This window comes from Mastigoproctus giganteus, chromosome 2, assembly GCF_048544385.1.
Source record: "Mastigoproctus giganteus isolate SK-2022 chromosome 2, ASM4854438v1, whole genome shotgun sequence".
In the NCBI taxonomy this organism is placed as follows: domain Eukaryota; kingdom Metazoa; phylum Arthropoda; class Arachnida; order Uropygi; family Thelyphonidae; genus Mastigoproctus; species Mastigoproctus giganteus.
In genome coordinates, this window is record NC_143576.1 from 20,392,357 (window position 1) to 20,464,445 (window position 72,089).

At 38.1% G+C, this 72,089-nt stretch overlaps 1 protein-coding gene and 1 non-coding gene across 2 annotated transcripts; both read right to left on the reverse strand.

The window, feature by feature from the left end:
- Positions 1 to 8,080: 8,080 nt before the first annotated feature.
- Positions 8,081 to 59,261, reverse strand: LOC150089198 (uncharacterized). Its single transcript, XM_090390368.1, has 5 exons — positions 58,958 to 59,261; positions 38,849 to 39,017; positions 33,246 to 33,521; positions 28,298 to 28,392; positions 8,081 to 8,543 (listed from the first exon to the last, which is right to left on the reverse strand). The coding sequence occupies exons 2-5, from the start codon at positions 38,970 to 38,972 to the stop codon at positions 8,142 to 8,144; spliced, it is 897 nt and encodes a 298-aa protein (XP_090246494.1). The 5' UTR covers positions 38,973 to 39,017; positions 58,958 to 59,261; the 3' UTR covers positions 8,081 to 8,141.
- On the reverse strand, positions 38,037 to 38,145 carry LOC150089199 (small nucleolar RNA SNORA11). Its single transcript, XR_016546717.1, has one exon. It is a non-coding gene; the product is annotated as a small nucleolar RNA SNORA11 (small nucleolar RNA).
- Positions 59,262 to 72,089: the final 12,828 nt, after the last annotated feature.

Below are 72,089 nucleotides of genomic sequence, written 5' to 3' on the forward strand. Positions count from 1 at the left end.
CTGAATCCAGTAGATGGTGCTCTTGATTTTTTGGGAAGTATTGAATCTCAGTTATAAGTCTACTTCTGTGTTCTTTGTAACATTCACAGTCGTACATAATATGCTTCCAGGTTTCAGGTTCTCCACAGGTGCATGTGGACTCTTCTATTATTCCGAGTGCATTCAGTTTGCTTTAAATGGGACGTGGCCCGCCAGGAGGAAGGTTGTATTTAGCCTAGGGTAGAACCACCAGGGGGGTTTTGAGTACATTTTTGCGACTATCGGTATATGAAGCTTCTTGTAACTTGGCCCTTTGGCGACATCTCCCATCTGTGCTGTCAAGTCTTCAACACGCGAGCAACTATTCGTTGTTTCTCTGTCGTCCGGCTGTTGGTTGGGTCCAAGGTAAAAAAAAATCAAATTATTATTTTAGGGTTGCCCGTAATTAAATACATTAACCCTTATTTGTGTCTGTAAATTGCGTATGTTCTATGGTCGAGTTGCCTGTTTTGCTGGACAAAAGAACCCCAGTTACTGGAAAAAAACCTTGCTATCTACTCCTGAGACCGACTAACTCAGCCACGGAGTGAAAAAAGCCCATTAAACTTCCGCGCGTCATCGACGGGATTCGAATCCAGGCATTTTCCACCCGGTGTGGGGAGGACGGTGACGATACCACTGTGCTACCCGCGCAGACTGGGTCCAAGGTCAAGTCATAGATGGAGGCAGGCATATCTTTGGATAGTAAATACATGAGTCCACATCTAACCACCTCGAGTGATAGATGGAGTCATAGATGGAGGCAGGCATATCTTTGGATAGTAAATACATGAGTCCACATCTAGTCACCTCGAGGTCTGGCGGAAGAGCTCCCGCCAGAACCTGCAGAGCGTGGGTACTCACCGTTTTGCAAGCCCTGGTTATAGTTAAAAGTAAAAAGTGTAAAGTGTTCGATGTCTAACAGCCCTAGGGGGTGTCCCCCAACTCTGCGTTGTGTACTCTGTTTGTGTAGCACAGAACTCTACACAGAGGTTTAAAAACTATAATGTGTGTGTGTTAGCGTTGTGTAGTGTCATGTTATGTTGTTCTTCTGACCATTTAGCCGTTGGGCCCCCTAGTGGGACCCACCGTTGTCCACACTTAGCCCTGAGGAGGCAGGTCAGGCACTAGAGGGAACCCTTAAGTACTCTGGCAGGCTCTGCCACCTAATTTCCGAAGATTTCAGAGGCAAGGGCCTAAAAAAAAAAATAAATAAATAAAATAAATAAATAAATAAAAAAGCGGACACTTTTAACAATTCTTCAGAAAGTTGTGACGACCGCAATTTTCCTATCTGACAGATATGCCGGGACACTGTTATACAAGTTTTCTGGGAGTGCTGCTTTCCGGAGCCTGCCAAGGACGCTCGGCCACCAGACGGTGTTGAATGCCCCAGCAAAATCCACTGCTATTACTAGAAAGTACTTCTTGTTACTTTGGGTTGCCTTGGTTATGAGGTTCTGGACTGCTTCAATGGTCGAGAAGCCCGGTTTGAATCCATATTGCCTGGGTGATTCCAGGTTGGCGGTTTTGTAATAGGAAATGGAGCAGCCTTTCATAGCATTTGCTTAGAGTAGAGAGTAGGACTATGGGCGATATGAGGTCGGTTGGTCCGGAGGTTTTGTTAGATTTTTTAAAATAAGTTTTAGGTGTGCAGTCTTCCAACTTGTTGGGAATTTCCCAGTTTCTAGACATCGGTTGAGGAGATTAGTATCAAGTTCGGTATATATTCCACAGCTGTTTTGACCATCTCTGGTTCTATGAGATCCGGGCCGGGACATTTATTGTTGTGCATTTGCAAGGCCGCACCCTGTAATTCATCGACTGTGAAGGGCGGTTCTATTTCTAGGGTTCTATACGTTTGGTTTGCCTGGCATATTGTCTGTTGTTGTTCATTAGGAATATCTGGTGGTTCATGGATGAGAGCACTAATGATATTGGTGATCGATTCTTCCTACGTTTTAGTCAGGCTTCCATTGGGCATCCTCGTTGCAGTGGCCACTTCTACCCTGGGTAGCTTGTTTGTGGTGATTTTATACACCACGCCCCAGGGGTTCTCGTTCCCTCTCTTGGAGACCAGGTTTTCCCAAGAGGCTCGTTTGTTCTTTTTAATTTTTTCTGTGTAGGTATTTCCCACCTCTTTGTATTGTTGCCGTAGTACTGCTACCTCTGTATTTCATCGACTGTGAAGGGCGGTTCTTTTTCTTTGGTTCTGTGTGTTTGGTTTGCCTGGCATATTGTCTGTCGTTGTTCATTAAGGATATCTGATGGTTCATGGATGAGAGCACTAAGGATTGGTGATCACTCTTGGTGATCGATTCCTCCCACGTTTTAGTCAGGCTTTCATTGGGCGTCCTTGTTGCAGTGGCTACTTCCACCCTGGGTAGCTTGTTTGTGGTGATTTTATACACCATGCCCCAGGAGTTCTCGTTCCCTGTCTTGGAGACCAGGTTCTCCCAAGAGGCTCGCTTGTTCTTTTTAATTTTTTCTGTGTAGGTATTTCGTACCTCTTTATATTGTTGCCATAGTACTGCTATCTCTGTTGGTGGCCATGTTCTCTGTGCTCTTTGGAATTCCTTCCGCTTTGTCTGGACCTGTTTTCTCAATCTTTGGAATTCTAGAGTCCACCAAGGCATGTCCCCGACTGAGGGGGTTTTCCTCTTCATTGCTGTCTCCGCTGCTCCAGTGATGCTGGTGATATTCTCCTGGAGTGTATCCGGGTTTTTCATCTCACTGTCCATTGCCTGTCCCGCCAGTTCCTCCAGCGTTTTTTGCGCCTTGCTGGTCAGTTGTGATATGAAGAGTTCCCAGAGTCTGCCTTTTGGATGGCGAATCTGTTTGCCAATTGTCTGTTTGTAGTTTTTGTCATTGATCTTCTGATTTGGTAGGTTATTGTACGGTGATCCGAATTGGCCCAGACATTTTGCACTGTCCAATCGGTCACATGGGCTTCAATATTCCTTATGGTCAGGGTGATATCAATCGTGGCTTCTCACAAGGTATTGCAGGTGGTTGGCAGGTTAAAGGGGTGGTTTTTGATTGTGAGGATTGAATTTGCCAGAAATTCGTCGAGCCTTTGTCCATTTCTGGTTCCGTCGTTGTCTGGTGTGACACTGTGCCAAACAGAGAAGCGGTAGTTTACATCGTCTCCTACAATTATTCTTTGTCTTGCTAGGGTTGTCTGGATGGAGCCGAGATTTTTTTTTCACTCCGTGGCTTAGTCAGTCTTTGGCGTAGATAGCAAGGTTCTTCCCCTCCAGAAACTGGGGTTTTTTCATCCAGCAAAACAGACAAATCGACCATAGAATACACGCAATTAACAGACATAAGATACACAGCACGGTAGATGACTTTCATTATTCAGGTGGCCTAAAAAATAATAGTTTGGTTTTTTTTTTTGGATGGATTGGAGATATGTGATAGCAAAGTTGATTTCACACGAGGTCTGCAGTACAATGAAATTGCATAGAAGCTCCCAGTTGAGCTTATATGGGCACAGGCAGCCCAGGGCATACAGAGCTGTGGTAATTTTGTTACCGCTATTTCTGGATTCCTCACTACTACTGCTCCCCATGGGGTATCCTTATCACGCTGGATAATTTTATAACTCATTGGGAATCCCCTGACCTGCTTTGTGTGTGTATAGGGCTCCTGGATAAGGCAGATGTCGGCGTTTTCTTCATCAGTGTGGCACACCTGATCAAGCACTGCCCTCGCATGCTGCCCATTGATCTGGTGTATCTTTAGAACTCCGTAGTTATATTTCTTATGATGTGTATCCATAATCAATTCGTTGTTGGAATACACTCTACTTTTTGGTACGTTGGGCATTTTGCATCCTGTATGGAGTGTGTGTGGTCCAACCTCAGGGATTTGCAATTGACGCATATGGGATCTTTCTCCTTGTTTGGGCAGTTTTTAAATTCATGCCCTTTCTCCAAGCAGTGGCCGCAAGTGGCTTCTTTCTTGTTGCAGGTATGAGAGGTGTGGCCATACTTGCAGCACCTATAGCAATTTATTACTACCACATGCTCCCTATACCTATCCTAAAAGGGTACCTAAGCTCAACCAGACCACCACAGATTAAGATCAATGCCACAACCATCAAGCACTGCATCCAGCTTAAGCACCTTGGTGTAATCCTGGACTCAAAACTGTCCTTCCTTCCACACCTACAGTATATCCAAAAGAAGATAAGAAATTACACAGCATTGGTGGCAAGGGTCACTGCAGTGACTGGGGTTTAAACCGACGTACCTTAGCCCTGTTTTATAAAGCAGTATTTATTCCAACCATCTCATATACTGCAGGGCCTGGTATCACCGGGAACTATTGTCACAAATCAGAAATTAGCCACCATTCAAAGAGCAATACTACTTACCATCACCAGAGCCTGCTGCACGGTGGGCATTCCTGCTTTCCAAGTCCTCCCTCTTGACCTTGAAATAATTAGATGTGGCATGTTGTATCATCTGTTCAAAGGAATCTCCACTACCACCATTGGATTCACCACCAATCCATTAATCAGTCGCAAGACAGAGAAAAGGCACCGTCTTGCTCACTTGCAGCAGGCCCAGCAGGACAGATGGAAGACATCCACTAAGGGAGCAATTACAAAGAAATTCATCCCTGAAGTAATGTTCGCATTCCCAAAAGGCCCAAGCTGGTTTTTCCCTGGCCTGTACATAATGTACCTCCTTACAGGCCATGGTTGATACAAGAAAAATTAACATCTCTGGGCATCACAGATGATCTATACTGCCACTTGGCACCATATAAAGTATGACTTTCCTGACTATGAAGACTTGAGACCTATTCTGATCACAAAGATTACTAATTTGCCTAAAGACCAGGAACATATACTAATTCATACCCATGACAATTATAAATACTTCACCACTTTTGCACAGGATGTCTTCAACCGACGAAGAACGTTAAGGAGCCTATTAAACCACCAAGACCAACAACTTTAGGCAGATTCTGTGCACTGAAATTCACTTCCTTCGTCCAAGTTCCATCTGGCTGAAATCTGCAGGCAAGATCAACCGGGACCTGATCCCACGCAAGACTCCAAACCTAGACATTGGAGACACCAACAGCTTCTCTGCCACAAGTCACATTTTTTTTTACTCTCCTCCCTGGCCGGGTGAGGAAATGGGCCCCGGTCTCCTCCCACCCCCTTCTTCCGCCTGGTGAGGCATGGGCTTGCCTCACTGACTTTCTAAGGTTGCTTTCTCTATCATCCTCATACTTCTGTCTTTTCCCCCCCAGCCTTCAGACTCTTCCCCTACTCTGTTTAACTTGCGGTGTACACCCCACACAACATATCAATTAATACGTCCAAAGTTAAACTATGCTTACATAAACCTCTCTTGGCTCTTTATATTCTAGCATTAACCCCCTCTTTTTTTTTTTTTTTTTTTCACATCGGCCCTTGCCACTGAAATCTTTGGAAACTAGGTGGCACGGCTTGCCAGAGTACAAAATAAAATCTAGAGGGTACCTGACCTGCCTCCCTGGGGCCAAGTGCAGTAACAGTGGGTCCCAACAGGGGATCCAACACTGAACCTCCGGGGACTCCACTAATAACATTAGACCACGAAAAGCAGTGTCCATTGATTGTCGCTCTGTCTTCTCCCACTCAACAATCCCTATATCCATAGCAGCAATTTGCCTCCAGTGCCACACTGCTCCAATTTGTGCAGCAGTCTTCCATGTTCAACATTATCAAAATCCTTTCTAAGATCCAAAGATTCAAAATTATCCTTTGCATCCAGTTCCTCTGTGACCACATCATAGTATCCAATCAAATTGGTCAGGCAAGACTTCCCCTTAACAAATCCATGCTGTGTCCAAGCTATAACTGAAGTCTTGTCTAGATGATCCTGTAGCACTTCTTTAACGAGTGCCTCCATTAATTTCCCTGGAACAGAAGTTAAACTAAATGGTCTGTAATTGCTTGTATAGCCCTTTGATTCTCCTTGGTGAATTGTGGTCACATTTGCACATCTCCAGTCCATGGGTATCTCCCCTGAATCCAAGGAAACTCATAATTATGGCTAAAGGTTTGCTTATTTCTTTTGCTGCCTCTTTTAATATAACTGGATAGATCCCATCCACACCAGGTGCCTTTCTTATGTTTATCTTCGACAATATCTTCTGCACTTAGCTCTCAGTTATTACAAAATCATATATCTCATTGCCAGAGTTTAATTCACCTCTGGCATTCCCCTCCCTGAATAACTCATCATGTGTGAATGTAGATGCAAAATACTAATTTAGTTTGTTAGATGGTTGAGTTTACTTTGTATAAACAGTTGTGAATTTTTTCTTCACAATAGTTTATATCATCCTTTATATCACAAATCTCCGATTCAAGGGTTCCCTCCATACCACGGGACTGGCAGTTGTCTTTGTTTTCTTTTTACTGCATTTCCACTCCTGCAAACCCACCACATGTGTACAGCACACTCTGTGGGGGGCATCCAACCTTTATAATGGTTACATAATTTAATTAGAAATACACCGATGAGTCAAAACATTATGACCACCTACCTAATATGATGTTGGTCCTCCACGTGCAGCCAAAACAGCTCTTACCCGGTGAGGCATGGATGCTACAAGGTTTTTAAATGTGTTTTGTGGTATCAACACGCAGCCAGCAGATCCTTTAATTCCTGTAAGGTCTGTGGTTGAGACACCGCAGATCAGAATTCCTGTTCCAACACAAACCACAGATGCTCGATGGGATTGATGTCTGGGGAATTTTGATGCCAGGGCAATACCTGGAAGTCTTCCTCATGTTCCGCGAACCAGTCTTGAACAATCCGGGCGGTGTGGCATGGTGCATTTTCCTGCTGAAAGACAATGGTCTTCCCCTCTGGCTGCTGCCAGAGGGGAAGACCATTGCCATGAAACAGTGTATCTGGTCAGCAATGATGTTTAGGTAGGGGGTAGACGTCAGAATGCCTGGCACATGGATGACTGGATCCAGGGTATCCCAGCAGAACATTGCCCAAAGCATGATACTGCCGCCACCGGCTTGTTTTCATCCCACGGTGCATCCAGGCACCATCACTTCCCTAGGTAAATGATGCACACCTACCTGGCCGTCCACGCGGTGCAACAGAAAATGTGACCAGACGATCTTCTTCCAATCACTCAAGGTCCAGTTTTGATGCTCGTGTGCCCATTGTAGGCGCTGTCACTGGTGAACCGTGGTTAGCGTGGGCACTTGGAGCAGCCTGCGGCCACGCAGCTCCATTTTCAGTAGTGTTTGTTGTACTGTGTTGTGACACATTACTCCCATCACCAGCATTCCAATTACCAGCTAGTAGCACCATAGTCACCCTTCTGTTGCCACATATCACCCGAGAGTGGCTTCGCTCACCCTCTAGCATCAATGAGCCGTGGTCATGCAACACCTCACATCTGTTGGAAAGGGTGCAGAAACGAGTAGATTAGATTCTTATCCAAAAAGACTAGGGGTTCTGTAAATTAAATTTTCTGGAAACTGGTGTCTGTGTAACCTAATTGAAACATATGACTTTAAAAGGATCAAGTAAACAAAATGTTGATGGCATCTTTGCTCCTATTCAGGGGCATAATCAGAGATGTGCAGAGGGGAGCATATGCCCTCCCTTAACCAAAAATTTGAAATTAAAAAAAGGATGCAGGAAGTGTTCTAAAAAAAAACAACTCAAAAGCCTGGTTGCTATGTTCCCCCTTACGATGATACCTGGATACGCCAGCACTCCTATTCACATGAAACACATAATAGGGATAAATGTTTAAATCGAAAAAGGATGGTTGCAGAATAGGTGTGCAGAAATTTCCTTTCAGCAAAAGAGCGATCATTTGTTGGAATTAACTTCCACTTAGTGTTGTGGAGGCGGATAATTTAAATAAATTTAAGGTGGAGTTTGGAAAAATTACAGAAATGAAGTGTTTTTTTTTTTTTTTCCCCCTTTTGGGTGGTAATGTTTAAGCTTGCTTTCTTACATGTTGCTAATACTAATGCACATTAGATATACATATTTTTTATTTAAAGTATGCCGTCCATGATACACTCTTTATTAAAAACTGGGGATAAAAATGTCATATATCAGATGTAGCACAGTATGTTACTGAAAAACTTTCTTATGATGTTCAGGAGAACTTTCCTTAAAAGACCTGTTAGCATAAGTCAGATTTTCTGCTGCACCAATACCGTAACCTTTTCTGTTATTAAAAAATGGAATGCTATTGTCTTTATTCCTTCCACTAAACTGATTTTTCTTAGAATCTTTATCTTCATTTAACATATACAATTGGCCACTAGCTTGGGTATAAGCAATCACTCCATTTTTAGATTCCCGTCTTGCAAATTCAGGTGTGGCAGTTTCAAATGCTGGATTTCCATAAGTTTCTGAGTGCTCTCCTGCAGGATTACCATTGGTTGCTTCTATTACATGTTGTTGCCAGTACTGAATGTTCTCTACAGCACAAACTAATGCCAGGATGATATCCACAATAACAACAGAAGTCTGTTACAAAGAAACAAAAGTAAAGTTAGATATCAGAAGAGCAGTAGTGATATTAAAAACAACAAGGAACTTTTTTGTAAAATCTTTATGAATGTAATTTTTGAAAACCTGTGAAATACAGTCAAATAAATCTTTTTCTTTTTTATTAACCCAGCAAGAGTTTCAAGGGGCACCTGTAAGGTTCCCCTTGAAAATAACATTCATGTGTTAACAGTTAATCAGTGATTAAAAGTGTGAAATTTTTTCCACCTTCCTATATACATTATTTTTAATATTTATTTATTGTATTTAATAATAAAAAAATAATGTATTTAGGAAGGTAGAAAAATTTCTGTTCTTAAATATGGTTATAAACTTTTACTGCAACAGTTTCTGAAGTGATTTCTTATGGTTTTCATATAGAAATTAGGTGTGAGAACCAGTCAGGTGCCTGCTACTTTTTTCACATTTATTTGGATTTTGCGTGAAATATGACATGGTACCAGACAAGTGCCAATGCTGTATTTGCCTGAAATTGCAATTTTTTTTTTGTCCTCGCCTTTTTCCCATTAGTATATGGGGTCAGCGATTTTTTATTGTTTTGGCATGCAATTTTTACGGCCGGATGCCCTTCCTGACACCAACCCTCACCCTTTATCTGGGCTGGGAATATGCGGTGGTCATTCCCTGACCTACTGCATCCTCCGTATTTGGTGGGTACGGGCTCCAACCCCGGTCTAATCAAGAAGCGTGTGCTATGCACTACTGCTCCTGCCCACCTGGCTATGGAGGCACGTTACTTGAAATTGCAATGTACTTGATTTTCCTTTCCCATTGGGTCAGTAAACATTTACTTTCATACTGTACCTGTTTTTGAAAGATTTATTATTGTTTCCACAACATAAAGGTGACAATACGAAACCGGTATTCTCTCAAAATGACCACTACTCTGTGAGAAGCAATTTATAACCCCAGTGGCTCACATCTGGTGAGTATGGGCTTGGCACACCCAGGGTCCTGAGCTGGATATCATCATTCTTCTCTTTCTTGGTGACTCTCTCTCTCTCTCTCTCTCTCTCAGGGTAACTCAGAATTTTTTTTTTCCTGGTGCAGCAAAAGCCTCAGGCTTCCTTGCACCATATAATGCAAGAAAACTTATACAGCGTCAGCCAAAAAAAAAAAAAAAAAATCCTCCCATTTCACCCCTCCTCCATTCGTTCCAAATGCCTGTCCAACTCAGCCTTAAATTTATTTAGGTTATCAACTTCCACAACAAAATATGGAAGTCTGTTCCACCAATCAACCACCTGCTGGCTAAAGGCAAATTTCTGCACGTCTGTTCTACAACTGTCTTTCCTCAATTTGAATCTATGCCCCCTCAGGTTCTTAATCTGGGCAAGAGGAAGAATCCCATCAGCATTCAGCTTGCTCAACCCACTCAAGGCCTCATACACCTCAATCAGATCACCCTCAGGTAGGCACCTCCATAGCCAGGTGGGCAGGAGCAGCAGTGCGTAGCACACGCTTCTTGATTAGAACGGGGTTCGAGCCCGTGTCCACCAAATACGGAGGATGTGGAAAGGTCAGGGAATGACCACTGCATATCCTCGGAGCAATATGGCCTTAGTTGCTAATGGTCTTAAAAACCAAATAACCCGCAGGCCTACTCTCCAGGTGCTGCAATTTGTAGAACTTAAGCCTTTCTTGGTAAGAGCACCTCTTTGTTTCCCTCATCAATCTTGTTGCCCTTCTTTGTACTCATTCTAGCAACCCTATATCCTTCCTAAATTGAGGCCTCCAGATCTATATGCAGTATTCTAGGTGTGGCCTGATCATTGCCTTGTACAACGGAATAATCACATCCCTGCTAGTAAAATTCCTATATATCATTGACAAGACTCCATTACCTGCCCTGGCAGCCCATCTGAACTGCTCAGCAAACTTCATATTTGACTGCACAATTACCCCCAGGTCTTTTTCACTTTCCACTTCCCTGAGTGTAGTACCACACAGTTGGTACATTTCTCTTGGGTGTATTGCTACCCATATGCAGTACTTTGCATTTGTCAATGATAAACTTCAGTTGCCACTTCTCAACTCATTTGCCCAACTTATCTAGATCCAGTTGGAGTAGCATACTGTCTTTATAACAACCCTGCCAACCCTTGTATCATCTGCAAACTTGGACATTATTGTGATATACCTTCATCAATATAATTGATGAATACACAAAACAACAATGGGCCCAGCACCGAACCCTGGGGAACTCCACTAATAACATTTGTCCACTAATAACATTTGTGCATTTATTACCACTCTCTGTTGTCTCCCACTCAACTATCCCTTTATCCATTGTAGCAACTTACCCTTAATGCCATACCTCTCCAATTTGTACAGAAGTCTGCTATGTGCAACAGCATCAAAAGCTTTCCTGAAATCCAAGTATATGATATCAAAATTATTTTTGGCATTCAGTTCCTTTGTGACCACATCATAGTATCCAATCAAATTGGTTAGGCAAGACCTCCCTTTAGCAAACCCATGCTGTATCTTAACTATTACTGCAGTCTTGTCTAGATGATCCTGCAATGTTTCATTAACCATAGACTCCATTATTTTCTCTAGGTTAAACTAACAGGTCTATAGTTACTTGTGTCACCTTTTGAATCCCCCTTTGTGAATTGGTGATGCATTTGCACACCTCCAGTCCATGGGGACCTCTCCTGAGTCCAAGGAAGCAGGGGCGGACTTTGGCCTAAGCAGATTAGTCAACTGCTTAGGGCACGTAATTTTTTGGGGACCGTAAAAAAGTTTTATTATACATTTTTTCATTATTTTATTTTAAATAAATTTATAATGTTTTGCTTGTTTTGCGCTGATCAATCAAAGCTTCTTTGCACACTGCGCTATCTGGTGAATCATCATGTATACCGCATCAGGCCCAATTTTTCCTTAGTCTGCCACTGCAAGGAAGCTCTCATAATTATGGCTAAGGATTTGCTTATTTCCTTTGCTGCCTCCTTTAATATAACTGGATGCCTATATATAACTGGATAACAGATGCCTTCTTTATGTTTAACTTCAACAATTTCTCCTCCACTTTGCTCTCATTTATTACAAAATCACTTAGCTCCCTGTTAGATTTGAATAAACTTCTGGCATTCTCCCCTCCCCCCTCCCCCCTCATTGAATAATTCCTCATGTGTGTGAATGTAGATGCAAAATACTCATTCAGTTTATCAGCTACCTGAGCATGATCATCAACAGTCAACCCAGCTATCTTTGCACACTGCACTATATGGTGAATCATTGTGTACACCGCATCAGGCCCGATTTTTCCTTAGTCTGCCACTGCAAGGAAGCTCTCATAATTATGGCTAAGGATTTGCTTACTTCCTTTGCTGCCTCCTTTAATATAACTGGATAGATCCTGTCCAATTCATCCCTTTCATCTGATTCATCCCTTTCCTTCTAGGGTTTATGTATGGAAAGAATTCTTTGCTGTTTTTCTTTGCATCCTTAGCCAAAGATTTCTCATTATCTGCCTTCGCCTGCCTAACCTCCTTTGTGACTTGATTACAGACAAGCTTATATCTGCCATAGGCTTCTGTGTCACCTGATAATTTATATTCAACCAATACATTTTTCTTCTCTGCCACGAGCCTTTAATTCATCTGACATCCATTTAGGCCTGAACCTTGAACAGTATTTTTTAGTTGGAATGAAAAACCTAATAGCCTCCAAGATTAAGTCCCTGAAGGTGATTAGCATTAGCAGAGGCATCAGCCAAAAAAAAAAAAAAAAAAAGAAACCCCCACTCCCATTTCACCCCTTTGTTTGTTTGAAATACCTGTCCAGTTGAGCCTTAAATTTATTTAGGCTATCAACTTTGACAACAAAGGATGGAAGTCTGCTCCACCAACCAACTACCCGCTGGCTAAAGGCAAATTTCCACACATCTATCCTATATCTGTCTTTCCTCAATTTGAATTTATGCCCTCTCAGGTGATTATTCTGAGCAAGAGAAAGAGTCCCATCAGCATTGAGCATGCTCAAACCATTCAAGGCTTTATACACCTGTATCAGATCACCTCGCTGGTGCCTAGTCTCCAAACACTGTAATTTGCAAAACTTAAGAGCAACCCTTTGTTCCATTCACTAATCTTGTTGCCCTTCTCTGCACTCGTTTCAACAGCTCTACATCCTTCTTGAAATGCGGCCTCCAGACCTGTATACAGTACTCAAGGTGTGGCCTGACCATTGCCTTATACAAGGGAATAATCACCTCCTTATCCCTGCTAGAAAAATTCCTGTATATCATTGACAAGACACCATGAGCTACTCTTGCAGCCTGTCTGCACTGCTCAGAAAACTTCATATCTGTCTGCACAATTACCCCAGGTCCTTTTCGTTCTCTACCACTGTCAGTGTAGTACCACAGAGTTGATACATTAATCTGGGGTTACTGTTTCCCATATGTAGTACTTCACATTTGTCAATGTTAAACTTCATTTGACACCTCTCAGCCCATCTGCTCAACCTTTCCAGATCCTGTTGCCGCAGCATACTGTCAGTAGTGTCCTTAACAACCCTGCCAACCTTTGTATCGTCTGCAAACTTGAACATTAAGCTTGATATATCATTATCAATATCATTTATATATACAGAAAACAACAATGGACCCAACACTGAACCCCGAGGGACTCCACTAATAACATTAGTCCACGATGAGCAGCGTCCACTGATTACCACGCTCTGTCTTCTCCTCCTCAACCATCCCTTTATCCATAGCAGCATTTTGCCTCCAATGCCACACTGCTCCAATTTGTGTAGCAGTCTTCCATGTGCAACAGTATCAAAAGCCTTTCTAAGATCCAAATATATAATATCAAAGTTATTCCCTGCATGCAGTTATTTTGTGACTGCATCATAGTATCCAATCAAATTGGTCAGGGAACACTTTCTCTTAACAAAACGATGCTGTGTCCGATCTATAACTGAAGTCTTGTCTAGATGATCCTGCAGTGCTTTAACCAGTGCCTCCATTAATTTTCCTGGAACAGAAGTTAAACTCACAGGTCTATAATTACTTGTGTCAGCCTTTGATCCTCCTTTATGAATTGGGGTCACATTTGCACATCTCCAGTCTATGGGTATCTCCCCTGAGTCCAAAGAAGCTCTCATAATTATGGCTGAGGGTTTGCTTACTTCCTTTGCTTCCTCCTTTAATATAACTGGATAGATCCCATCCACCCCGCATGCCTCTTTTAAGTTTATCCTCAACTTTCCTCTCAGTTATTACAAAATCATCTAGCTCACTGCCAGAGTTTACTTCACCTCTGGTATTCCCCTTCCTGAATAACTCCTGATGTGTGAATGTAGATACAAAATACCCATTTAGTTTGTTAGCCAACTGAGCAGGATCATTAACAGTTGAACCATCAATATCCAGTGGACCAATCTGATTTATCCCTTTCCTTCTAGAGTTTACATAGGTAAAGAACTCTTTTCTGTTTTTCTTTGCATCCTTTGCCAATGATTTCTCATAATCTGCCTTTGCCTGCCTAATTTCCTTTGTGACTTGGTTACAGACCAGCTTATATCTATCATAGACTTACATGTCACCCATTAATTTATATGTATCCCATGCATTTCCCTTCTCTGCCATATGTCTCATTAGTTCATCTGACATCCATTTAGGCCTAAACCTTGAACAATATTTCGTAGTTGCTATGTAAAGATTAATTAAGTTTAAATTAATTTTAATAAATGAAACTTAAATTAAATTTAAGTTTCATTTATTAAATTAATTTAAACAGCTTTAATCTAGATTAAAGTGCTTAAACGATGCATTATTGCCATGGGCAAGGCTGGGTTTACTAAGTTGTGGTGGCACAGTTGCTTAGGCAGCAAGGCTTTAGGGAACCATGGAACAGTGCAGTTTAATGTTGGTTCAGGGCATATAAATCTTATTTTTAGGTCTATAAAAATGTGTCAGGGCTCCATGCTATCCAGATCCAGGGCACATTGGCCATAATGACTCGTGGTCTTCTGTTTCATCAGGTGGAGGGAAAGAATTGTATTCTGTAGTTGACCTGATCAAGGTTACTTTTCACAAAAATAAAAGATTGATATTCCACAAACATAGTTCTGCATATAGTGATCCAAGGAAAACACTATTTTAGAGACTAGAACAAGTTATTAATATCTGAATATGTAAAATTCAGAAAATGTAAGAAAAACAATATAACCTCCAGTCTGACCAAATGTGTCATACTTTTTTGAGATAAAGTACAAGTTAATGGATAAAGAAGAATGTAGGATTTGTGAGGATTAAATTAATATATGTGGATTAACTATTTTAGTAGTAAATACATAAATTTATTTTTTTATGTATGGGCTCTGGGAAATAAATATGTATATTTAAATTTTTCAAGATCATTTCTGATAACATTTCAAATAATGAGGCATTCAACAGACAAATTGTCTTAATCTTCTATTAGTGTGCTGTTTGCTGTCATTTACTTTTCCAACTAATAACAGGCACATTATGAGTAGATGGCAGCACTGAAATACTTTTGAAGATCAGAGATCACACTTGTTTGCCATTGTTTTCTGATCTAAGTTTTAAAAAAGCCAAAATTCTGAATACAGATCTAGAAATTGATGGAATTGAATTAAGTGATAAATAAATACATATAGAGGATAATACTGGATCAAAAAGTTTTTTATGCTTTTTTTTTTAAGTCTCATATTTTGGCAGTAATTTTACTCCAGTGGTGACCATGAATGTCCACCACTGGAGAATAAGGATCAGATTAATATTTAAAAGCATTTATGCATAAAGTTTTCATCAATTTCTAGATTTAACCTAAAATCACTAAAATCAGATAAAATCACTGGTAAAGATCTTCCAATTAACATTTGTAGATGAGAGAAAGGCTGGCAGGGTGGTTAATGACAGGAAACAAGTCACACTATTGCATCAAGACCTAGTTAAATTAGGCCATTGGGCTGAGAAGTGGCAATTGAAATTTGAAAGTAAATGCAAGGTATTGCATATAGGCAGCAGTAATCTCAGAATAACATACCAATTAGGTGGTACCACGTTCAATCTGGTGGAGAACAAAAGAGACCTAGGGGTAATTGTGCCGTCCAGTATGAAGTTCTCTGAGTAGTACAGACAGGCTGTTAAAAGAGCTCATGCAGTTCTGTCAGTGATGTACAAGAACTTGTCCAGGAAGGACAAGGAGGTGACTATCCCATTTTATAAGGCAGTGGTTAGGCCCCATTTTGAATACTGCATACAGGTCTGGCAGGTCTGGAAGTTTCATTTCAAAGAACATGTGGATCTCTTAAAATGGATGCAAAGAAGAGCAATGAGATTAGTCAAGAACCCAAAGTGGTACCCTTATCACAAAGGGCCTCAGTTCTGAAAATCTCACTCCTTGGAAACCAGGCACTTATGAGAAGACCTGATTAAAGTATTTAAGGCTTTAAATGGATTGAGTGAACTTGATGATGGTATTCTAAATTGTTCTCAGACAATGAACACAAGGGGACATAAATTTAAAATGTATGGCTTCAGGACAGATGTGCAAAAATTTGCTTTCAACCAGACATTAATTGATTGTTGGAAGGAGCTACCATTGGTTGAAATAAGTGGGAGAGGTGGAATATAAGTCAGAAATAGGAGAAGCAGAAAAATTGAGAAGATTTTTGGTTTTTACAATAACCAGACTGGTTTTTTGAGCAGGAAATGAGGAGTTCATATGATATTCTGAGTTAAAGTGAAACTTGCACAGAACAGAGCGAGTGTGTTCTGTGCAAATCTAAAATATAAGGAGGCTATCTGCTATCAGGATATGTTCAGATTTGAAACAAAGGGATGCTCTTACTAAGAAACCTTTCTTAGTAAACCTTTCTCTGCAAATTGCAAGTTGATCAATTGCAAGCAAGAGATGAAGTTGAGAAAAAGCAATTTCTAACCACTTCAGAGAATCTGAATTTGTTTGCCTCGAGTGATGCAAAGAATGAAATTTTGCATGTTTCTTCTTTCATTAATCTGAAAGAACAGTCCAATAATAGTAAAAAAATTTTGAGGATGTGTGTTATCACCGAAATTTAGAGGGAAACGTGTTTTTAAGACTATGCTGAAGAGGATGCACACACATTGTTTTTCAGGATGTGCATGAATGAAGAACTCATTGCAGATATAATGGAACCTGAAATTTGATATGATGAAGGAGAGGAACCTACTCTGGTCGAGCAAGAAGTTTTGGTGAAGAATTCTCATCAAGGATTAGAACTTAACTGCTATCATGCATTAGCATTAGCATTAGCATTAGTAGAGGCATTTGATGCAAGAAAGCAAGCTTATGCAGCATCAGCCAAAAAAAAAAAACAAAAAAAAACCCACTTCACCCCTCTGTTCGTTCAAAATACCTGTCCAGCTGAGCCTTAAACTTATTTAGGCTATCAACCTCCACTACAAGGGATGGAAGTCTGTTCCACCAACCAACCACCCACTGGCTAAAGGCAAATTTCCGCACGTCTATCCTACATCTGTCTTTCCTCAATTTGAATTTATTCCCTCTCAGGTGATTATTCTGAGCAAGAGGAAGAATCCCATCAGCATTGAGCATGGTCAAACCATTTAAGGCTTTATACACCTCTATCAGATCACCTCGCTGGTGCCTAGTCTCCAGACACTGTAATTTGCAAAACTTAAGCCTTTCTTCGTAAGAGCACCCCTTTGTTCCATTCACTAATCTTGTTGACCTTCTCTGTACTCGTTCCAGCATCTCTACATCCTTCTTGAAATGAGGCCTCCAGACCTGTATACAGTACTCTAGGTGTGGCCTGACCATTGCCTTATACAAGGGAATAATCACCTCCTTATCCCTGCTGGAAAAATTCCTGTATATCATTGACAATACTCCATGAGCTACTCTTGCAGCCCATCTGCACTGCTCAGAGAACTTCATATCTGCCTGCACAACCACCCCCAAGTCCCTTTCATTCTCTACCACTGTCAGTGTAGTACCACAGAGTTGATACGTTGCTCTGGGGTTGCTGTTTCCCATGTGTAGTACTTTACATTTGTCAATGTTAAACTTCATTTGCCACCTCTCAGCCCATCTGCTCAACCTTTCCAGATCCTGTTGCAGCAGCATAGTGTCAGTAGTGTCCTTGACAACCCTGCCAACCTTTGTATCGTCTGCAAACTTGGACATTAAGCTTGATATACCATCATCAATATCATTTATAAATACAGAAAACAATAATGGACCCAACACTGAGCCCTGAGGGACTCCACTAATAACATTAGTCCACGACGAGCAGTGTCCATTGATTACCACTCTCTGTCTTCGCACCTCAGTATTTCTTTTAAAATATGCTCTGTCAATAATATAACACATTTAAGAGATTATTTTAAATGTCTGAGACTGTATCTATGTATACAGGAATACCCCGAAGTTACGCGATAGGAGGGTCCGACGAAAATCGCTTAAGTGAAATTCGCGGAAGTCGGGGTACAACTTTGCATATAAATACATATAAATTTTGTTTAATTGGGACCAAAGACTAATAAAAACACTAGTTCAGAAGAAAAATATTCAATAAAATTGCAGTTCTTTATACATATTAATACAAAATATGTATTAAAAAAATAAATGAGTTACGTAAAAAAGTTATTTCGATGTTGATGGCTTCATAAAATCTAACAAATTCGTCTGAAGACACCGCGCCTTCTTTTTTTCATGCAGAATTTCTTCATAGCAAGCTAATAATTTTTTTTATTCCTTGCTTTGTAGCTATAACGCATTCTTCGTTGGAGTCTATGTTTTCTAAAATTTTTAAGCCCTTTTCAATTGAGCTGAGACCTTCTGTCAAGCTTGCAATTGTCATGTGCTTTTCTGGTGGAACTGGGTCTGAAGTGTCGGATACTTCAGTGATGTTTTGCTCACGCATCTCTATGAGCTCATTCATTGTCAGCTCCTCACTATGTGAATCCAACAGCTCGTTGACGACATCACCATTGACTTCCAAATCTAATTTCCTGGCAAGATTAACAACTTCTATCGCATGAGCGACATGATCAGTTTCTGGCGTTGTTTTTGTCTCGTTTTTGAAAAAAAAATGAACAAAGTTTCTTCCAGGCACCATTCAAGTTTTTTTGTGAATTTCATCCCAAGATTCTTCAATGATTCTTACGGCATCTAAAACATTGAATTGTTTCCAAAAGTCTTTAACAGATATCTCACCATTTTGTCTCATAGCTTCATTCAGACGTGCAAACGAACACCTCGTGTAGTAAGCTTTGAATGTTTTGATGACTCCCTGGTCCATCGGTTGAAGCAAGCTGGTTGTGTTTGGAGGCAAAAACACAACTTTCACATGTGGGTCGAAATTAATTAGGGTGGCAGGAGGGTGACCGGGTGCATTGTCAATAAGAAGCATCACTTTAAATGGAATCTGTTTAGACTAGCAATAACGCTCGACTTCGGATTTGAAGTGGTGCCCAAACGAGTCCTCAAAAACGGAAGCTGTCACCCAAGCTTTATGATTTGACTTCCAAATCACTGGTAAGCTAATTTTAGATATACACCAAACGCAAAAATCAAGAACCGCATAACTCCGAGTTTGCGTAAGTTGGGGTATTACTGTACTTATGTACACATATACGTAGATATTGTACATATGTGCTATTGTATATAGTGTACACTAATTGCTGGAGATGGACTGCACGCTGCAAGGGATAGTGATGAGTACGATAAGAACTGAATTTAATTTGAATAGGCAAGTAAGTCTTCAGTGCATTGTTAGAAGGGATTTCAGCTAACCACTTGCTGACTCGAAATCATAGATGGGTAGCTCAACTTGTGGCAGGAATTTTTTTGAATTGGTTTGATGACTGTCTTCTGTATCAATATATTAGGGGCATACTGATACAGATAAACATTGTGATTAGCATTAGCATTAGTAAAGGCATATGATGTAAGAAAGCAAGCTTATACAGCATCAGCCAAAAAAAAAAAAAAAAAAAACACCTTCTCATTTCATCCATCCACTTGCTCCAAATGTTTGTTTAGTTCTACGTTGAATTTTTTTAAGCTATCAACTTCTACAACAGATAAAAGTTTTTTCCAGCAATCAACCACCTGCAGGCTAAAGGAAAACTTCCACATATCCATACTACAACTGTCCTTCCTCAATTTGCATTTATGTCCTCTCAGGCGATTATTCTGAGCAAGAGGAAGACTCCCATCAGCATTGAGCCTGCTAAAACCATTCAAGGTCTTATACACCTCAATCAGATCACCTCACAGGTACCTAGTCTCCAGATAGTGTAATTTGCAAAACTTAAGCCTTTCTTCATAAGAGCAACCCTTTGTTCCATTCACTAATCTTGTGAAATGAGGCCTCCAGACCTGTATACGGTACTCAAGGAGTGGCCTAACCATTGCCTTATATAAGGGATAATCACTTCCTTATCCCTTCTAGAAAAATTCCTCTATATCATTGACAAGATACTATGACCTACTCTTGCAGACTGTCTGCACTACTCAAAAAACTTCATGTCTGACTGTCCAATTACCCCCAGGTCCTTTTCATTCTCTACCACCGTCAGTGTAGGCGCCTCCGTAGCCAGGTGGGCAGCAGCAGCAGTGCGTAGCACACGCTTCTTGATTAGACTGGGTTTCGAGCCCATGCCCACCAAATATGGAGAATGCAGAAAGGTCAGGGAATGACCACCGCAGATCCTCGGAGCAGTATGGCCTTAGTTGCTAATGCTCCTAAAAACCAAATAACAAACAAACCGTCAGTGTAGTACCACACAGTTGCAATGTTACTCTGGGGTTACTGCTTCCAATATGCAGTACTTTACATTTGTCAATTTTAAACTTTAGTTGCAACCTCTCAGCTCATCTGCTCGACTTTTCTAGATCCTGTTGCAGTAGCATACTATCATTAGTGTCATTAACAACCCTGCCAATCTTCGTATTGTCTGAAAACGTAGACATTAAGCCTGATATACCATCGTCAATATCATTAACAAATAATAAATTAATAAAGAAAACAACAATTGACCCAACACTGAACCCTGGGGGACTCCACTAATAACATTAGTCTACAAAGAGCATCGTCCATTGATTATCACTCTCTGTCTTCTCCCACTCAACCATCCCTTTATCCATAGCAGCAATTTTCGTTCAGTGCCACACTGCTCCAATTTGTGTAGAGTCTTCAAAATGTGCTTCAAATGTGCAACAGTGTCAAAAGCCTTTCTAAGATCCAAATATATGATATCAAAATTATTCTTTGCATCCAGTTCTTTTGTGACCACATCATAGTATCCAGTCAAGCTGGTCATACAAGACTTCCTCTTAATAAACCCATGCTGTATCTGAGCTATAACTGAAGTCTTGTCTAGATGATCCTGCAGTGCTTCTTTAACCATTGCCTCCATTAATTTCCCTAGAACAGAAGTTAAACTAACAGGTCTGTAATTACCTGTGTCTCCCTTTGATCCCCCTTTTTGAATTGGGGTCACATTTGCACATCTCCAGTCCATGGGTACCTCCCCTGAGTCCAAGGAAGCTCTCATAATTATGGCAAAGGGTTTGCTTACTTCCTTTGCTACCTCCTTTAATATAACTGGATAGATCACATCCACCCTAGGTGCCTTTCTTATGTTTAACTTCAACAATTTCCCTTCCACTTTGCTCTCAGTTATTACAAAATCATCTAGCTCACTGCTAGAGTTTAATACACCTCTGGCATTCCCCTCACTGAATAACTCCTCATGTGTGAATGTAGATGCAAAATAATCATTTAGTTTGTTAGCTATCTGAGCAGGATCGTCAACAGTTGAACCATTGATATCATGTGGACCAATCTGATTCATTCCCTTCCTTCTGGAGTTTACATAAGTAAAAAACCCTTTGCTGTTTTTCTTTGCATCCTTTGCTAACGATCTCTCTTAATCTGCCTTTGCCTGCCTAACCTCCTTTGTGACTTTGTTACAGATCAGCTTATATCTATCATAGGCTTCCATGTCACCTGTTAATTTATGTGTATCCCATGCATTTTTTTTTTTTTTGTGCCACATGTCTCAATAGTTCATCTGACCCATTTAGGCCTAAAGCTTGAACATTATTTCTTAGTTAGTATGAAAAGCCTAGTAGCTTCCAAGATTAATTCTTTGAATGCTTTCCATTTTGAATTTGCTGTTGGTAACATCATCACTTGGTCCCACCGTACAGAATTTAAAAACTGTCTCAGACCACCACAGTCACTTTTTTATGAGAGTAAAAAGCCTTCCCTTAACTCCCCCCATCCCCCGATGGTAGTTACCTATTTGAGTAAATCCCACTTCAGCACACTGTGATCACTGCCACCTAGTGGTTCCTTTATCTGCAGATTCTTAATGCATGAAGAATTACTACTAATAATCAGATCAAGAGTATTACTTCCTCTAGTTGCCTCCTGAACATGCTGCTGTAGAAAACAGTCATCCAATAAATCCACAAAAGTCTTGCTCCTAAATTTCTTTTTATCTTGCTGGTGAGCGAGTGTATCTGGGAAATATCAATATCTGGGAAATTAAAATCCCCCATTATAAGACAATCTGATTTACTGGCACACTCCATTTCTCTGTACAGTTGTTTGTTATACTCATCAGAGTCATTAGGCCTATAACACACTCCTACTCTCAATTTTGCTTTCCCAGTGTTTATGTCACACCAAACTGACTCAACACAGTCTCTGTTCAGCCATGTCAACTGGCTGTACTTCCTTGGATTTTGTGTTTCTTAACTAATAGCATAACCCCTCCTCCCTTCCTATCCTGTCTATCCTTCCTGTACACATTGTATTCCCAAAATTCCATTTCTGCATTCCTTTTATCTGTGTGACACCACGTCTCTGATATCCCAACAATATCTGCCTTTGATGTTTTGAGCAACACCTCAAATTCATCAAATTTATTTAGTACCCTCCTAGCATTGGTGTACACACAAGTATACATGCACGTGTTCCTATTCTTAGCAACCGTAACAGAGCCCATGTATTTACTTGTTCCGAAATGACTCCCAGCAGTCTCTGAAATCCCCTGCACCTTGTTTTTCTGGCTGTTGCTGATTCCAATAGAAGCAGTGCGAGAATCACTTTCATCTACACAAGAAAGGCACCTGGGGTGGTTAGGATCTATCCAGTTATATTAAAGGATGCAGCAAAGGAAGTAAGCAAACCCTTAGCCATAATTATGAGAGCTACCTTGGACTCAGGGGAAGTACCCATGGACTGGAGATGTGCAAATGTGACCCCAATTCACAAAGGAGGATCAAAGGGCGACACAAGTAATTATAGACCTGTTAGTTTAACTTCTGTTCCCAGAAAATTAATGGAGGCACTGGTGAAAGCACTGCAGGATCATCTAGACAAGACTTCAGTTATAGCTCGGACACAGCATGGTTTTGTTAAGGGGAAGTCTTGCTTGACCAATTTGATTGGATACTATGTCACAAAAGAACTGGATGCAGGGAATAACTTTGATATTATATACATTCTTAGAAAGGTTTTTGATACTGTTGCACATGGAAGACTGCTGCACAAATTGGAGCAGTGTGGCATTGGAGGCAAATTGCTACTATGGATAAAGGGGTGGTTGAGGGGGAGAAGACAGAGAGTGGTAATCAATGGACACTGCTCATCGTGGACTAATGTTATTAGTGGAGTCCCTCAGGGTTCAGTATTGGTTCCATTATTGTTTTCTGTATTTATAAATGATATTGATGATGGTATATCAAGCTTAATGTCCAAGTTTGCAGATGATACGAAGGTTGGCAGGGTTGTCAAGGACACTACTGACACTATGCTACTGCAACAGGATCTGGAATGGTTGAGCAGATGGGCTGAGAGGTGGCAAATGAAGTTTAACATTGACAAATGTAAAGTACTACATATGGGAAACAGCAACCCCAGAGCAACGTATCAACTCTGTGGTACTACACTGACAGTGGTAGAGAATGAAAGGGACCTGAGGGTGGTTGTGCAGGCAGATATGAAGTTTTCTGAGCAGTCCAGATGGGCTGCTAGAGTAGCTCATGGTGTATTGTCAATGATATATAGTAATTTTTCTAGCAGGGATAAGGAGGTGATTATTCCCTTGTATAAGGCAATGGTCAGGCACACCTAGAGTACTGTATACAGGTCTGGAGGCCTCATTTTAAGAAGGATGTAGAGATGCTGGAACGAGTACAGAGAAGGTCAACAAGATTAGTGAATGGAACAAAGGGGTGCTCTTATGAAGAAAGGCTTAAGTTTTGCAAATTACAGTGTCTGGAGACTAGGCACCAGCGAGGTGATCTGATAGAGGTGTATAAAGCCTTGAATGGTTTGACCATGCTCAATGCTGATGGGATTCTTCCTCTTGCTCAGAATAATCACCTGAGAGGGCATAAATTCAAATTGAGGAAAGACAGATGTAGGATAGACGTGAGGAAATTTGCCTTTAACCAGCAGGTGGTTGGTTGGTGGAACAGACTTCCATCCCTTGTCGTGGAAGTTGATAGCCTAAATAAGTTTAAGGCTCAGCTGGACAGGTATTTCGAACGAACAGAGGGGTAAAGTGGAAGTGGTTATTTTTTATTTATTTTTATTTTATTTTATTTTATTTATTTATTTTTTTGGCTGATGCTGCATAAGCTTGCTTTCTTGCATCAAATGCCTCTACTAATGCTAATCTCTTCCTGTGGCTACTGCTAATCTTTTAGTCCATGTATCTCCCCCAAACTAGCAGTTTTCCAACCCAACCTAATATTGCCTCAATAGCATCAGTTCATTATACTCATCAGAGCCATTAGGCTTATAACACACTCCTACTCTCAATTTTGCTTTCCCAGTGCATATATCACACCAACTGCCTCGACACTGCTTTGTCCACCCATGTCCACATATTGATAGAAATGACACAAGGATGTTTGTACAATGAGTACAAACATTTGATCTGGCCATCTGGGTACTATCACAAATATGATGGTACAGAAACTATTAACAGTGAATGACTACTATAGCATCCTAAAGTGGATGATGGTAAATGAGATTTTTGTAGTTGAGAGTAATGGAAAGGGTTTTAATTTCAAGAAAGGAGCTTTTTATTGTGGATTACAGAGCTTCTTGGGCTCTATAAGTTGGGGTGAAATGTACAAAAGGAAAGTATAGTTGAATTATGAATGACTTTTAAGGCATTTATTTATTGAAGCTACAATTGCATTCATTCCATTTAGGATGTTCTGCACAAGGATTTAGCCAGCTTGATAGAAGGGGGGCAGGGGGCAGTTAAAGAGCAATGGAAGACTGATTCATATAATCAGCTAATTTGTAACAAAACCACTGACAGAGTTAGCTAGACAAAATCCAAGTACTGTATGAGAAATCACTAGCAAAAAGAGCCACATTGGGGACAAGCAGTTTTATTCATATATAAATATGAAGAGGAAAAGTGTGAACCACATGGGATCTTTGCACAACATAAATGGAAAAATCAGAGATAATCCAACCAGTATGGCTCCTAAGCTAAATACTTTGCATTGATATCTACTAGAAAGTTCCTTAAGCCAGATAATACTGTGCTAGTGTGCTTGAGCACTAGCACAGATATTTTGATATTACAGAGCAGGGCCTAACAGATAAACTGCTGAGCCTGAAAGTGGGTAAGATCCTGGATATTAATGGTATTACTTGATGATGTTGGAAGAGTTTGTGAAGGAGAACACAAAACGATTAGTTAATGATAAGGTTATTGTTGGATTCAACGTTTCTACAGTCCAAGAGGGAAGGAGATTATTGTTCAATTATACAGACCCTTAGTGCAACTGCATTTGGAATATTGTGTTCACATTTGGAGACAGCAACTGAAAAAGGGCATTGCGATTTTTGAAAGGGTGACTCATCTTAATTATTCTGCAAACTATGCACATAATATTTATTGTGTGCATAATCAGCATAAAAGGAAATTGTTAGTCTTGTTTTGGGGATTATAAAGATGAAGGTGACAGAGTTTGGAAACTAGGCATCTCAGGAAATTCTGAATGAGGTGTATAAGGATATAAGGAACTGTGGTGGTAGTGGTGGTGGTAGGAGGAGCAAATGGACAATGAGGGATTTTTACATTTAAGTGAATAAATACAAACCATTGGGGAAACTGATATATCAAACTTCTGGAAGTTTACATTTAGTGCCAGTATGTTGTCAATCACTGGAATAAACTGGCTCCTTAGGCAATCAAGGTTGCCATTTTGGTTAAATTTAAGAGGCAGAATGAACACACTTGCCAGCAGATATAAAAATAATAGTATTTCAGCAAGTCTTGTTGATTTTTTTTTTTTTTTGTTTCTTTGTCTTTTGACCTTTACTTATAAAATCAGTTTATTAGTCTGATTATTACAAGGACTGCTTGCTAAATACTACAGGTTAAAAAAACACTATCTGTGTAATATACATCACTTCTGAGCATCTTAACTCTTTCACAAGTGACGTTCCCAGTTGTATGTGGGCTCTCTGTAGTCAGTTTCCGATAGTGGATTTCTGTGAAGTGTTTCTTCACGAAATTAAGTTTTGTGAAAATAACTTTGTACATAAATGCTTGTAAATATTAATTTATTCTTATTTTGATTACCCAGTATTAGAGTACAGTTACTGTCAAAAATCAAACCAGAATTCATAAAATTAATAAAAAAATCCTTAAATTTGTGCAGCAGTAACAAGGTTACTTTAAATAAAAATTAACTTATTATTACTTTTTTTTTCTATTGCCCTTTCAAAATATCCTCTTCATCCATTTATGTATCAATCAATTCGATTTATCACCTTATAGATCAGAAGTATAGAGAATTTCTTCATTTTCTGCTTTGATAAGCCAAAATTGGAAATAACAGTTAACAAATGCAGTGTCCTCCTCTGATTTAAAAAAAAATGTTTTTCATATTGCCATGAAAACCAAAACTATGAAAACTGTATCTGCAGTATTGGAAATGCAGATAAAAGATGGTAGCGTGTACTGGAAAAATTTCAAAACAATTTTTACATAAACAGACTCATTACTTGAAATGACTGAAAAAATTGTAACTCTGTGTACAACTCAGGAGATAATGTAGAAAGAGAAATAGGCAACAGATAATGCAATGAATTATAAAAGCACTCCCATGTTACTGTATAAGTAGGAACATATTGGGATTACTGGAAAGATTCTAAGATGGATGCTGGGTAGCTGCAGGAGAGATGGCAAAAGGTTGTGATTAATGGGATAATCTATTGGTGTAACATCAAGAGTGGGGTTCCCCAAGAATCCATGCTTGGACCACTGTTGTTTCTGATTTTCATAAACGATATCAATGAAGAGATAGAAGGCATGCTGTCAAAATTTGCAGACAACATAAAGGTGAGTAGAGTCGTTAATGATCAGTACCAAGCAGCACTCCTTCGGGATGACTTGAACAGGCTTTGAAAATGGTCAGAAAAGTGGCAGCTGTTTTAATGCTGCAAAATGCAAGGTCTTACACTTGGGTTTGTTTTTTTTTTTTTTTTTCCCCTTGGTAGCTGTTGGCGCATAGGCTTCTGTGGCCATAATGCACCTCCCAAGGTTTTTGTAGTACTTTGATCCAAGCCCGAGGCGGGAATCGAACCCGCGACCTTTGGGTTGCCAGGCAGGCACTTTACCCACCCGGCTAGCCCAGTCGGCTCACTTGGGTATAGCAACCCCAAAATAAATTATACACTTAGTGGGGATGAATTAAAAACAGTAGAGGAAGAAAGGAATTTGGGAGTTACGGTGATTTCTGATGAAGTTTTCTGAGCAGTGTAAACAGGAAACCAAGAAAGCACTTGGTGTGCTATTGATGATTTATCAAACGTTATCCTGTAGTGATAGGGAGATCATAATCCCAGTATAAGGCAATTATAAAGACCACATTTGGAATACTGTGTTCAAGTATGGAGACCTCATCTGAAAAAAAAAAAAACATTGAGTTTTTTGAAAGGGTCCAAAGACTGGCAGCTAGCTCGCATAATGAGATCAGCAAAAAGTGAGATCAACTATATGAGCTACAGAGCTTGGCAACCAGGCACCTCAGAGTGGTTAATAAAGTGAATGATGGTTGAATTTTGACTGTTATAAAGAATTCCAGAAATAAGGGCCCTAAATTCAAATTATAGGGATTAGAGGTTTAGACTAGATTATAGGAAGTTTTCTTCTTTTAGCCAGTGAATTGTTGATTGCTGAAACAAGTTGTCTTCACAGATGGTGTTAAAGCTGACAGTTTGAATAAATCCAAAAGGCCAACTGGATAGTTACCTGTGTGAGGAGGGAAGCATGTAATTTGTATTTCTTATTTACTTTTTTTTTTTTTTTTTTGCCAGTGCAGCAAAAGCCTGGCTTCCTTGCACTATATGGCAAATACTAGTACTATTAGGATAGCCAACTCCCCAATGTTAAAATAAGTGCAATCATTTCTATAATAAAAAAAATTAAAATGTATTTTAAATTCTAAAAAATATATATCTTTATATCTATTATTTGCAAACCCCTGTTATTAACAGTTTAGTTTTGTAATTGCTCTTGATTTCCTCAACTTTGAATTTTGTCTTTCAGAATGCCCTCTGGTATTGCTAATCAAAGGACATACTGTCACTATCATGCACATGAATAAGCAGTTAAAAAAAATTGTAAAATTAATTAGCAAAAAGTAATTTAAAGGCATGTTGCTTACCTGTATCCAAAATGCCCAACTTTTTTCAATTGAATATCCCCGTAATCTGTTTTCTCCAATACTGCTGAGAATGACAACGAGTACTGCCAAAACAGCTAAACAGAAATAGAATAAGAGATATTTAAATTACAGTTATATTGATAGGCTCTTGAGAAGGACCTCCAACCTGCAATCCTTGTGAGATTTTAAAAGTTTATCTAAAAATATAGATATAACTGCTTCTTCTTCTTTTTTTTTTTTTTTTTTGATGCAGATTATTACTGCCAATTTCAGTTATGAGAAAGCATTCTCTAAAATGAGGTATGTGAAAATATAGATAAAAATATCATTTCTGCTGGATATTGGAGTGATATTCTCAAGATAAGAGAGTGATATTACTATTTCTACAGCAATGTAGTTTAAATTTATAGCAGTATAATCTGTTTTAGTAAGAAAACAATTTCAAATTTTTATATATTATGAAAGTGACAATATGTGAAAGCTTTAAATGAAGAACATTAATAACATTAAACATGCTACTTGTTAAATTAGAGTTTAGTTTATTAAAAGTGAATTTGTACGTTACAAGTATATTACTTAACCAGTGTATTCACCCATCCCAGTTATTGATCTTTCAAATAAGCAACAGAGTTATATGGTGATATTTCTGGGGCCCCTGAAATATCACCATATAACTTTTGATGGAATTTTTCCATCCGTTTTTTCCCAAACTTTATCCATCCCCACCTTTTCTTTGTTGTTGTTATTTGGTTTTTAGGAGCATTAGCAACTAAGGCCATATCACTCCAGGGATATGCGGTGGTCATTCCCTGACCTTTCTGCATCTGGTGGTCACGGGCTGAAACCCCGGTATAATCAAGAACCATGTGCTACGCACTGCCACTCCTGCCCGCCTGGCTACGGATGCGCTTCCTTTTCTTTGGCATTATGACAGAATTCCATAATGGATCCAGAAACAGTGCCATTTAACTCTATTGAACAATGGAGTTAAATATTGCCATGCAACTCATTGTTAGAGAATGATGCATGGAGGATTTATAATAATAAATAAAAATGAATGAAATACATATCATTAAAAATTCTCCAATTTTATATTTTATCTGCTTCTTCCAAATATTCATCTAATCCCTTTTTAAATCATCAAGACAGACTTCACAAGGCTAAGTAGTAACTTGTTCTGATAATTATTATTAGCCATATGGTGCAAGGAAGCAGGCTTATGCTGCACCAGCCAAAAAAAAAAAAAAATTTCCCTTATTACCCTGAGAGAGAGAGAGAGAGAGAGAGAGAGAGAGAGAGAGAGAGAGAGAGAGAGAGAGAGAGAGAGAGAGAGATTTGTTTGTTTGCTTTGTTTTTTTTTAGGAGCAATAGCAACTAAGGCCATATTGCTCCGGGATATGCGGTGGTCATTCCCTGACCTTTCCGCATCCTCCGTATTTGGTGGTGACGGGCTCGAACCCCAGTCTCAAGAAGCGTGTGCTATGCACTGCTGCTCCTTCCCACCTGGCTACTGAGGTGCCTGAGAGAGAGAGAGAGGGAGGAATCACCAAGAAAGAGAAGAATGATGATATCCAGCTCAGGACCCTGGGTGTGCCAAGCCCATACTCACCAGATGTAAGCCCCTGGGGGGTTGATTATCCTTTGATTAAAGGCAAATTTTCTTAAATCAGTCTTCTTAAGTCTTCATTACTAAAAAAGACTTTTGAGCATGAATCAGAGATAAAGTTCTTGCAATATCTAACTTGCTGTTTAAGCAACAATCAAATACTAGTAGTCTCTGATTTACATTGGGGATATGTTCCTACGAATAGTGACATATCCCGAAAAAATGTAAATCAGACATGTTTAAACACATGTACATTTATATAAAGGGGAGATTCGTCATTCTCATAGTCAAATTTTAGGCTGGCCAACTTAATTCAAGCTTCTGCTAAACTCAATAAAAACAAAAAATTAAACAAATCCATATTAAAATAGGAACACAATAAAAATACGTATGTATTATACGCTATACCTACACACTTTATTATTAACATCTATTAGTCATGCTAAACTATTCACACATTTTAAGAAGCCAAAGAATAGATATTTGAACAGAAATTTGCCTCTTCTTTTGCTACAGTTCGTTATAGTAGCACAAAAGATCACTTAAAAACTCTCGAATAAATTTGCCACTTCATTCTGTGTTTTGGTTATTTTAAACAAGACTGCTCATTCCTTTTTTTTGAACAAACTGAAGGCATCAGTCATCCTTTTTGTTGTGAGTTGTTTTACTTGCAGTGCTGTCTGCATTTTCTCTTTCTGCTAAATTCTTATCCTTTGTTGCTCCAGCTCAATTTTCACTGATGCTCAGCAATATGCAATTCCAGTGTCTCTACCACATTACATGTCCAATTTCTCAGAACTATTCTCATTTTCCAATCCTACAATCTGTAACTGAATTTCAGGAACACCGGCAAGTTCCTGAGCACTGTGAACACACACACCATCTATATATATGTATATATATATTCTGCTAAACACTGTTCATCTTTAAGCAATGTTGTCCTTGGATTTTGGACCGGTGGCAGATATATATATATATATATATATATATTTTTTTTTTTTTTTTCTCTCTGTGAGTGAGTGAGCGAGCGAGCAAGCGTGCGTGTGTGCATGTGTGTGTGTGTCTGTTGTTGTTGTTTTGGTTTTTAGGAGCATTAGCAACTAAGGCCATATTGCTCCAGGATATGCAGTGGTCATTCCCCAATAACCTTTCTGCATTCGATGGTGACGGGCTTGAACCCCGGTCTAATCAAGAAGTGTGTGCTACGCACTGCTGCTCCTGCCCATCTGGCTACGGAGGTGCCGTGTGTGTGTGTGTGTGTGTGTGTGTGTGTGTGTGTGTGTGTGTGTGTGTGTGTGTGTGTGTGTGTGTGTGTGTGTGTGTACGTGATCAGCTGTTGCAGAATCCCCAGAGATAATAGGCTGTGAATGTTGCTGCCACTATTGGTTTATTGGTTCCAATAAAGAGGTTGTATTTGTTGGATGCACATAAATGACTTGTATGTTGTCAAAAACAAGCAAGGCCCTGTTGAGATTTTGTTCCTTGCAAAACTTATTTTAAAGGTTTAAAAAATAATGTTAAAATGACATAATTTGGAACAATGTAACTTGAAGACTGTCTGTAAATAAAAACTAACAGAAATAAACAATAAATTTGAAATACAATAAAAACAAAATTAATTGAATAATACATAAATAAATGTACTAATAAAATCACAGAGTAGCTTTCAGAGTTGTATGTTCCTTTATCAGTTCTCTGAAGTGCAAGACTGTGGTAACTTATACACTGTAGGGAATATATATATATATACATATATATGAATAAAGCATGTGATATACCCAAAGTAGAAGAAAGACCAGAATGCATAACTGAGATAAAAATAGGTAATCAGATGCCAGAAGTGACAATTAATGGGCACCCGAACATCCTGGAAATATTTAATCAGTGGTTATCATGCCACAAAATAGTGGATTCCATAATAGAGTGAATATGAGATCCTCTGTTACGGTTCATATAAGATTTAATGTGAGAATACGAAGTGTCTCAGGCTGAAAATTTAGAGCTGAAAATTCAGAATGTTGATATTATCTAGCTGATAATTTCGGAATTAAAGCACCTATGTTACCAAACTAGTACTGGTTAGAGATGGTGGAATGAATATAGCATCCTCATGCAATAGTGACTGAATCCTTAAACTTTCTTTGATATAATCTCAAATAACAAACCCCACAATTTGGGCAGTGTACCCAACAGACTGCTCTGCCCTGCTTGAGAAATAGTATGGGGGTTCTAGATACAGGTAATAAACGATTGGAGCCTCCTGCCAAAATGCAGGACACACTAAATACGGTACCAGTAGAGCATTTTGGCAAGGTGCTTAGAAATACTCGAATAGTGGGTAATGTAGGAAGTGGAAACAAAATTGAATGATGGCTCATAGGACCATGTGCATATTTCAGTTTGTCATTATTGCTATGTACAGAATGATGCACTTAAATTACTTGTATAATAGTTATGTACAGAATGATGCACTTATGTTATTTGCATGATAACTACATACAGAGTGATGCTATTACACTACTTGCATAAAGTTACATTAAACCTTCTGTAGCTTGAAGCTTTATAGATCTAAACTTATATGAATTCTTAGTTAGTTCAGTGGTCAGTCAATCTGTAGAAAACATGACATATTTGTGGGAGCGGGAGATAAATTTAATAATGACACTTAATTCTGATAAGTTCCTTTTCACGGTCCGAATTCTTTCATTTCTGTGAAAATGTTTTACATTTCCATTATTTTGAAATGTGCTATTAAATATCTGCCACTTAAGATGTTTGCAAGTCACTTAGATTATATTTATGCAGTTTTTTCCCTCAGTGGAATAATCTGTTTTATTAATTTAAATCAATTTGTAATTTAATGTTATTATAAAATTGTTTTACTTTGCATGTTAATTTTTTTAATAAATTGGTCTTATAAATTAGCTATCTCCCTTTACAGAATTTTTGATATGCTAGTCATATTAAAATATCTTGTGAGACTAGGAACATAACCATGCCATTTTCCATAGGCGTGTGAGTTTGCTAATCATTGATATCACCAGAAACATATTCCCCCCCATGACTGATGAGATCTACTGTATGAACAAACACTAACCCTGTCAAAAATTATAACTTCACATAAAAACAAATGATGTGATTTACTTAAATTTTCAAAAAAACAAAACAAAATAAGTGACAGATTTCATATAGAGATAATCTGAGAAAAGTCTATAGGAAACTCTTCTGATAGTATGGTTCATTTATCTAAAGATTTCTAGCAGATCAGTTTATCCTACTTCAAGAATTTGCAAAAGCTAACATCTTTAGAGACAAAAATTTTTGGAAGAAATATGTACTTGCCTCCAATAAATGCAATTGATAACTTCAGAATGCACAGTACTTTCGGACGGATAAAGAGTTCAGGTGCATTTTTCAACATTTGCAACATTCGAAATACTCCTAAAGGCATAAAGATAAGCATCAGCACTAAGTGTATAATTCCAACTGCACCTGCTGGAATAGAATATATTGGTAATTGAAATGCTGTACTTAATGAATTACACTTTTCAATCCAGCGAGGGGCTTTATTAGAACAAATTGTCCACAATCCATAATGTCCTTGTTCTGTTTGCTTGCCTGGAAAATAAAAATAACAACTAAGTAAAACTATCATGAAAATTTCAGTAAAAATGACATCATAGTTTCAAATTCATCATTAATATCAAGTAATAAGAGAATAAACTACAACAGTAAAGGATGTTCTGTTATATTTCAACGTGAACATTGAAATAATCTGAACTAGTATGTATCTCTGCTTTTAATTTCTTTCTTTGGTTTCCCCTCCCCCCACATGAGAGATTAAACTAGAGGCTTGTTTATTCTCCTACCATCAAGGCTTGAGCATATGCTCACATCAGAGGCAAAACCATTACTCAATGTGACCAAAAATAATAAATAGATAATAATATCATTTAAACAAATGGCATCACCACAAGAAGAATCTGCTATTTATGTAAAAAAAAAAATGGGATGGAGAATCAGACACCAACTGCTTTAATTCTAGATGAGTTAATTTTAGTGAGGGACTCACTTGTTAGGGTAACTGAGAATATTTTCTGTAATATCAGCTTGCTACTAAAAGTTGATGTTACCAACTGTTGTCAGTTTTATTGGGACTTAAAAAAGGGTGTACGGTTATTTATGTGGGAACTGACTTTTAAGGAAAAAAACAAAAACTGAGGAATTGATCATAACTATGTATTGGATTATATACATTTGCATATTGTGACCATTTTCATTCATGTTATACATGAATATTACCAGCAGTATGCATATTTTCATTCATTAGATTATTTTTAAGAGATTAAACTTAGAAATGTGATTTCATTGACTGAAATCATGTTACCAAGTTTAATCCTGAAATCACAATATTACAATAATATTTGCATGGGAAAACATGTTGATGTGCTTTAATTCTCATGATATCAAAAAAATTACAGAATAGGCACTTGAAGCTTTTGTTAAAAATGTGAAAAATCAAATCTACAACTAAACCTATAGAATTGTGGATTGCAGTCATGAAAAAAATTTACTATGGATGGTAGCATCATCCTTTGTGTTGTTTAAGAAAATAACTCTATATGCAGATAAAAAATTTTCAGCTCAATCAACAACATTATACATTCCGGCCAAAAAAAAAAACAGAAACGAAAGGAAAAAAAAAGAAAAAAAAAAGAAAAAAAAAAAGAAACATTGTCAGATCAATTGCTTTTAATCAAGCCATTTAGCCCAAAGAACACAAAAGAGTTTCTAAAGGATCTAATGTCTTCTCATTAAGCATAAATATCCCTTTCAGTAAGTTAAGAAGTTTTCCAATGATTTTTTCAAAATTCATTGGAAGATCATTGTTACAGATGGATTATTAATTAACCTAACTGCCCTCTTTTGAATGGAATCTAGATGCCTAAGAGAGGTTTTGGAGATACTTCCCCAGATGTGGGAACAACATCTCATGGAAGGACTGATTTGCAATTTGTAACGAGTGAGCTGTTTGGAAAAAAGTAACACTGAGAGGGAAAGAAAAAACCCAGTTTTTTAGATGCAGAGGAAGCAATATTTATGGCAAGGGAGAGAGCGAGAGAGAGAGATTAGAAGTTAGGGTAAACCCTAACAGAGATATGTGGTCTTGTCTAGAAATGTGAGTATCATCAAAGATAAGCACAGGAGAAGAAGAATCCTTTTTGTGAGATATAAGACAGGATTGAGTTTTAGAAGTGTTGAAATTAACTAAATTACCTTTGACCCATTGGAGAATTGCCTGGAGATCAGCGTTTAGGGAATTTGTAGCAGATATTAGAGAAGTTGAAGCTGTTTGTGCAGGACAAGGTTTCAGACTGGAAGTTACTGTATACTGTATCATAGACAAAACTCCATGAGCAGCCCTTGCAACCTGTCTACATTTCTCATAGAACTTCATGTATAACTGCACAATTACTCCAGGTCTTTTTCATTTTCCACTGCCCTGAATATAGTAGTATGGGTAGTAAATGATGAAAGAAAGCAAGCTTATATAGCATCAGCTAAAATAAAAAAACACACTACTCACTTTACCTATCCATATCTCAAGAATTTGTCTAATTCTTCCTCAAATTTATTCAAACCATCCACTTCCACATTAACAGATGGAAGACTGTTCCAGCAATCAATCACCCACTGGCTGAGCTCAAAACTTCTGCACATCTATTCTACAACCATCCTTCCTCAAGTTAAATTTATGCCCCCTCATGTGTGCAGTCTCAGCAAGAGGAAGAATGCCATTCACATTCATCTTGCTTACTCAGTCCATTCAAGGCCTTAAACACCTCAATCAGGTTACCCCGCAGGTGCCTAGTCTCCAGAAGCTGCAATTTGCAGAGCTTGAAGCTCTTTCTTGGTAAGAGCACTCTTGTGTTCTCTTCACCAATCTCACTGCCCTTCTCTGCACCTGTTCCAGCAGATGTACAGAACATCTGCACTTCTCAGAGAATTTCATATCTCATTGCACAATTAGTCCCATTCATTTTCTACTACTCTGAAGTTGATTTTCTACTTATCAACTGTAGTTCCATACAGTTGATAAGTTACTATGAGATTACAGCTACCCATATATAGTACCCCTTGCATTTGTCAATGTTAAACTTCAACTGCCATTTCTCAGCCCATCAACCTAATTTTTTAAAATCTTGCTTCAGTAGCATACCGTCATTATTGTTATTAACCACCCTGACAACCTTTGTATCATCTGCAAACTTTGACATTAAGTTTGATATACCTTCATCAATAACATTAATAAATATTAAAAACAATAATGGGTCCAGCACTGAACCCTGGAAGACTCAGATGATAACATTAGTCCACGAAGAGCAGTGCCCATTGATAATCACTATCTGTCTTCTCTCAATTAACCATCCTTTATCCAAAACAGTAATCTGCCCTTAATGCCACATTGCTCCAGTTTATACAGCAGTCTTTTATTTGCAACAGTATAAAAAGGCTTCCTGAAATCGAAGTATGTGATATCAGAATTATTTTTTGCATCCAGATCCTCGTCACTGCATCACAGTAACCTATCACATTGGTTAGACAAGGCCACCCCTCAGCAAATCCATGCTGTTACTGTAGGAAAATTGTATTCTTGTCCAGACAGTCCTGTATTACTTCTTTAAGGAGTGACTCCATTATTTTCCCTGGAACAGATGCTAAACTGACTGGTCTGTAATTAGTCAAACACCTTTTGATTCCCCTTTATGAATTGGGGATACATATGCACGTCTCCAAACTATAGTGACCTCTGAATCCAAGGATGCTCTCATAATGGCTAAAGGCATATTTACCTCCTTTGCTGTCTCTTTTATTAAGATTGGATAGATCCTATCCACACCAAGTGCCTTTTTTATGTTCAGCTTCAGCAATTCTGCTTTCAGTTTCCTCTCAGTTGTCATAAAGTCATTTAGCTTCCTATTGAAGAGTGATAGACTTCTGTCATCTATTCCCCTAAAAATAACCTACTCAATTTGTCAGCAACCTGAGCAGGGTCATCAACAGTTAACCCGTTTATATCGTGGCCTAATGTGATTCAGTCCCTTCCTTCTACTGTTAATATAAGCAAGAAGGCTTTGCTTGTTTTTTTTTTTTTTTTGCATCCTTTGCCAGAGACTTCTCATAATCTACCTTAACTTTCCTAACCTCCTTTGTGACTTGATTACAGACTAATTTATATCTACTATAGGCTTCTGAATCACCTGATAATTTATATGCATGTACCCCATGCACTTTTCTTCTCTGCCACTTGTTTTAATAGTTCATCTGACATCTATTTAGGTCTAAGTCTTGAACAGTACTTCTTTGTTGGTTTGAAAAGCCTAGTAGCTTCTATGATTACTTCCATGAATGCCATTTAGTATTTGCTGTTGATAACATTATCAGTTGGTCCTGCTGCATACAATTTAAAAACTGTTTGAAACTACTGTATTATTATTATTACTAGCCACATAGTGCAAGGAAGCCTGAGGTTTATGCTGCACCAGCCAAAAAAAAAAAAAAGTTACCCTGTGTGTGTGTGAGAGAGAGAGAGAGAGAGAGAGAGAGAGAGAGAGAGAGAGATAGAATTACCAAGAAAGAAGAAGAAGAATGATGATATCCAGCTCAGGACCCTGGGTGTGTCAAGTCCATACTCACCAGATGTGAGCCCCTGGGGGTAGTCACCCATATGAAAGCCAAAGCCTTTCCCTTTACTCTTGACAGTAGTTATGTCTTTAATTAAATTCCACATTAGTACACTGTAATTGCTGTCACTGGGTGACAGCAATTACAGTGTACTAATGTGGAATTTAATAATATAATAATAATAAAAGTAATAATAATAATACAATAGTTTTTACCTGCAGATTCTGTAGAATCATGTAAATCATGTAGAATCACCACTGATTACCAGATCAAGAGTATTGCTTCCTCTTGTTGCCTCTCTAACATGTTGCTGTAGAAAATAGTCATCCAAGAAATCTACAAAAGTCTTGCTAGTGTGTGAGTGACTAACCCATAAATTGCAGTCAACATCTGGAAAGTTAAAATCCTCAATTATAAGACATTCTGATTTACTGGCTCACTCCATTTCACTGTATAGCTGTTTGGTATATTCTTCACAATATACGAAATTCATCACAATTTGGTGTGACATAAACAGTGGAAAAACTTTGTTTTTCCACTGTTTATATCACACCAAACTGCCTCAAAATTGCACTGGTCATCTGTGTCAACTGGATACACTGTCTTAGATTTAATATGTTTCTTAAATAAGAGCATAATCCCTCCATCCCTCCTGTCCTGTCTGTCCCTCCTGTATACATTGTATTCTCCATATTCAAATTCAGCATCACATATGTCTGAGTGACACCATGTCTCTGCTATCCCTATGATGTCTGCATTTGATGACTTAATCAATACTTCAAATTCATTGTTTATTTAAAATGCTCTTGGCATTACTATACATGCACATGTTCTTACTCTTAGTTACCCTTACACAGCACATGTATTTAATTGTTCCATGATGACCCACAGCAGAATGACGCCTGCTTTCCAGGCTGCTACAATTACCAATAGAAGTAATGCAAGAATCACTTTCAACTCTGCCTGCAGCTCTGGTTAATCTATTATTCTATGTATCCTCCCCCCAAGCATTTGACATTGAATATAATTAATAACCATATTTAGCAGACAATACGCTTGAAGCACAATCAGTTTTAATGTATATGTACATCTGAACTGATTGTATTAAAAACAGACTTAATAAAGAGTCATATTTTCTTTGATTAATGGTTTTAAAGCTGAATAATATCTACTAATATATACCCTCTAATAAAAATTACTTTAAAAAAAAAAGATAAGTTCGTATTAGGTTTTATTTGTTATTGATTACTTGAACTTACCTTGATCTGTGTGTGCAGTGAATTCTGCCCAGTGGGTAGAAGGCAATGCCACTAACTGAAGAAGAAAGGCCAAAACAGAAAGAAGGACAGCTAAACCTGGAAGAACACCAGTAGCACTGAACATGGCAACATTTCAAAGAATAATCTCCAAAGGGATTTTATTGAGCATCTGTTAAAAAAAAAAAAAAAAAAAGAAGCAGTATATGTGAAATTTACAGGAATTTCTTAAAATGGAGTAACAAAATATATGCAGATTGTATCAAAATTGTACGGAACAGAAGTAGAACAAATATTTTTAGCAATAAGAAAAAACTTCCTATACATTTGTTCCAGAAGTTGATTTTGGAGATAGTCACATTAATCATAAAGTACAAAACCATGAAAAATGGCTAAATTTGTTTACTGGCATTAGAAGTGGCAAATGATGAAAGGAAGCAGGCTCATACAGAATCAGCCAAAAAAAAAAACCAACACTTCCTATTTCACCTATCCATTCCCTCCAATAGTTTGTCTGGTTCTTCCAACCACCCATATATCTACAAAAACTGATTGAAATTTGTCCCAGCAATCAACCACCCTTTGGCTAAAGGCAAACTTCTGCACATCTATTCTGCAATCGTACTTCCTCAATTTGAAATTATGCTCCTTCGTGTGCACCAAATGCACACGAAGGGACATAACTGATGCTAAGAAAGTCCAGGTCCTGATGGTATTTCTCCACTTGTTCTCAAAACCTGTAGTTCTGAACTTATTCCTGTTCTTTGCCGCCTTTTTTCACTTTCTTATTCCGAAGGTGTTTTTCCTTCTGCTTAAAAATTTGCTCATATCCAGCAAGTTCCTAAAAAATGGTGACAAATCCCTCCCATCCAATTATTGTCCCATTGCAATTACTTCTACTCTTTCTAAAGTAATGGAGAAATCAATTAATTGTCAACTCTTAAACTATCTAGAAACCTTCTGTCTGATCAACGATCACCAGTATGGATTCCGTCAGTGTTGCTACATTTAGGGACAAATTCGGTGAAACACAAGCAGTTGCTCTTTACATCTCAAGGGCTTTCAATCGTGTTTGGCATAAAGGTCTTCTAAACAAGCTTCCATCTTATGGTTTGCCAACTGATTTTGTAATCAGTTATCCAGTTTTCTCTCTTACCGCTCACTGAAGTGATGGTAGATGGCTCTCTATCTTCTAACTTCTCCACTAATGCTAATGGCCCCTCAAGGTTCAGTTCTTTCCCCCACTCTTTTCCTCTTGTATATTAACGACCTTCTTCGATTGACCAGAAGTACTATCCATAGTTTTGCTGATGATAGCACCTTGCATTCCACTTTCCAGTTTGAGAAACCTCACCCTGCTCAATCAGCTTCAACTTCTCGAATATCTGCTACCAATTCCTTAAATGCCGATCTCCAGGTAATTCTCCAGTGGGGAAAAGAACTTAGTTGATTTTAATCCTTCTAAAACTCAATCCTGTCTTATATCTCACAAAAAGGATTCTTCTGCTCCTCTGCTTATCTTAGGTGGCACTCCAATTTCTTTTGGGGATTACCTGACTTCTAATCTCTCTTGACACAAGCACATTACAAATATTGCTTCCTCTGCATCTAAAAAAACTTGGTTTTGTCTTTGGCTCTCGGCATTACTTTACTCCAAACAGCTGTTCACTCTGTACAAATTGCGAATCTGCCCTACCATGGAATATTGTTCCCACATCTGGGGTAGTGCCCCCGAAACCTCTCTCAAGCTTCTAGATTCCATTCAGAAGAGGGCAATTAGGTTAATTAATGATTCATCTCTAATAGAGTCTCTCTGCTCTCTGTCTCATAGCCGTTCTGTTTCTGCTGCATACCTTTTCTATAGAATCTTCCATGGGCACTGTTCTTCTGAATTGGCTTCTATAATTCTCACTCTCTCTTTCAAAACAGTCTGAACACGTGCTGCCACCAGTCAACATCCATTTACTGTCCAACTTCAAACTCACACAGCCAACTTTTCATCTTCCTCGTTTATATATTCCCATGCCATTTTCTGGAACAACCTTCCTTCATACGTATCTCCTGAAAATTAGTCTACAGAAGATCAAGTCTAATGTCAACAAATATCTTTTTTCATCTTCCCAACCTCCAACCCATGCATAGTACTAAGTAGTACAGGTTGTAATACCTCTCATGTTTGGGGTTTCATTAAAAAAAAAAAAAAAAAAAAAATCACTGCTGATAATCTGATCAAGAGTATTACTCCCTCTTGTTGCCTCTCTAACATGCTGCTGTAAAAAACAATAATACAATAAATCCACAAAAGTCTTGCCAGTCTGAGAGTGACCAACCCACAAGTTCCAGTCAATATCTGGAAAGTTCAGTTTCCCCATTATAATTTACTGATCCACGCTATTTCTCTGTACAGTTGTTTGTACTCACCAGGATCATTATCATTAGGCCTATAACAAACTCCTACCATCATTATTAGTGATATGGTGCAGCATAAGCCTCAGGCTTATGCTGCACCAGCAGAGAGAGAGAGAAGAATGAGGATAATCAGCTCAGGACTTATGTCATATCAAACTGATTCATCATTGCACTGGCCACTCATACTGGCTGTACTGCCTCAGATTTTATGTGCTTCTTAACTAAGAGCATAACCCCCCCCTCCTATCCTTATTGTATACATTGTACTCCCCACATTCATATTCTGAATCCCTTATATCTGAGTGCCATCACATCTCTGATATCGATACATTGTCTGCATTTGATGCTTTGACCAGCACTTTAAATTTATCAAATTTATTTACTGTGCTGCTAGCATTGGTGTACAGGCAAGTATATGTGTGCCTGTCTTTACTTTTAGTTACCCTAACGCAGCCCATGTATTCACTTGTTTCATGATGACTCCCAGCAGTTCTTGAAATCCCAGCTCCTTGCTTTCAAGGCTGCTACTCACTCCAATAGAAGCAGTACAAGGATTACTTTCACCTCTGCCTATGGATCTACTTAATCGATTAGTCAGTGTATCCCACACTGCTTTGATAGCATCAGCAAATATTTTTGCAACCTTTCTATTTAAGTGTATCCCAACCCTACAGAAGCAGTCCCTCCTGTTAAGAAGCACAGACCATACTGAGAAAAAGTTTACCCCTTGAGCCTTACACAATTTCTTTAGGGCTGAATTGATTGACAAGGCTCTCATCGTATACTCCCTCCTATCGTGTCTGGGCAGAATTGTAGACGCTTTTAAATTTAAGTATTTAACTCTAACTCATGAATTTTTTCATCTTTTCCTTGTGTACAATAATATGATGTTCAAATTTGCTATAAAAATGACTGTTTAAAATAGATTTTGAACAGTAAAAAATGTATGTACCAACACTATCATTAATAGTTTTATTTTACTATAAGAATCATACCAGTTATTCAGTTGTGAATAACCAGTGTGGCACAATATGTACCAGCAATATCAATGTAGCTGTTAATTGTTTCAGGTTCTATGAAGACTGCCTCATTTAGTGTGTCATTTATTAAATGGATATAATGAGAGACATTAAAAATCTGTTTACTTTTGCCAAGTTGACTGATATGATTTTAAATTTTGGCGAGATTCATAAGAAATAGCCGAGTACCGAAAAATTTTAACTTGACAAAAACCAAATCTTAAAACATTTGTTGCTGTGGAGAGATGACTTACACATAGCTACCAACTTCCCCGATTTAAAATAGAGAATCAGTCTTTTTTACTCGATTTTACTTTTTTCCATCTTATCCTCATAATATAGTTGGTGACAGAGTTACTCTGTCTTTTTGCAAAAACTCAGCTTTTCTCTGTCTTTTTCTTTTCACAAAAAAAAAAAAAAATAAATAAATAAAAACCATGAACAATAATACATATGTACAAGTTACCTAAAAAATAAATGATAATGAATTAGCATTAGCATTAGTAGAGGCATTTGATGCAAGAAAGCAAGCTTATGCAGCATCAGCCAAAAGAAAAAAAAAAAAAAAAGTAACATAAATAAATAAAAAATAACCACTTCCACTTCACCCCTCTGTTCGTTCGAAATACCTGTCCAGCTGAGCCTTAAACTTATTTAGGCTATCAACTTCCACGACAAGGGATGGAAGTCTGTTCCACCTACCAACCACCCGCTGGCTAAAGGCAAATTTCCGCACATCTATCCTACATCTGTCTTGCCTCAATTTGAATTTATGCCCTCTCAGGTGATTATTCTGAGCAAGAGGAAGAATCCCATCAGCATTGAGCATGCTCAAACCATTCAAGGCTTTGTACACCTCTATCAGATCACCTCGCTGGTGCCTAGTTTCCAGACACTGTAATTCGCAAAACTTAAGCCTTTCTTCGTAAGAGCACCCCTTTTTCCCATTCACCAATCTTGTTGCCCTTCTCTGTACTCGTTCCAGCAGCTCTACATCCTTCTTGAAATGAGGCCTCCAGGCCTGTATACAGTACTCTAGGTGTGGCCTGACCATTGCCTTATACAAGGGAATAATCACCTCCTTATCCCTGCTAGAAAAATTCCTATGTATCATTGACAATACACCATGAGCTACTCTTGCAGCCCGTCTGCACTGCTCAGAGAACTTCATATCTGCCTGCACAACCACCCCCAGGTCCCTTTCATTCTCTACCACTGTCAGTGTAGTACCACAGAGTTGATACGTTGCTCTGGGGTTGCTGTTTCCCATATGTAGTACTTTACATTTGTCAATGTTAAACTTCATTTGCCACCTCTCAGCCCATCTGCCCAACCTTTCCAAATCCTGTTGCAGCAGCATGGTGTCAGTAGTGTCCTTGACAACCCTGCCAACCTTCGTATCGTCTGCAAACTTGGATATTAAGCCTGATATACCATCATCAATATCATTTATAAATACAGAAAACAATAAAGGACCCAATACTGAACCCTGAGGGACTCCACTAATAACATTAGTCCACGATGAGCAGCGTCCATTGATTACCACTCTCTGTCTTCTCCCCCTCAACCACCCCTTTATCCATAGCAGCAATTTGCCTCCAATGCCACACTGCTCCAATTTGTGCAGCAGTCTTCCATTTGCAACAGTATCAAAAGCCTTTCTAAGATCCAAGTATATAATATCAAAGTTATTCCCTGCATCCAGTTCTTTTGTGACTGCATCATAGTATCCAATGAAATTGGTGTGATGTGTACTACAAACATCTTTAAAAGCTTGTTTGCATTCATTTGTATATTTAGGACAGTCTATTAATATAAGTTTTACTGTCTGGATACTATCACAAGTCTGACATCGTGGTGTTGGTTCTTCTGCTTGCAATAAGAAAGAATGCATAAGATGGGTATTCCCGATTCTTAGTCTGGCCAATATCATTTCTTCTTTTCTCAAATTTCATCTGCTAGAAACCCAGTTTTCCTTTTTCCACTTTATTTGGTACAGTTTGTAGATTCAAAGTTTCTTGCCATTGTATCTGGCAAGTATGTCATATCACAGACTTGTAATCGAAATAAGGGACAGAGCTCTTCTCCAGTCTGCACTATGACTTCTTTTGCTTATTTGTCTGCTGCTTCATTTTTGGCAATCCCTGTATATCCTGGGATCAAACAGAAATGTATCTCCTATTCATTTTTGGTGCAGTCAGTTAATATTTGTTGTATGTGCTAGATGACTGGGTGTACCTCTGCTTTGGATGGCTTGTAATGAATTCAAGGAATCTGTGTATATACACTTCTTTTGTAACACATAGCTTGTATATGAGTTAAGGCTATTTTTTGTGCATAAAATTCTGCCATGTATACACTGCACTCTTTCAGTAGTTGTTGTGTTAATGTAATATCTGGGAAAACAGCTGCTGCTTCTACTAAAGTGTTTGTTTTCGAGCCAACTGTGTACATTGGAACATAGTTAGAATTGAAGTCTATGCACTGCAGATTGTTGTAGGTATTGCATTTTTATTCCATTTCTGAAAGAAGAAATTGATGGAACATTTTGAGAAAGTCTGAGATCCCTTTGCAAAATTCCAGGATTCCACAAAGCACTCCTTGCAAACCACTGCTCTAGACAGTTCTGAATGTAGGATATTTTATTTATCGGTATTAGAATAGCATATCTCATAAAGCTTTATCCCAAACCTTCACAATCACTAGTGTCCATGAAGGATTCCTTTTGTGGACATCTTGACTTTGTACGTTGTTCCAGTTCGTCAAGTCCTCATGGGTAGCACAGTTGGTAAGATCACTGTCCTTCTCACACCAGATGAAAAAAGGTTATGTGGTCTTGTCAATGATATACAGGAATTTTGCTAGCAGAGATAAGGAGGTGATTATCCCCTTGTATAAGGCAATGGTCAGGCTTGCCTTGAGTACTGCATACATGTCTGGAGGCTTCATTTTAGGAAGGGTGTAGATTTGCTAAAACCAGTACAGAGAAGGGCAACAAGACTGGTGAGGGGAACAATGGGTTGCTCTTACGAAGAAAGACTTAAGTTCTGTAAATTGCAACTTCTGGAGACTAGGCACCTGTGAGGTGATCTGATTGAGGTGTATAAGGCCTTCAGTGGATTGAGCAGGCTCAATGCTGATGGGATTCTTTCTCTTGCTCAGATTACAAACCTGATGGGGCATAAACTCAAATTGAGGAAAGACATTTGTCGAATACATGTGCAGAAATTTGCCTTTAGCCAGCAGGTGGTTGTTTGCTGGAACGAATTTCCATCTGTCGTTGTGGAAGTTGATAGCTTAAATAAATTCAAGGAAGAAATGGACAAACTTTTGGAGCAAATGGATAGGTGAAATGGGAAAGTTTTCTTTTTTTATGGTTTGTGCTGTATAAGCTTGCTTTCTTGCACCATGTAACTCGGATTTTTTGTCCAGAAGAGGGTTCACATCTGGTGAGTATGGGCTTTGCACACACCCAGAGTCCTGAGCTGCATATCATCATTCTTCTCTTTTCTCTTCCTTGGTGATTCCTTTCTCTCTCTCTCTCTCTCACAGGGTAACTGGGATATTTATTTTAGCTGGTGCAGCATAAGACTCAGGCTTCCTTGCACTATATGGCTAATAATAATAAGAATAAGAAATAAGAATAAGAACACAAGCAATTTGCAGACAATATACACAGTGCAACATGGCCTTTGTCACGAATGCTACTAAAATGCAGTAGCAACAACCAGTTTGTCAAAGGCTATGTCATAACAGCCAAAATGTTATAGTACTGCAGTTTACTTTTTTTAAGAGCTAACCTTGAGTTAATTTTTTTTCAATATCGTGATTGTGCCAATTGTGTTTATTGGGTTGTTTTAGGAGCATTAGTGGCGAAGGCCACATTGCTCCGTATATACTGTCTGTAAATTGAGTATGTTCTGTGGTCAATTTTCTGTTTGCTGGATGAAAAACCAAAGTTTCTTGGAGAAAAAAACCATGCTACCCTCACCTGAGACAGACTAACCCAGTCATGTTGTGAAAAAGGCTCATACAAATTCCTCTCATCATCGATGGGACTCAAGCCCAGGTCTTTTCCATCCGGTATGGAGGAGAGCAACGATTTTACCCACAAGGGCTAATTGTGCTAGATAGATTAAAATACGCTGCACGACAGAATTCACAGAAAACATGGTGTAATTGTGTGCATCTTGCAATGAAGCAGGGCAAAATTTGGTATGGTGAGTGTACCACAGAATAATGCTGAAATTAAAAGATCAGTGAGAAACTGTGGACAGGTATAAGACACATTTATAGGGGTTTTATAAGAATTACCAAGAAGGTCACATTACAGAAGTTGATACAAGGTACTCAAAAATACGGTCACATTACATCAGATGTGTATGATCCCCTCCAATGGCTAAACAGGCCTGACTGTAGTGAACCATGCTCGATATAAGGGCGTCTATAAGATTCTGTGGCAACAAATTCCATTCTTCCACTAGCACAGACCTTAGCTCACCAAGTAAAGTAACCAAGGAGTTGGCTGTCGGTGTGCAATTCAGTGCCCAAGAGCGCCTCGCACATGTTCAATCTGAATGAAGTCTGGTGATCGTACTGGCCCTGGCAGTCACTAAATATCTTCAGTTTCAAGGTATCCATCACTTAAGCTCTATGTGCAGTGGTGTTGTTGTGCATGAAAAAAAATCTGGGTCAACTGCACCCCTAAAAAAGTTGCATAGGGTTCAAGGATCTGTTCTCGAACACCATGAGATGAGAACACCATCTCCACCATAAGTGACCCTTTCTCTGATATTGAAAGAGTGGTACCGCAATGCTCATTGTCTCCAGGTGAAATAACATCTAGAATCTGTTTGTAGGCTAAAACGGGACTGATCAGAGAATATAGAATTGTACCCCATTTTTCAGGGGTCCAAGTCACATGTTCATGGCACCAGTTTCAACGAGCTCTGGATTGGTTTCGGGTTAATGGGTTAAAAAGCACACTGGCTTCCTTGTGTAGAGTCCACTTGAATTGAGCCTTCTCAAATTTTTACCTGTGGTCGCAGCAACCACAAGAGACAGTGATGACAGAATTCCGTCTTGCTGTCATAGCCAGATACCAGTCTGTTCTGGTTGAAGAGCTGCCATAGGTCGCCCGAGGGCAATCTATGCCAGCTCTTGAAACTGCTTCCATAGTGCTGATATGACACTGTGTGACACATTAAACCAGCGTGCCACTTTCGCCTGTGACTGCCCAGCTTCAAGCCGTCAAACGATCCCCACCATCTCAAAGAATCATCTAAACCAGTGGTGTCCAACCTACAGCCCATGTGGAAAGTGAACTAAAAGAAAAGTGTTCTTTTCACACCAAGAAAAGTGTTCAAAAATTGTGAAAAGAAAAATGTTCAAAAATTGTGAAAAGAAAAGTGTTCAACATTACAAAACAACAAAACACACTGAAAACGTATCAGTCAAGAAATTTATCTGCCGTAAGTGCCAGTTATCAAGTTGTACATTTGATCGCTTTTGAAAGTAAACCATTCAGTGATGGTGATTTTATAAACGTTTATTAAAAGTTGTTAGATAAATTTGTCCGGAAAAAGGAACAATGATACAAGACATTAGTTTGTCTTGACGAACAATTATGCGAAGAGTAGAAGATATTGGAAAGAATTTGTTCGAACAACTTTTGGAAAATATAAAACAAATGAAATATTTTAGTGTGGCACTGGATGACAGTACTAATGTAAATGACATAGCCCAACTCTTTATCTTCACATGTGGAATTAATGATAATTTTGTACCAGTTAAAGATTTAGCTGATCTTCAGAGTATGCACGAAACAACTACAGGAGAAAATCTTCAAGAATTTTGAAAATTTTTGCTAATCTATTGAAAAGTTAGGATTAAACATTAAAAACCTGGTAGGAGGCACAACTGACAGTGCAAAAAAATATGATTGGTAAAAACATTGGGCTTACGGATAGAATAACCATGAAAATGATAGATATCGGAGCCGAATTCACTTCATTGTGCATCAAGAAACTCTATTGGAAAGTATTGGATCTCCAACACATAATCAATGGGGTTATTTGAACTGTAAATTTTATAAGATCACATGGCCTTAATCACCATATTTGAAGCTGAATAAGAAGATGTAATTTTACATATTGCAGTGAGATGACTTAGTCGTGGCAAAGTGTTACATCGGTTCTTTAAAATGCATCATGAAATTGATATTTTTATGGCAGGAAACTTATAATGTCAATATGGAGTGGCTGTTTGATCTTGCAATTCTTATAGACATTTATAGTCATTTAAATGCTTTCTAGTCACAAATTTTTTGAACGTCGATTTGCTGATAAAAGATCCCATGAAAAAGACATAAGCTTGTTTGAGAATCCATTTACTCTATGGCTGCAAGCTACAATCCCAGCTTACAACTTGAAATTATTGATCTTCAAACGAAAACATGGTTCAAAAATAAGTACAATATATGGACTGCAAAAAATGACTAGTTCTCTCAAGGGAGAACTAGATAAATTCTTGAAGGGTACGTATCAGAAGGGCGCCACTGACAGCCCACGTCAGATCCGTGCAAAGCTATCTTGACACGCGGGACTAGCTGACGAAATGACGCCCCTAAATGATGTCCCATCAGGATGAGAGCAGGGGTGTGAAAATAAATTTTCGCCAAATGGCATGTTTTCAGAGGGAAATTCAAGCCTCTATGCATCCTTAAATCTGAGTACATACTGCATAGCAGTTTACATCTATTTACAGAATTTTTGAATTTACAGAAACTTTGAAGGGTTTGAACAATCAGGAACAAACTTTGAACAATCAGGCAACCGCTTCATCATCGCATGCTCGACTGCATAGCAGTTCGCAATTCACGCATTGTGTACGTTCTACGACACTCAATAAGTTACAAGTAATAAATAATGCATGTATAGTGTTTTTGTGCTTGCTATATAAACAGGTAATCGTGAACATTGTGATTTATAATTAAAAAAAAAAAAAAAAACACAATTAATTTTAGACATGCCACCGTCGTAATCCATTCGTTACATGGCAAATTTTCTTCGTTCTACGGAAACTATTTTAAATTTAAATTTTAAAAACTATTTTTTATTGTTAAATTCATCTGTTGCCGCTATCGTTCTCCGAACTCCACTAATCACTTGGAACTCATTAACTTCCTCTCTTTAAAACTTGACTTTCTCCAGTCCCACTTTCCTAACAGTGAGGTAATTTTCCTTGGTGATTTTAATGTTCACAACTCCAGCTGGCTTCCGTTTTTTAGTCATACGAATCCAGCTGGTCGAGATGCTGAGGCTTTTGCAATTACTAATGACCTCGCACAAATTGTTCATTTACCTACCAGAATACCGGACAATCCTAACCATGCAGCTAACACGCTTGATCTTTTTCTCACAAACATTAATGACTCATCTCTAACAGAATCTCTCCACTCTCTGTCTCATAGACGTACTGTTTCTGCCGCATGCCTTTTCTATAGATACTTCCATGGGCACTGTTCTTCTGAATTGGCTTCTACAATTCCCATTCTCTCTTCCAAAGCAGTCCGAAAATGTGCCGCAACCAGTCAACATCCATTTACTGTCTAATTTAAAACTCACAGAACCAACTTTTCTTCTTCCTCATTTATTCCTTCAACTTCCTGGAACAACCTTCCTTCATAAGTATTTCCTGAAAATTACAATTTATAGAAGTTAAAGTCCAATGTCAACAAGTATCTTCGTTCAACTTCTAACCCTCCAACCCATACACGGTACTAAGTACTATAGGTTTTAATACCTCTCGTGTTTGGGGTTTTCATTAAAAAAAAAAAAAAAAAAAACATTTTAAATGTAATTACCAAGGGATTTGAACAGAGATCCGACTGTATTATTATTTATTATGATTTTACCTTTTATCGGAAAAAGGGCGAAGCCACAAATTTGCGAAGGGCGCCAAAAACCTAGCTACGCTTCTGGGCATATAATCAAATATTTAAAAAGAAAGAATAACAGACGAACACCTTCATTCCGTATTGAGAATTGGAGTTCCAAATTTTTAACAATTATCTAAAAAAAATCAAGCTTCAACCATCTCATTAAATGTTAAGTTTTGTTCAGTAAATGTTACTGTGTATTGTACTTAATAAAATTTTCAAATATTTTAAAATTTTGGTGTATCATTATATTTATTTATTCACTTTAATATTGAAAAGCAATGCTCGTTTGCAGGTTTTAAATTTTCTAAAGTGAGCATTTAAAAGTAAAAGTAAGGTATTTTCTTAAAAAAAAAACTAAAAGTATTTTATCAAAAATACAAAAGTAAAATGTTTTGTTAAAAAACAGAAGTCAGTCATATTTTTATAATTTTAATAAAATCTAAAATATAAATCACTGACATAGATTTGCTTAACGTAAAAGCGTTGGGAATTTCCATTTTTTTATATATAGCCAGAAAATAAAAAAAAGGTAACATGAAAATAGAAACTTCCTTTTACATGTAACGATATACGGAAAATGTAACACAATAATTTTTCTCTAACCACTGAGTGCAGCTCGTGAAAGAAGTCTAACTTTAAATATGGCCCCTGTACGGGAGAAGGTTGTACACCATTCATCTAAACCAGTGCTTCTCAAACTTTTTTGGATCACCGCCCCCTTGGTTGGATCACCGCCCCCCCCCCTAAAAAAAGCCCTCGCCAGGGCTTTTTTTTAGCCCACCAATATAAAGTGAAGTAAATAACTGAAATGAATATTTGTCTGTTTGCCTCCAAAAACGTAAATGCAGCCCTGCATGTATGTGTGTGAATTATAAAGAAAACTATTTATTGCACTTTATTCCTTCTTCGTAAAAAATTACAACTACACAAATAAAGTCAGTTATAGTAACTTAAATTAAGTCATAAAAATTAAAGTTAATTACATAAATAAGTCATGATATTAATGGAAAATGTTAATTATATTTTAATATTTAATGCGATGGATGAGCTTGGTGGAGATTTATTAGCTGATCAATATTAGGTTAACATCTGTAAGAAGAAGTCGTAAATCGCCACGTTTAACAACATCCAGACAATTTTTGTTTTGTCAGCAATTGAGATACAGCACTGAAACCGGTTTCAATTAGATATGATGTTGGAAAAGAAATAAGTAATTTTTTTACAATTTCCCACAATGCAGGTCAGCGATTTTCTTTTGTAACCAAAATTCCTGATATGAATTTTGAAATTTTGGCTTCAGTTCAACTTCATTTTGTAACTCAATCAATTCTTCTTCTACAAAACGTTCACCATTGTCATTTATAAAAAGGATTTATAACCCAATCTGGAATTTTCAAATTAAGGAGATCTTCGAACCTTTCCTGCATATCTCTGTGCAACATTTCTAGATGATTACAAAAAGTTAAGAGTTTCATCAGCTATTTTTTCTTTTTTCTCTATTTCCAACAGATTTGGAAATTGATACAATTCACGTCGTCCTACGTTGCGCATAAAAAGCTTTAATTTTAAAATAAATGCTGAAATTTGAGTTTTCGCCTTAATAAGAGTTACATCCAGTGGTGGGATTCAAATAATTTAACAACCGGTTCGCTGCCCTAATGACCGTTCTAAGTATAAAAAAACTATATAACGAAAGGTAGTTTATTATTTCATGCAGTTAATACTTAAATAAGAACAATAAAAGAGGTCCACAAGACTAGATTATGTTATAAGAGTTTTAAAATATTAATGAAAAAATATTAAATAATACCTGAAAAAAAAACAATAAAACTGTTATTTCCATATTGCGTCTTGATTGGCGTCCTCATTTGCAATTTTCTTCGCTTTTATCCGAGCATCATCGGCTGAGTGATTTATCCTTAACCATCTTTTCACTTTAGGAGTAGGATCCCATTCCTTTAGAGGTAGGCCGATTAGACTAATAGTCATTGTGTTTGATATACAGTATTAGAAACAGTTAGGCGACTTCTCTTCTCTGAACATATTATGTTCCTCTTTGAAAATCCCCTTTCCGCTTCTGCTGAACTTACAGCAATTGTTCTGACAATATTTTTAGCTCTTTGAACACTTTCAGGAATTGCATAATTCTGGAAATTTTTTAAAACGTTTTCCACGAAATCTCGATAATCATTAATATCAATTTGGTAATTAAAAATGTCATTAAATACGAGCAATTGTTCTTCAGCTGCTTTCCATGGATCTAGTACTTCTTCAATATTCCAATAATCTGGCTACAAAAAATTGAGAAATTGTAATTTGTTCCTATCTTGAAATTGGCTACAACTTGCTTTTAAATGTTCACAATCCATTAGTCTTTTTTTTTTTTCAAATTCGTTACGATGTTTTCTAAAAGTCTTCCCCGAGGAAACCCGACAAATCGATGATTTTCTACAGATTTTATATTTTTTGAAGGTTTCTGAAGTAATTAATTCATCAACTTTTTTTTCGTATGGACTCTATTTTCCTTTCCAAGCATTTGAAATGCTTTAATAGATCTTATCATGAGCTTTTCAGCCTTTATTATGTCTATATTTCTTGCTTGCAGTGCATTTGAAAGAAGAGAAATTCCGTTTAAAATATCAATCATCAATGTGCCAAATAAGTTATAAAATATATATTTTCAAGACGGGCAGCCATACCTAAGTACTTTTTATTTGAATAAAAATAGTGATGTAGCGCTGGATAAGCGCGCCACACAGCTAGGGTTGACCTTAAACTACAGGCAGCCCATCTTGGTCCCAAAACTCTACCAATCTTTATAATTTCAATTCCAAGTTGTTCGGATATTTTGGAAAGTTCAATTTGGTTCTTATTGGATTGATGAAAAATAGTATATATCTTATCAATAAATATTTTAAAATAATTTACTCGCTTTATTTCCTTTATCGAATTATCTAAAACAAGATGGAGGCGATGATTTAAACAGTGCCATATTATTATGTTTGGAAACTCTTTTGCAATCCTAGTGCTCACTCCAGATTTTCTCCAAAGCATAACGCTGGCACCATCGGAGCAAAATCCTATTAAATTTTTTTCTAGATAGTTTTTAGTATGCCCAACATTATTTAAACTTTCCATAACTGAAGAACATATTGTCTCTGCATCTTGTTTTTTCAATTCAACTAGTTCAACGAAAATTGTTGGTGATGTAACTGAATCCAAGGCCAATTCTAATACAACAAATTCTGATTTTTGTTTCTTATTCAAAAAATCTGTCAAACTCTGTTGCCTTTTCATCCTTTTAAGGGCTACTGCAAAAATTTTTAAAAATGTTTTATTTTAATATATTATAGAGCAGGAGCGGATATGTGCCTATATATTTGAATATTTTTACTGGTTCTGTCAACGTGTGGTCATATCATAAACTTTTATAAACCAAGCACTATGCTTATACCATTGATAAACATCAGTCAGAACACACATTTTATTCATTTTATCGATACTAAACGAAAATTTCTTGCTGAATTAATAAATGGCATAGAATACCAGGCGCCCACCTTAGAGAGAACCCTGATCACAAGTGCCATTTTAACAACCGGTTCGCCAAACTCAACAAAAAATTGGGTATCGTTTCTGCCGAACCGGTGCGAACCGCCTGAATCCCACCACTGGTTAGATCTTGTCCTTGTAAATGTAAATTCATTGAGTTGAATCTAGTAAATAAATCTGCAAGATAAGCAATATCAGTTTTCATTTTCTTGAGGTCATTACTAAGGTCGTTGTTCCTATCTTCAAAAAACTCGACAACAGTATCAAAGAGTTCATAAAATCTGTTCAGACAGTTGCCTTTTGACACCCACCGAACCTCGGAGTGAAATAGCAATCGTTCAAAATCTTCACTGTTTTGATCACAAAGCTTTCGAAATGTACGATCATTCAAAGATTATGCTTTATCTGGCATTTCCTGGTATCCCCTGGCATTTTCTGCCGTGAAGGGAATTTGTCACTTACCAATGTACACCTATATTTTAAATTTGGTAGGACAAATAAAGATTTAATTTTGTTTATAGCAGTAATAATAGTTTGTAGAGAATTGTGCAGTTTTCGCAACTAAATGCTGACGGTGAATGACGCAATGAACAGTAATAATATTTTGCACAGCATTTTTTAAATAAGCCATAAAACCCTTGTAACGGCCAATCATTAATTGTGCTCCATCTGCCCCATTTCGCCCCCATGGATAATTCAAACGCCCCCCAGGGGGCGATATCACCCTCTTTGAGAAGCATTGATCTAATGACTTGCAATCCTGAGTACCAGAGATGTGGCTATCTCACTAAGCTAGCCAAAAAACGGATACTCGGAATTTGCACGACAGGATGCCTATTATATCAAATTTTGCCTTCGGTGATACTGTTTACAATAAAATATTCACGAAAAACATTTTGTTCTGTTAATTTTGTCGAGCAGTGTAGTTATTGATATATTTGCATGTAAAGTTTAATATTTTTTGTGGCCTCAAAAGTGAACTGTATTGCCAGAAAAAGTTTTGGAAAATAATGCTATACAGAACGTATAGGCCCATCTTGAATGGAAAGCGAAAACACAACAGCATCTACGAAATCTGAATGAATTACGGGCTCAATTGTTTCCAGAATGGCCCAATTTAATATAAACTATTTAAGGGGTTTAGCCGAATCGCTACCAACGAGAATTCACGAAGTGATTCGTGCTAAAGGAGGAGTTACACATTATTAATTTTTTAAATTTATTACTTTTTTTTTGTCCCGTGTCTGTATGGTCCTTTTTACAATTTAACCAAAATATGTTATATAAAAATCCTGCAAACTAAGAATATAATCGTACATTTTGCATTGAGTACGCAAAAGCTTATCCAGCTTTTTTTTCCCTCTTTTTTTCTGTGAAATGGAGGAAAGCGATAACAGCCAGGAACGCATTTATAAATTTTCGGGCCCCGTAGGCATAATATCAAAACTCTGGCCCTAGACAACGTATATATTTTTGTAGAGCCTTCTACAAAAGAGAACTGGGGCCAAATAAAATCATCTCCAAGAAACTCAGACAAGTCCGCCTAGATCACTTTTTCAAACAAAAATAAAAAAAATAATATAATAGTCCTAGATAGCCTTCCTGTCAAGTCACGCATCACGCAGATTTAAGAGTCGCCTGGGATGAACAACTCACCTTCTCGAGGCACTTTGCAAACAACAGAATATCCTTGCAGTCCTCTGGAGAGCAAAGGAAGAACTCACCGGTGTGTTTACCATCCTGGCCTCATAATGCAATATGTCCTGAGATGTGTCTTCTCGGTTGCACTCTACGCATTTATTGTTTGGTCTTTTGCTTCGTCTACTCGACCCAAGAGCTTCCTTCCTTATAGAATACTGCAATTCTAAGTTGACTAAACAGTACACTCGAAAAACCTTTTACAATATCAAGAAGTATCTTCCATACCACCTTTAACTGTACTCCGTGGGAATTAAACATAATCAAGACCAATATCATCACCCTTGCAAAATTCTTAACATTGAGAATAGACACGTGAAACCTTTCCGAAATTACGCTTCCTCGCAGCCAAATGATTGCACACGGAACCACGGCGATGCCGTGGTTCTCCAACTATGGCCATCTCAGAAGCCTACAACGGATGTTTCCATCCAATACGGTAAATATTATAAACCGGTTGGGCATAGATATTGAGCAATTGTTTGCCAATAAGACCAACAGAACTGCTATTTTCCAGAAAACTTACCAGCTGATGGAGACCGACCCTCTTGACAGCTCCGTGTGCCATAGGTCCAGCAATCGTAATTTTTATATTGTATATACTGTATTGTACTATATTCCACTGTGCTGTGTACTTGTTATTCACATGTTAGTACTTATTTTTTATCTACCCCAGTACCCTATAGTGCCGTACAGGCACTCCTCTACTTACGTAGAAACGACTTATGTACAACTCGCAGATACGTACAAAGCACAAAGCTGTTGCTATGTTTGGTTATAAGAATCAATTTTGAACACTGATATTTTTCTAAAGCAGATTTTTGGAGGTCACTACCATAAAATAATAAAAACAATTTGTACTTTCCGGTTTACTGGGCTTTTCTGTTAGTGCAATGTAATTATAAACGGGTAGTAAACTCGATCTTATTGCATTTGCAATGATACCGATTGTTGGAATTCTGTGGAATTTTACGTTATTATGGTGAAATGTGGTACCACTTCAATGAAATTTTCAATCATATAAAAAAAAAACATAAATAAATTTTTAGAATCTTCTCTTCATTCCTATTTTTTGAGTTTCGTAAAGTTGTTACCCCGTCACTTGCGCTAATCGTGTTAGTTGTAATTTGTGCGTGCCGTGTTCTTTGTTATTGATTGCATATTTTCTTGCTATTTTAAATTTTACGACAAAAAAAATGTCAGTGAAGAGAAATATCAATTAGTTAAACTATTAATTAAGCTAGTACGTAAGCGTAAATTTATTTTTATTTTGCTAACTTGTGGGAAATATTCTTCCGATTTTCACGCATAATTTAATTTTGTTAATTAGAGGAAGTAAAGTGTAAATTTGTGTTCTACATCTTTAATTTTATAGCCTATGGATAATATTTTTCCTATTTTCACTTATTAGAATAGCCGTTAATAGAATTAAAATTCAGTTCGTAAACGTGATCACAATGACCGGCCCTTACTACATATCGTATAGTGAACGGTATTTTGTTATGGAGAGTCCATCGTAAAGTGATTTGATCGTAGATTAAATTAAATTATGTATTGTATTTAGATTAAATTAGTTTTGAATAAATACTGTACTATACATTATTATTCATTGTATGTTTTTTCAGCCTCATTTAACTCGGTTACAAATCTTAAAATGCTGTACATGATGAAGTTTGTCGGGGTTATAATCTCGGTGCGTTGTACTGTATTGTATATATATATTTCATATCTACAAGACCGAAGTTGGACTTACGTACATGAAAAAAACCCGATTAAGTACGTAAGTCTAGGTGTGCCTGTACTTCAAATAGTGTAAATAAATAAATAAAATAATTTTTTTTTTAAATTTAATTTTTAAAAATTTTATATCATGGTTATGACATGTAGCGTGTTCTAATGCAGAAGAAATTCGGCTGGGAGGTAGAAAGGGCACTGAAAAATTAAGGCACCATGATAGTTATATCTAACTTGCCAAGGCACAAATGCGGTTTTCAGAGCAGTACAGGAAAACAGGGGTGATGGTGGGAGGGATAACAGCACGTGAAAATTGCGTGTAGCGATAATGCAGAAACATATGTTTATGGAGTAAGTTGGGGAGGGGGATAATAAGAGGTAAGGAAATATCCTCAGTCAAATAAATTTGTGACATTACTGCGTTAGGTATACGATTACAGGGAACATGCTGCTCTCTCAAAAGATCACCTGTTATATTTTTTAAATTGGATAGCATCGGCTGTTATACTTTTTAAGATCACCTGTTATACTTTTTAAATTGGATAGCATCGGCTGAACAGGCGAATCGGCTGTTTGATTTCAACTTTCCCATTGAATTATATCGCCTGTAGCGTTCACAGCCCGCTTTCGTGCCAATGTAGCCCACGGACACTTTCCATTCATTCTAAAAAATACCAAAAAATATTTCGGAAACGAAAGCAGGCATACGTTGTATAAAATAAGAATGTGGGGAAGACAAACACCCCTACCAAAAAATACAATCTTGTAGCAGTTTTTTATGGCTCTGATGCTCTCTCTCTTTCTTTCTTTCTGGCTTGTCCAGTTTAGATGTACACCGCTCTCTTTTTCTGGTTGGAAGTTAATGAATTGTTATTTCCTGTTTGTTAAAAAGGAATAAAAACAGTCGTTGTTTTATGACACCAAAGAAGTCTGTAACCAAAAACTAGTTTACTTCGAGTGGGTTGGTGAATTGAACAGTGGTGCGTACTAGACTACTAGTATTAAAAGTATCAACATTTAGTATAAGCGACCTTGATTTGGCTATACATTTTGTACGATCTTTGCATGTTCAGCGTTCGCTAAAGAACCCAATCAAAGTACTCAACTCCAAAAGGCAAATAAACTGAAAAATAAGTGAACTATTTTGTAGTTTGTTTGCATTTGAGTATTTTAAAATATTAAGTAAATCATTACTACAATTATGGAAATAAAGTGTAATGTAGTTAATAATCTTAAATGTGGTCCGCAATTCGTAGAAATAGGTTTACTTGGCTTATCGGCATGAAAAGTACTGTACGTGTCAAACTCAGCGAACTTCAGGTACTTTATCCCACAGAGTACTTCTCTGTGCTCTATCCCAGCGATCGACCTAGTCCTGTTGTAGCAAACTGTGATAGTCAGGTGTCGACATCTATTGAGAGTTAATTTCAACATTATTAAAATTTTATAATTGTGTAAAAGACCTTTCAAACTTAAGTACTGAAACCCAACAATCACAATTACGCATAAAAAATTTAACCACGTACGTTAATATAATGGTAAATCATATGATTTTTTCTCTTAAAATTTATATTTAGTCCACTTAGGTATAAAAAAAAACTATTAAACAATACTTGCAATTGTAGAGTACAGTCCTTTCAAACTGTAATTTTGTTTAGCATCATCACTGCTGTGACATTGGCATTTTTGTCATTTAAGCGAAATTAGGTGATCCACACAAAATACGTATAGGTGTACACAGATTTTAGTGAAAACACTTACTTCTTCCGCTTCCATTGATATTTACTCGCCCTGTTCTTCACCGAATACGTCCTTCAAACGAATGGCTTCCCTCACAGAAAGCCTATAATACAGACGCGCGAAAACCGTTGAGGCAGATGGCGACGGTAGTACGAGGGCGCTAGTAGCAGGATAGTATTAGGGGGAAGCACAACGTAAGGTAACTATAATACTGTACACAGTGACCAGATCCATCCATTGCACTTCGGAGATACAGATGTCTAGAGACATACACGAAGCAGGACGAAACTCATTAAGACTGGTTTACCAGCAGTTGCACTAAACCTGTACGGGACAAATGAGTGTAGCTGCAATCAGGTCACAGGTGGGTTGCTCAACTAGACTCACGACAGATTTAAAAAAGAAAAAGAAAAAAAGTACTCTTGCGTGTTCTAATAATTTTCCGCATAAGCGTGAGAGAGTGCAAAAGAAGCATATTCGCACTGACCTGATCAATAATGTAGTCCCACCATATGAGAAGTAGTTTATATAACGAAAGATTCCTTCAGTAGATATCGTAAGGTCATCCGTTAAACAATGCAACAGAAATGTTAGTAACAGCGAAGCGCCAAGTCATGATGTGAATGACAAAACGAACAAGTGGTTCAACCAGAAAACGTTCCAAAAATAACAGCGAGCCTTATACTAAAAAAGAGAAACTAGGTTAGTAATGTAACTTACCTCATTTGGGAAACTTTATTGATTTTGTAAGCGATCAGATGTAATTACTGTTGAATGTTCTAATCAGGGTTGAATTGAGAAATACTTCAGCCTTAGAGAAATCGGACAAAACAGCCTTCGTTAAAGAGATTGGAATTATGTATCAAAATAAAAATCGTTTCATTAAATTACGTTTGATAAATATGAACTTCAAGTGACTATATGCATCAAAAAAGTTCACCATATTATTCGATTGCTAATTATCTAAGGACAGGTTAAAATAATAAAAAATAAACAAATGACATGCATAAAGTGTGCAGTAATAACGAAACTTGCGCATCTTTTTCATTTGATTTTTAGGGTCATCAGCCCTCTGCGGATGATGACTAAGGCCCACTTCCCCAAGTGATAAACATTTCCGTGAGGTTTGAGCATTGGTAGGTTAGGTTGCTATTTTTTGCTCAATGAGTTCGCTAATTTTAGGGGAGGGGGAGCTGACTTGTGGAGGGGAAAAAAGGGCACAATAATAAAATAAATAAATAAATAATATATATTTTTTTCTCCTCCAAAAAAAAAAAATTTGCCTGAATGCAGCATTACATCATGGGGTTCACTGAACCCAGTATTTCTAATCAACGGGTTATACGAACCCCCTGCAGCTCAAGACTAGTTGAGGGAGAAATTGCCTGTTTTAGTTTCCAGTCAGGGAATGTCTCTAATTCGCTGTACCTATTGTTCATTGGTTATTTGACTTGTATATAAATAAATCATTAAACTTTTTCTAAATATAATTTGAGGTTAATATATAATAGTTTGACGTTAAATTTTATTACATTAGTAGTGATAAAATTTAACTTCTTAAAAATATATACAGTATAACCTTTGTTTTACATATATTTATATACTAAATATAATAATAAATATGCTAAGGTTTATCGAATCCATTGTAGCGTACTCGGGGTGGGGTGATGAATTTGTGCGGACGGTCACATTCGTCATTTATGAAAGTTTTTTTGCTGCACTTTTTCCTCTTTTTTTTAATGATGACTATAGCCATCACCAGGTCCGTATCAGAATTTTTATCACGGTACTAATATACATTATTATTATTATTATTGCTCATATTATTTCTCCCTGATTGGGGGGTTCCACTTTGTGACGGGTATTGCTACCAAGTACACAGGATGGTTGTTGTTATGTATGGTGTTACTGTTGGTCGAGGAACTCTCTGGCTATCTTACAGGTGTTCAGGATTGCGACTTTCTGGAGTTCCTTATAGGTGTTCGCTGGGAGACCTATTGCTGCTAGGCTGTTATGTAGGGTCTTTGGCACGTGGTTGACACGATGATCGGGATAGTCGTTACTTGTTGCCTATGCCACATTTCTTTATCTCCTGTCTTAGATTCGTGTGTTTCCTGATTTTTTTCCCATGGGTTTTCTGTAGACTGCCAGTGTTGGGTACCGCTATGTCAATCAGATAGGTAGCCTTTTCCTTCTTGTCCACAAGGGTTATGTCCGGTCTGTTGTTCGGGATTATCTTATCCGTTATTATGGCGTGTTCCCAGTACAGCTTGTGGGTTCGGGTCTCTAGTACTGCCTGCGGTTCGTACTTGTAGTATGGTACACTTTCTTTGTCAGCTGGTATTTCTTTGCTAGCTTCTGATGTATTATCCTGGCTGCCTGATCGTGTCTACAAGTGTACTCAGTCTGGGTGATCACCTTACATCCCGCGGTGATGTGTTGGGTCATTTCTAAGGCCAGGTGGCATCGTCGACATGTGTCACCGGACGCTCCGGGCTCCTTGGCGCTGTATTTTCTATAGTTTCTGATGCCTGCGCGGGTAACGCAGTGGTATCGTCATCGTCCTCCCCACACCGGGTCGAAAAGGCCCAGGTTCGAATCCCGTCGATGACGCGAGGAATTTTAATGGGCTTTTTTTCACTCCATGGCTGAGTTAGTCTCAGGCGTAGATAGCAAGGTTCCCCCCCCCCCCCCCCAAGAACTGGGGTTTTTCGTCCAGCAAAACAGACAAATCGACCATAGAACACACGCAATTAACCAACATAAGACACACAGCATGGCATGTGAATTGTATTCGGGTGGCCTAATATAATAGTTTTATAGTTTCTGGTGTTGATTTCCTGATCTTGAATGGCGAGCACGAATCCTTTAGTCTCGGAGAAGAGCGTCCCGCTCGTGAGCCATGCATTGGAAGCAATTTTATCAATGTGATCTTGATGGAGATCATTGTAATGTCTACCATAGAGTGTCTTCATTGCTCATCTTTCTAGCTTCTTTTGTGCCTCCTGGTTGGGAGGGGACTCCATGCTTATGTTGATTGGGATATATCGCATGTCTGTCTTCCTTGTGGCTTGGTGGAGTGTTGCTGTGTGTTTCTGGAAGTAATCCTTCAGGTTAGCAATCGCTGTTTTCTATTGCTCGATGAGGTCTATCAGGACTATTCCTCCTCCTTTCCGTGTAATTGTCAGTCTCTCCACGGATGACTTCGGGTGATGTTGGCGGCTCTTGGTCATGATTGTCTTTGTCATGATATCCTCCAGATCGGTGTTAATCCAATCTATGATCCCGAAGGAGTATGTTAGCACTGGGACTGTATAGGACATGTATATTACTTTTGCGTTAACCCTGAAACATTTTATTTATTGGGCCAGGTTATGGCATTACCCTGGCATTACATTGGACGAATCTGTACATAGTGTATATTCTGCTGTGTTCCTGAAGAAGAGGATATTGTACATATTGCACATAGTGTCTTTCTGTGGAGCTTTTCAGAATTCGTGGATTTGCTTTCACTGTGTTTTTTGTTAGAAGATCAATTATTTCTTCAACAACTGAAGACGTTCTGCCTACAAGGGGTTAGGCAAACTGTAAATTAAGATGTTTTGCTGATCCTAGTTCCTAGGATGGGATTTTCCATGAGATAGGTCTCCATGGTTAGAGAGGTTAGTCCACTTCTCCCTACTTTATTCTTGCTTAACTTCTTCTCACTTCTAACTATTGGAGAGTCCCTCTGTTGATTCTCCTCTATTCTATCCATTTACCTCCCCAGATCCCAAACTTCTCCCTCTGTATTCCTCTTTTTCCACTTCATTCTCTTTTTCGGGCACTCTCAGGTGTTATGCCCTGGGCTTGCCCAGCAGGAGATAATTGATCCTGGCCGCCTCCACGTGGCGGGGATGGGGGGTGAGACGTAGTGACCAGGTGTTACTGCTTCTTACCTGCTAAGAGCCAGGTACCGGCCGATAACATAACAACAGAACACATCATAACACTTACACGTCCAACACACTACATACAATTGGCCGGTCTTGGCATAAGCTTCAACACAAGAAGTACAATAGCGGCTTATGGGGGAAACCCTGGGATCCGCCACAACAACACATGAATATCCCTGAATATCCCCCTGGGACTGCATAGGCGTTTATGGTTTTAACTGTGTTCCCTCCGTTCAGCTTTGCTTTCAGCAGGCTTCTGAGTCTCTGATAGTATTTTTCGGTCAGGCAGACCTTAATTTCTTTGTGCTGTAACTGCTGAGCCTGCATCATCCCCAAGTATTTGTAGGCCTCTCCCTCTGACATGGATTCGATCTCTTTAGCAATCTGCAGCTGGTAGTTTCGGTTGACTAATTTTCCCTGGTGCAATCCGTGGGTCTTTCATTTGTCTAGACCAAATTCCATTCTAATATCCTTGCTGAATTCTTCGGCGATCCGGAGTAGTTGCTGGAGTTGCTTCTCGGTTGCCGCGTAGAGCGTGATGTCATCCATGTACGTCAGGCTGGTGAGGGTGTACAGGTTCGTCCTTCCTTCTTTCAGCTTATATCCGTACTTGCTGCTGTTGAGCATGGTGAATAGCGAGTTAAATGCTAAATAGAACCACATTGGGCTCAAGGCATCTCCCTGAAAGATTCCTCTCCTGATGGGGAGTGGCCTGGTTGTGATGTTCTCGACCTTAATGGCGGTACTCCATTTTGCCATCGTTTCTCCTAGGAAGTTTTTCACTGTCGGATTGACTTTGTAGATGTTGAGCGCCTCTATTACCCAGCTATCAGGCACGGAGTCAAAGGCCTTGCAGTAATCGATGTAGACGGTGTACAGGTTGTGGCACTTCTTGTAGCCTTGCGCGGCATCTATGGTTAATTGCTCCTTGCATCATTTGCTCAGCCGCTTGCATCCTTTCTGCTGTTCTGCCATTGTGTTTTGGCTCTCCAAGTGATCTGATATCTTCTTAGTTATACAGCTGGTCAGGATCTTGTACATCATTGGGAGGCAGCGGATTGGCCTGTATTTTGTATTTTCTTGTATCTTCGTCTTTAGGCTTATTATTATTATTATTATTATTAAATCCATTTATTACATTTAGCAAATGTTTGCTTTCACCCTTTTTGCACAGCCGACTGGCTAGAAGGGTGTACAAAAAGGCAAGAATAGCAATTATTTACAATATTTAAAAGTGTAATTATTGACAATGTTACAATTATTTACAGTATCTTACAAAAGTTCAACAGTGATTGTAAGTTGCATTTTCACTTATTACAGGTTACAGGAAAAGTTGTATAGATGGGCTGAGAAGTGGCAACTGAAGTTTAACATTGACAAATGCAGAGTACTGCATATGGGTAGCAGTAACCCCAGAGAAATGTACCAACTATGTGGTGTTACACACTCAGGGTAGTGGATAATGAAAGAGACCTTGGGGTAATTGTGCAGTCAGATATGAAGTTTTATGAGCAGTGGCTGCCAGAGTAGGTCATGGGGTTTTGTCAATGATATACAGGAACTTTGCGAGCATGGATAAGGAGGTGTATAAGGCAATGGTCAGGCCACACCTTGAGTACTTCGTACAGGTCTGGAGGCCTCATTTTAGGACGGATGTAGAAAACCCCAGGGGCTCACATCTGGTGAGTATGGGTGTGGCACACCCAGGGTCCTGAACTGGATATCATCATTCTTCTCTTTCTTGGTGATTCCTTTTTGACTCTCTCTCTCTCTTTCTCTCAGGGTAACTCGGGAATTTTTTTTGGCTGGTGCACCATATGCTGCACCATATAGCTAGTAATAATAATTGCTATATAGCTAGTAATAATAATTGCTTCAGCGTGTACAGAGAAGGGCAACAAGATTAGTGAGGGGAACAAAGGGTTGCTTTTACGAAGAAAGGCTTAAGTTCTGCAAATTGCAGCTTCTGGAGACTAGACACCTGCGAGGTGATCTGATTGAGGTGTATAAGGCCTTGAATGGATTGAGCAGGCTTAATGCTGAGGGGATTCTTCCTCTTGTTCAGATTAAGAACCTGAGGGGGCATAGATTGAAATTGAGGAAAGACAGTTGTAGAATAGATGTGCGGCAGTTTGCCTTTAGCCAGCGGGTGGTTAATTGCTGAAACAAACTTCCATCTGTCGTTGTGGAAGTTGATAGCTTAAATAAATTCAAGGCAGAACTAGATAAACATTTGGAATGAATGGATCAGTGAAATGGGAAGGGTTTTTTTTTTTTTTTTGGCTGATGCTGTATAAGCTTGCTTTCTTTCATCATGTGCCTATGCTAATGCTAATGCCAATTAATTAGTATTACATCTCGTTCCATCCTTTTTGTCCAAGGAGTTTCAGCAGGTGTCCTCCGGTTTTGTAGCTAAAGCTGTGGGTTTCAAATAGGCTCTTATCTCTTGTTTTGCTTGCTTTCAGAGTATTTCACAGGATTTCCCCCTGAGCACTGATGCAAATGCAGTCGCTTCGAGCTTTTCATGTTAACACGCTTCTAAGGATCGAGTTGATATTCTTTCGATTTCTCTGCACAAGAGCTGTAATATTTAGTGTCGGTTCTAGAGTTTTGAGTGAGGTAGGGAGGCCCGGTTGCAGAAATTAATGTTGGAATGCCCAGTCGTCCTTGTCGGGACTGGTGTGTGGCCTCCTTTGTTTGGATTTCAAAATCATTTTGGGTCCTAAATCCAAACAAAGATGTGTAAATTTTAGAGGGTTTTCACAAATGGTTACAAATCAGGGTGAATCAGGATGACAAGTGGGGTCCTCTCCTATTTCATATGTTCATAAATGATATCGAAGAGGGTACCAAAGGGAAGCTGGCAAAGTTAGCCGATGTTTTGAAGGTGGGAAGGGTGACGAAGAATTCGACCTAGGCCACTTCGCTTCAAAAAGACTTTGGATCGAGTGCATATATGGTCTCGAAATGGCACATAAATATTAAAGTTAAAGTTTAATACTTTTGAATATAAGGGTTTTCATTTCGAAAGAGAAATCTTGGAGTCACGGATAAATTAGGAGGAGAGGAGCTAAACGTGGTTTCAAGATCGAAAAAGACTCTGGTGCATCGTAGACAGATTATGACTCAGTGTGATGTGAAATTTTGCAAGCAGTGTAAACATGTGACTAGGAAGGCACGTTGTATCCTGTCCATTAATTATAGCAGCTTTGCCAGTCGGGTGAAGGACGTCATTATTCTTCTATATATGATGGTTGTTAGACTGTATTTGGAATACTGTATTCGGGGTCTGGGCACCGTACTTAAAAAAATAAAAATAATAAAACTCTTCTACAGACGATTCAAAAAGGGCAACAAGATTTGTGAATGATGCTAATCGATGTCCATATGACGAACGGCTTAGAAGGTGTGTCAAAGTTTGATGACATTAGACATCTAAGGGTAGATCGGACTGAGGTATATGAAAGTGCTGATGGAGTAGAGTAAAATTGAAGCAAGTCTATTCTTCTTCGTAGTGAAACAAGAATCAAGGAGATTCTTATCTCGCCCACGAGACTGGTTAAACTAGTTAAATAAATGGTTTTACATCTTAATTTTTCTTATTTGCAGCTCCATGTATATTAATGGTTTCTGTATTCACTCAGAAATTTGCATGTAAGGTTTTATCTCCACTTAGGAATTTTAGATTCTGATGTATTCCAAAGTTATACGGGTCCCACAGGACTGGGTGCTGAACAGTTGTGTAAAAGGCGAGAGTGCGTATGAGTGTATATTTACACATGCCATTTGTGAAAGGCACGTCATCCATTTGGTCTAGTAAATCTTTATTGTAAAAACGGGATATGTATAACAGTCCCTCACAACAAGGCTCTAGGGATTTTACCTTTTAAGATATGTACAGACAAGACTGTACTAGTAAGTATCCCAACTGCCCAATTATTGAGCTAGCAGGTGATTACAGGTTTCAGCACGCCACTAAGGCAAGCATGCATGTGTAAATCTTCTTTAACACACCGTACAATGCATTCTCAAAACTCAGACTTTCCAGTGAGCACTGAGAAATGTTTATTTTATAGTTTCTTACAGATCTCACTTTTTACGGTAGTAATACACGGATCTACTAGTGCTGTAGTGCCAATCTCTGTCCTTATATAGACAGTGCACCACATCGCGGTGGTAGTGAGACACTGCGTATGAAATCGCATTTCGGGTGTTCCTAATGCAAAGCTATCTCAGTAGTGAATGTATGTATTGCAGTAGTAATATACTGTAAAAGCCGGAAATCCTCTAAATCCTAGAAGTTATTATATTTAGAAGTTACTGGCTCAAAAAATCCAGTTTTATTTTAACCAAACCGAATTGGTAAAGTCTGAATCTGTTCCATTATCGGACTGAAGTGCTGTATATTAGACGTTCCAAATATAGCGAACCCGGGCAGCTCTGCAGGGGACAGGAGATATATCTTTCCTATTCCCTTGTTTAAAAATCGGAAAAGTGAACGAACCAGGAAATTATCATTGCTTCCCTTTTCATACTGTTACCTACGCCTTCCCTACTCCCTCGTTTAAAAATCGGAAAAGGTGATAATTGGACAGTGCGTAAAGGGCAGTAATGATAATTTCCTGGTTCATTCACTTTCCGATTTTTAAACACGGGCATACGGAGGATATATCTCCTGTACCGTACAGAGCTGCCTGGGTAACATATTCACTATATTCCGAATATAGTGCATGTGTTACCCAGAAAACCTTGCGGGGATAGCAGATATATCCCACGGTTCCCACCTTTGTGCCATTGATTAAAAATCAGAAAAGCATACGAACCACTGGTGTGGAACGTTTTTTGATATTTTGGGCTTCACATTTCGGAATTTTACTAATATTAAATGTCAATAACAAAATAATGGAAACACTCATAACGTTTAAGCCTTGTGATTGTAGAGGACATGGGAGATGCTTAACCTCGATTTCATGCTCCTCAAACAAAGATTCCACATGTCTGTCTATGCGCATCGGAGTATTATCATCTTGAAACATAGCATCGTTTGTGAGAAACAGTGTGAACCTGGTCACTCTAGGATATCAGTGGTAGTAATTTGCCATTCAGGGTGATGAGAGAACCCAAAGGATACCAAGTTATTGCCGTCGAAACCATTGTCGATTATCCTCCATGTTTGACGGTTGGTACAAGACAGTATCAACGCCAAACGTAAACTCTCCCTGACGTTGGAAAAAGTGTGGGTGATTATTCGTCTGAAAATATGACATGTTTCCAATCGTCAATTATCGAGTTTTTGTGCTCATATTGAGTTCTGCAGTTATTTTTGAGCCAGTAGTTTTATATTTTTGGGCTACAGTCGTTTTCAGTGCCCGGCTGTCTCTTTCAGTCAATTTCGATTTCTGTTGTGTTTCGTCCTGTCAGATTTTTTTTCCATACTTGGCGAATGCAGACATTGTTTCGATACAGTTGCTCAGGATACATTAAACAAATCAGCAGTTTAAGTTGCCGATGCCCCTGCTAAACCGATGCACCAACAGTTTTAACTTTAGAATTCAGACAGGTCGGTCATTTTTTTCATGCACTTTTTTATATCACTTCTAAATAAACATCAGCTTTTATCGTTTTCACAGTACTATCTGCAAGAAACAAAATAAATAAAATCATCACTGCATGTTCATAAATGTGTCATACAACCATTCCAAAACTGCTACTTTCATATCAGATGTTTGACTAAGGTATATTAGTTCTTAGTCGTCAGAAATTGGACAGCTTTAATGCAGGCTGTAACACTTACGTAAAAACTCTCTCTGAGTGATAACATTAATAAAAGAAAAAGAGTATTGAACTGTGCAGCATGGCTAATCAGTTGCTGAAACTGTAATAAACATGGAGGAAGAAAATATAGGGAAATTTTAAATATGACCTAGTTAGTATCCGTATCACAAATCTTAACCGAAAGCGGTTAATCTTTTCATCTGCGATACTCCAGTAATGCTTGCCCCATTCCCCTGTGTGGTGTTTGTGTAGGCGAACATTTTGTATCGTTCGAACGGAAGTCAGGAGGTCGACACATCTTAAAAACATCTAATAAAGGAAATGAACCTTGAGGATACGTGTGCAGAATACACAAATGCGATGATTAACGAACGAGTGACGTTTTCCGCACGGTTTTGTTACATATTAGGGTTGAACACCTGCGGCAACACCCTTCGATTGATGTAATAAAACATCAAATGGGAAACGCTTTTTCGCTGATAGAATTATTTGACCAGTATTTCAAATGTAATATTATAGGATTCAGTAATTTCATACGTGATCATATATTATCATATTATTTGTAGTGCCTTCTGATTACGTTTTTTTACGCTTAATTTGTTCAAAAGTTTATTAATTTTTAAGTTAATTTCCGATTCGTGTTTCTTAGTCTGTTCAAGCAATTTTCTGTCTTTTTAGTTGCTTGATGAACATTTTATTTAGAAATACCGTGTTCTAAACCAGTGGTTCTCAACCTTTTTTTGCTCTAGAGTTTGTTTCATTCACCTCTCTGGCCCCACCCTTCATATTGTTTAATTATAATAAATGTAATATTTATAATAAATAGTACTTTATCAACTGCACTTTTTATTTATAACCTGTATTATTTATTTATAATATAAAAAATATTAATAATAAAAAAGGGGTTTATTAACTACAATCTTTATTTATAATAGAATTTTTACTCATATAATATTTTGTTTATTCACAATATACAATTACGCTCCTAACAAAAAAACATTACAATTATTAAAGTACTGTCCCTTAGTTTAGCGACAAAAAAGAAATTAGTGAGATCCTCAAGGATCTCACTAATTTCTTTTTTATATTAGTAATAATTTTATTTTAGAAGTGAACTTTTCGTGGCCCACTTAACAGTTTCCAAGGCCCCAAATTTTACGACTTTTACCTGTGGGCCCTCAGAAATACGGGATGGCCCCCGTTGAGAACCATTGTTCTAAACGCCAAGTATATGAATATTGACTTGATGTATGTAATCCGCGTATTCAGCGAGGTATTAACATCTAAAAGCCCTCCAAGCAATCTCTTGATACTAATTTAGTAAGTCACACAGTAATTTTGTATTGTTTTGAATGTTTATTTCGTTATTAAAGTATATTTCTTTTCATAGACTGTACTCTCAAAAGGATGCGGATGCTTTCCAAAACCCGGAAGGTCCTGCAAGGATTTTGCACAAGCGGAGCATCCCAAAAAAAAAATGTCCTGACTTCCACAAATACCAGGTAGGCTACAAATTGTACTACGGATTAATTTTACTATAAAATTACATTGGATATATTAAGCGGTGTAGCCTGTGGAGTTGAGCTCTCCCATCCCTAAAATCCGCAATTTTTTAATATGCTGTTTTTTAGACAAAACCGACCCCCCCCCCCCCCCCAGTCACTTAGATTTTGAACCTCCATCCCCAAACACACACCGTTACTAATCCTGGCTGATTTTAATGTAGTGAAAGAATCGCACAGTAAATAAACGACGTAAAATTCAATGTGGAATTTAATTTTCTTGGAGAAGTTAAGTGATTTATGCGATTTTTTTTTATAGATTAAACTTTTGTTTTGTGACAATGGTAATTTAATCTTAATTCAGCCAACTCTGCATATACTCATAAAACTTGCCACTATGACGCTGTGCAGTTTTATAAAGAATATGCAATTACTGTTTGGAACGTAATTCATCATTACCTGAATTAAGATTAAATAGTCATCTATGGAAATGACTTGTTTGAAATGTTCGCTATTTGTTTGTTATTTGGTTTTTAGGAGCATTAGCAACTAAGGCCATGTTGCTCCGGGGATATGCAGTGGTCATTCCCTGATCTTTCCGCATCCTCCGTATTTGGTGGTCACGGACTCGAACCCCGGTCTATTCAAGAAGCGTGTGTGCCCACCTGGCTACGGAGGCGCCGAAATGTTCGCGTTAACCTGAATGAGTATCTTTTTGTCGCGCTAGAATATGGATGGTGAACTAATGGCACGCGTGCTAGTAGCACGTATAGGAAACTCTACGTGCACGCGGCCATCCATAAATAGTTTATGTTTTAAAAAAAGTATATATTTTTTTATTTGAAGAAACTTTTAAGATTCTATTAAGAACTTTGTTGCTATATTAAGCTCGTGTAATTTAGAAGGGATGAACTCCTTTCATCCCTTCTAAATTACACGAGCTTTGCAATAATCCCCGGAAAAAAGAAATCAATTACATGTACAGTCAAATCACGTGATCGGGAAGAAAAGGTAATTAGATCATTTCTTAAAATTAGTCTTTCATCATACTTTTTTTCTTTTTTTTTTTAATCACATGTCATGCTGCTCTATTTTGTTGCATGTACAGCACCTTTTTTTTAATATAGGGTCGTAGAGTCCCAAAGAAATTTCGGAGAAAGAATCTACATAATAAACTGAAAGTTATATCGGATGAAGTGGTGAAAGTGGTTAGGTTCATTACAGCTTTCCCGCTTAATCCGCATGCTTTCCTTGAATAATTGGAGATTTCACTGCATAATAATAAAAATTCTTACTATGGCTGTAAATCACCGTCTTCCAGCCCTGGGTCGAAAACTCCTGAGTTTGAATTCCATCAATTAAACTAGGAATTTCTATGGGCTTTGAGTTAGTCGATCTCAGACAAGAGTTGTGTGGTTTTTTTCTCCCAGAAACTCTGGTTTTTCGTCTTTCCTTGGATTTTCATGTGATAACGAGATGGAACAATTGTATAAATGCTTTTAATGAGGATACTGAAAAATAAATGGTATATATTTCTTTATTGTGATCAGTAGTAATATGAAGTTACAGTGAAGACTAATGCAATACCAATAATAATGTTAATGCTAGGAGTTAATAATGGACATATCAGTTTTCTGCTTGCTTATTTCTCTCTTTTTTTTTTTTTTTTTGGTAGTTGTTGGCGCATCAGCCTCTATGCCCATAATGCACCTCCCAAGGTTTTTGCAGTACTTTGATCCAAGCCCGAGGCGGAATTCGAACCCGCGACTTTTGGGTTGCCAACGTTTGCTGACGATTTGGTTTTGGTGGTGCATGGTGACACAAGAGCTGATTTAGAGGAGAGAGCAAATTGTGCACTAACTAAGCTCCAGGATTGGACAGCCATTCACCGACTAAAGATCTCGGGAGAGAAAACCAAATCTATATTGCTCAAGGGAACGC

Coding starts and splice junctions, on each gene's coding strand:
- LOC150089198 (XM_090390368.1), bottom strand. CDS start 38,972: ATGTTCAGTGCTACTGGTGTTCTTCCAGGTTTAGCTGTCCTTCTTTCT. Junction 33,522..38,848: donor CACTGCACACACAGATCAAG/GTAAGTTCAAGT, acceptor TTTATTTTCCAG/GCAAGCAAACAGAACAAGGA. Junction 8,544..28,297: donor GTTGGGCATTTTGGATACAG/GTAAGCAACATG, acceptor TCTTTGTAACAG/ACTTCTGTTGTTATTGTGGA.